Here is a 61,719-nt window from a genome sequence, read left to right as displayed (position 1 = left end):
TAAACGCCAGGCCGAGGCCTGCGTTTAAATGATGAACCTGACCTCTGAGGGTCAAGTTTTGGTTGAACGTGCCCCTGAGGGTCGCGTTTGGTTGGTGAAACAGACTTCTGAGAGTCATGCTTCATTTGAACGCGCACCTGAGGGTCGCGTTTAATTTGTGAAACTGACTTCTGAGAGTCATGTCCAATTGGAACGCGCCTCTGAGGGTCGCGTTTGGTTTGTGAAACTGACTTCTGAAAGTCATTTTCAATTGGAACGCGACCTTGAGGGTCGCGTTTGGTTTTGACAGCTCCCTTCTGAGGGCTGCGTTTTGAATGAACAACGCGCCACTCAGGGTCGCGTTTGAGCTGTATCAGCCTAGGCTCATAGTTGGGCTCATTGCCACGCAGTGAGCGCTCTTCTTTGGGAACGCCAGGTTCGGTTGGATCTTTAGAAACGCGATCTTCGCGATGGGCCAACAATCGGCTTTCTCGTAAGTGTGCTCGTCGGATGGATCTTCTCCGTCGGCGAGTGGCGTTCTTCTTGGCTTGTTTTAAAGCCTTTGCAGCAACGTCATTGACGTTTACAAGACTCGTCTCCTCCAGAGGCCGTTTGTGGCCTGAAGCACGTCTTGCTGACGCGGAGGTGGGATCTTCCGCCATCAGAGCCAGTTTGAGTTCCTGGCCGAAGGAGAGGGCTTTCTTCGGCTCTTCAACAACAGAATTAATCTCCTTGGAGATCTTGCGGACACCATGCTTAGCCTTGGGGCTAAGCGATCCAGAGGATAAGGCTTCCTCGTATTTCGCTTGATCAAACTCTACGACGAGAGTTTCTACAGTCGTTCCCATGAGGTGGACGTCGGACTGAGCCACCACTTCATCGTCGGAAAAGCTAGTCCCCAGCGGAGTCGCCATCTTTTGTATATAAGGAAAATTGCAAAGAAGAGAATAAAGAAAATTTGACTTTGATTCCTTTGATCTCGGTTACAATTTGATTACAAAAGAGAGGAAAACGAATTTGGTTTTCCCCTTTGTTTAAAACTGGGTTCTTCTTGGCAGCGATGGAGTGCTTCCTTCGATTGATTGCGTCGAACTTGCTCTCCGTTGACGATCCGACCGTCTTTATCTCGTGGGAACGATGAACTTTCGTGGAAAGTTTTATGAATAACTCTGAATGAGTTTAAGAACTCTGAACGAGTTTGAACTCTGTGAATAGAGTTGTTGGAACCGAAAATTCGGTTAAAGATCAAGCTGTTTTTCTGTTGTCGAAGAATCCTCTCAGATTTGATCTTCTGAGTTTGATTCAAAAATCCTATCTCTAAGGATTTCGTTGCTGCTGAATCTCCAAGCCAGAGTGGTTTTCAACGAGCCAGCCAATAGCCTCTGATCTGAGCCCAGAGAAAATCCAATCAACCCCTTAACTCAGTTGAGTTCGTTGAGTTTTTATAGGGGGATAGGAGATTGTAACTGACTCCTATATCCGCTCCTACGTGGGCGAAAATCCCTCAGAACGTGGGATAAACGGTTTTGGAACCGTTCGACTTATGTTTGAATAAGTCAAACGCCCATTCTGGCGTTTAGAACTCAACTTCGTGTTCTTTGAATTGAGACGCGAAGTTGGGTGTTAGCTGAACACCATTGAACGCGAGGGTCGCTCGCGTTTGGCTTGTGCATTGTCGACGCGAGGGTCGCTGTTGGTTGAACACCATTGAACGCGAGGGTCGCTCACGTTTGGCTTGTGCATTGTCGACGCGAGGGTCGCTGTTGGTTGAACACCATTGAACGCGAGGGTCGCTCACGTTTGGCTTGTGCCTTGATGACGCGAGGGTCACTGTTGGTTGAACACCATTAAACGCGAGGGTCGCTCACGTTTGGCTTGTGCCTTGTTGACGCGAGGGTCGCTGTCATTTCCAAATTGGTGACGCGGGGATGACATCCACGTTTTAGAAGGAGCCATTTGACTTGTAACTTCTTCTGTAGAGCGTTGCAAGGACCGTTGTTCAATAATCCTAGCTTTAGCTGTTGTGGGGTGTGAAAGCCGTCAGATTGTAACTTTCACTGTAGATTGTGAAGACTGCTGCATAGAATTTTCATCAATCCATCAGGAGTGTCGTTGAATTGTAACTCTTCTCGATCTATGTGAAAAGCCCTCCATTCGCAACTTTCGTTCACCGACCCGAAAACTATTTGATTGTAGCTTTCGTTGTAGGAGCTAGACGGGAATCAACATCCATAGTGTCTTAAAGATGAATATTTGCCCACAGCTCTCTACCAAGCAACTCACCAACTGAGTCCAACCTTTTATTTCTGAAATCGTCCCACTGCTCATCAGCATCTCTAATAGTTGTTATGATATTAGCCATGCTGTTGTCACAGCCATCAAGATCAATCATCTCAGAAGTGAGGTCGCATTTGTGGCGATTGTGGAGTTGCGGATGCAGTGATTGGGAAGTCGTCTGATTGTGACCTCCGTTGTCGGAGCTTGTTTGAATAAGCTATCTATTGTGATTTTTAGACAGCCTACACCAAGTGAGGGCGAGTGGGGCATTAATGAAGATTTTATTTTAGCGTACTTGTCTGATGTCTCTCCTAAAAATGAACAAATAGAGAATGATTCTAGTGCAGGTACCAACCCATGGCACATACTGTGCACAGAGGCGTCACTCACCTTGCCAATCCGGTCATCCTTCGCTTCAGATGAAGAAGTGGAGGACGCACAGAAGGCTTTCTTCAAAGTCCCATCCAAAAGGAAAGGGCAGAAGCCGATCTGTTTTGGTAAAGTCAAACCCGAACAACTCAAACGAGCAAGTTCAGAGGAAGACGACGGAGTTCCCCAATTCCATTACCATGAACCCAATTCTATATACTTAATGAAACAAATGGGGTATAATTTTAATGAGAAACAGGGCTTGAACTTCAGGAAAGGAAGACGAACCCGATCCGGATGTCTCTCACTCCTGAAGGAAAACCTCCGGATTATTATCAAAAAACCGGAAGAGGAGTGGGTTACGTTACACCTCCCCCTGCTTCGGAAAACGAAACCAGTAATTACCTGCGTCACGACCATTCATCTGGAACATCTTCATACGAGTCCGACATCAGTGTTGGACCTTTCTTTAAAAACCTGTCTGTGAACATGGTTTCAACTAGTCATCCAGATGAAGACGCAGGGGGTGACGAGGAGTTGATGGAATCGACCAATGATTCTTGGATCAAACGCCTCAATATCTTGTGGGATATGCGATTCGAACAATGCGAACCACCCACTGAAGATAAAGTGATCCAGGTCAACATGGGAGATGAACATGATCCTAAGCCCATATTCATAGCTGAAGACTTGTCATCATCCGAAAAAGAGGACCTTATATCTCTCATCCGAGAATATCTAGATGTCTTCGCTTGGAACTATAAAGATATGCCTGGCCTTGACCCGAAGGTTGCCATGCACCGTCTCAACATTGATCCGGACGCAAAACCCGTTAAACAACAACAACGCAGGTTTCGTCCAGAGATCATGGAATCAATTGAGTCAGAAGTTAAAAAGCTTATAGACTCAGGTTTTGTTAGGGAAGAGCAGCACCCAGACTGGGTGGCCAACATTGTTCCAGTTCCCAAGAAAAACGGTAAGGTCCGGATATGCATTGATTTCCGCGATCTTAACCCTATCTTTATAGCTGAAGACCTATCATCATCCGAGAAGGAAGACCTTATATCTCTCATCCGAGAATATATAGATGTCTTCGCTTGGAATTATGAAGATATGCCTGGTCTTGACCCGAAGGTGGCCATGCACCGTCTCAACATCGATCCGGATGTAAAACCCGTTAAACAACAACAACGCAGGTTTCGTCCAGAGATCATGGAATCAATTGAGTCAGAAGTTAAAAAGCTTATAGACTCAGGTTTTGTTAGGGAAGAACAACACCCTGACTGGGTGGCCAACATCGTCCCAGTTCCTAAGAAGAACGGTAAAGTCCGGATATGTATCGATTTCCGCGATCTCAATGCCGCCTGTCCGAAAGATGAATTCCCACTCCCCATCACGGATGTTATGATTGACAACACCTGCGGATATGAAAGGATGTTCTTTATGGACGGGTTCTCCGGGTACAATCAGATCAAGATGTACCTGGACGACGAAAAGCATACTGCTTTTAGAACACCGCTGGGGGTATATTGCTACACAGTGATGCCCTTCGGTCTGAAGAATGCAAGTGCAACTTATCAACGTGCAATGAACACCATCTTCCATGAATACTTACGAAAGAAGATCGAGTGCTACGTTGATGACATAGCGGTAAAGAGCCAATGCAAAGATGATCATCTTGCAGATCTGAAGACAATGTTCGAAATCATGCGAGCACATCAGCTGAAGATGAATCCGACAAAATCATTTCTCGGAGTTTCAAGTGGAAAATTCTTGGGATTTATCGTTACCTCCAAGGGAATCTCTCTTGACCCAGAAAAAGTGCGTGCCATCCAAGACATGCCACCTCCGAAGAATCTCAAAGAGCTCAGAGGTTTGCAAGGCAGACTGGCCTACATTCGAAGATTCATATCAAATCTTTCAGGGCGCTGCCAACCTTTCTCTAAGCTCATGAAGAAAGGAATATCCTTTGTTTGGGATGCAGAGTGTCAAAGAGCATTCGAAGAGATTAAAAGATATTTAACTCAACCGCCAGTTCTCGTGGCCCCAATATCAGGAAAACCATTCCTGTTATATGTGAGGGCCATGGATCATTCTCTTGGTGCTTTGTTAGCTCAGAACAATGATCAAGGTCAAGAGCAAGCCATCTATTACCTGAGCAGGACTATGATGGGAGCCGAACATCGGACGAAGTCGCCGAAGCTTGCGCTACTCAAGAAGCTACGCAAGTGTGGAAGTTATTCTTCGATGGTGCATCCAGAGCAAATCCTCATGGAGCAATCACCGCGGGAGTAGGAGTAGTATTAATCTCTCCGAACAGCCATGTAATTCCCAGAGGATTCTCCTTAATCGAACCTTGCACTAACAACGTAGCCGAGTATAATGCTCTGCTATTAGGAATACAATTTGCTGAAGAACTCAATGTTCGACACCTTAAGGCTTACGGTGACTCCCAACTCATCGTTAATCAGGTCCGAGGAGAATACGAAGTTCGTCATGAGGATTTGATCCCGTACTACCTCGCAGTGCTAGAGCAAGCTCAAAAGCTCAAAAGTTCGAAGGTTTCTTCATCGAATATATACCACGAGCTCAGAATGCTTATGCAGATGCTCTAGCCTCCTTGGCAACCTCATTAGCATTGCCACCGAAGACTGAAACAACGATTCCAGTCGCGGGACGGAAACTATACTTTTCTAAAATTCCTACAGAAGAAAACTCAGACGAGACACCGTCAGGAGAAGTCTGTACAACCTCTATAGAGTTTGAATCCAGGGATTGGCGATTCTCGTACATCAACTATGCCGTATATGGAATTCTGCCAGAAGATCCTAAGGAAGCGGCCTCTATCAAACGAAAGGCCCTCCGATTCTATTACGACGCAGTCTCTCAAGTCCTGTATCGTAAATCGTATGATGGAGTTTTGCTTCGATGCCTCTCTCGGAAGGAAGCAAAAGAGGCCCTCAAGGAAGCTCACGGCGGAATGTGCGGAGCTCATCAGCCTGGAGCTAAATTAGGAGATCGCCTCCGACGCATCGGCTATTATTGGCCGAAGATGTTTTCAGACGCGGTTGACTATGCTAAACGTTGTCACGCGTGCCAAATTCATGGGGATTTCATCCACCAGGCGCCAGGAAATTTACACCCCACATCAGCGACTTGGCCATTCGAAATGTGGGGTATGGATATCGTCGGACCGATTTCCCCTCCGACGTCCAAGGGACACCGGTTCATTTTAGCCGTAACCGACTATTTCTCCAAATGAGCGGATGCAATCCCGTTAAAAGAAGTCAAGACTTCAAACGTAATCAAGTTCATCAAGCATCATGTTGTCTACCGTTTTGGAGTCCCGAGGCGAATAGTTCACGACAATGGGACACAATTCGTCGGCCTTGGGTTTCAGAGATTCTGTGATAAATTTAGAATCCAAAGTGTTGCATCCACGGCATATTATCCACCAGCAAATGGTCTTGCAGAAGCTTTTAACAAAACCATAGTGAAGCTTCTCAAAAAGTTTGTTTCTAAAAGCCGGCGCGATTGGGATGAAAGACTGGGTGAATGTCTTTGGGCTTATCGCACTACGGTAAGGACCTCTACAAGAGCCACACCTTTTTCGTTGGTATACGGCTGTGAGGCTGTATTGCCATTGGAAATCCAGATCCCTTCTCTGAGAGTCGCTATCACAACTGGACTAACAGAAGAAGAAAAGCATCAACGACGTCTGCAAGAACTTGAAGCCTTAGACGACAAGCGACTTCAAGCTCAACAACAGATCGAGTTGTATCAAGCCCGTATTTCCAAAGCCTACAACAAAAAGGTTAAGGAACGGATCTTCAAGAAAGGCGATCTAGTGTTGGCCAACAGACGACCCATGGTGATGACACACAAAACCAAAGGGAAGTTCAATCCTAAATGGGAAGGGCCCTTCGTAATAGAATCAGTCTATTCGAACGGAGCATACCGCCTCATCAATCAAGAAGGAGACAGGCTCATGATGCCAATTAATGGGAAGTTTCTCAAGAGATACTTCCCGTAAATCATGTAGCCCCCTAAACCCCAACCAAATCAGGCTGGGGGTTGCCTATTCATAGTGTAATTCTATCTTGTATTTCGTCATGTTAACACTACACCTCTGACGATTGTAATTTGATGGAATTATTCTGAATAAATGATAAAGGGAATTTCGATAACATTTGCATTATTTTCTATTGTCTTGAACCAGATTTCAATAAAAAGAGACGATAAAGAGCAAAAGTGATATCATTTTCATTCGATGTGGTTAATCCAAACACAAAATGAAAAAGATACAAAATTCCTTAATCAAAAACAGGTCAAGAGCTAAACATCAGGCTTCATTAACTTGAGGGTTTTTAGCCTAGACTTGAAGGCAGAGAGTTTCTCCCGGTGAGCCGCTCGAACTTGTTCCTCGATCTCCTTTCTGAGTTCTGCTTCAATAGGAAGAGTAGCAACAATGTCCTTACGAGTCTGCTCAGCTGCGTGGAGTGTACGGCAAAATTTCGTATAAATTTGGCCACTTTTATGCTCAAGCTCTTTTCTGACATCCTCGTAGTGGGCCAATTGAGCTTTCTTCTGGTCCAACTCGGCCTCTAATCGAGCGATAGTCTCTTCAATATCACGAATATCAGAAGCAACACGTTTGATTTTAGCATATGCTTTAGAGTGTCGCTTCCTTAAAGTTGATATACGGGCTATTTTATCAGATAGTTCCTTGCGAAGATTCCCTGGGTGATGCGCTCTCGAGATTATCGCCAAGGAAAGAGCCGGCTCCACTTCAGAATCTAAATTGGCGCGCTGTAACTCCCTGAAAGCTGTCAATTCTGCCATCAAAAGAGTGATCCCACCCTGGCAGTGCTCAGTCCAGGATGCATCCCCTTTGGCCTTGATGTCGTCCAAACATTGGCTCAAGATGGATTTACAGTCTTCAAGAGAAGCCCCCTCAACACTGATCATACCAATAATTGTTTGCATCCAACGTTCCAGTTCATCAATTGATTTCTTCAGAGCTCCTGAGCGTGGAGGAGGAAGAGTTGGATAGATTGGATCCGTATGATCATCCTGAACACGTGTTGGAGCAACTTCAGAAGAAGGACCCTCTTCAGCCCCATCGTCTTCAGGAACTGAGGGGATCGATTGAGGCATTTCGTCCTCTCCGTCAGTAGAACGCTCAACGAGCGCAGACTTCATCGCATCCCCCATTATTTTGGCCCTCTTGGAATTCTTGGCCATGACAGGTATCCGCTTACGGATTCTCCTGTCATACTCACCTTGCTCAGCAGCAGAAAGAGCTTCCTTACCCGATCTTAAAGAACGAGGTGTAGGAACGGGCTCTTCTGCAGGGATCTCCTCAGTGGTCTTTTCTTCAGGAGAATCATCAATTGGCTTTCCCTCTTCAATTCCCGTAGGAACCTCTTCTTCAGAAGGTTCTACGGTGGACAAGTCTTTAGGAGCTTCAACGGCTCCGGTCGCTTCCTGTTCACAAGATAGGTATTCTTCCATCCCTGGTAGACGAGTACTCGCAGAACCGCTCCGTGAACGATACAATTCCCGAATCTCGTTTATACATGAAGTATAAACGTCATACTCCGGAATCTGAGAAGCTTCGGCAAACCACTGGCGGAAATCCATAACAGCAGAGCAGCCGGGTGATGAATGGGGTAAAGTGAATTGCGCATGGGTTCCCCCGGCAGAGAAAAAGTACCATGCGCGAGCTCCTTCGCATAAATTCCCAATCTGAGCTAACGCCGGGTTAGGATTGCCAACATAGAGTTGGTCATATCCAAACTGTCTCGCGAACCGAGAAGGCATGTAAGGCTCGATTACGCACTTCTCCCGTGAGCGATAGACCAGGTAGCCCCAAACCACTGACAGAAATCCATAACAGTAGAACAGCCGGGTGGTGAGTTGGGTAAAGTGAATTGCGCATGGGTTCCCCCGGCGGAGAAGAAGTACCATGCACGAGCTCCTTCATACAAATTCCTAATCTGAGCTAACGCCGGGTTAGGATTACCAACATAGAGTTGGTCATACCCAAACTGTCTGGCGAACCGTGAAGGCATGTAAGGCTCGATTATGCACTTCTCCCGCGAGCGATAGACCAGGTAGCCCAACCTGATCATAAGAAGCCAGCTGAATGTACCCTCTTCCAAAGAAGACGAGCCTTCAAAAAGCAAATCCATGAAGCGAGCATCCTCCACATCAGCTCCGTCAAAGTTAGGAGCACAGCAGAAAACCCGGTAATTATCTTCCCGGGATAGAAGCTGTCGAGCCCTGACTATATAAGAACTAGTCCACGTGGCCGACTCCAATCTCTGTACGAAGGGAGTATAAGCATCATCCCCCTCATGCACTCCTGTCATCAAAGAAGGGCAATGCAACACGAACCAGGCCACTAAATATGTATACGGCATTGGTACACGTGGTTGAGGAGCTTTCCCAGTTTTCTTCTTAGTAGCTTTGACTCCCGAAGCACTGAGAAGTTCTGAAGTCAATACCCTCAGGCCGTTCTGGATACAGCCAACCATAGCAGTAAGGAGACTCACAGGTCTCCCATGCGCTAGTAAAACAGCTGGGTACACAACCTCAGCTAATATTGCTTCTATTGGTCTTGACGGTACCACACACCGCTTCAACCAAATCATGAAAAAGCCTGCAAGTAGAGCCGTGTCAGAGATAGGAACTGTGGCTTGGTAGTGGAAACTTTCAAATTCGACACCAGCTTCAAAATCATCCTCGGCATGCTCTGTCTTATAAGTAGCACTGGAGGCCATAATTCGAGCTTTGGCATCCTTATGAGAGATAACAGCAACGCGGGAAACGGCTACATCTTTTCGGTTTAAATTCCGAAAGAGGTATTCCGCCCACGTGGTATGCATGATGCCCCCTCCACTCATCCCAAAGACTTGGGCACATATGTGGAAGTGGCACTTCAATTCCCAGAAAGTAGTGTAAATTTCCGGGTGCGCCACCTTCAGTAGAGAAAGCTCCTCGGTGGTGGGGATAAACTCCTCGTAGGGCGTTTTTCCAAGCGGCAGCCCCGACACTGCCTGCATCTCATGAAGAGCAAAACCTAACTCTCCCTCTGCACGACTCCCCGTCGTGTAGCTAACACAGGAACTGTGAGACCCGATTGAGCGAGCGAGTCCTTAAGCTCTTCAAGAACAAAGTCAACCATGCGGGTCCACCACCCTCCTTCGCCAGAACAGACCCACCCAGGGGACCTGAACGCCTGGGTAGAGAATCCACCCTGAGTTGCAAGGAATTGGCGGATAAAAATGTTCGCTGGACGTGGCACCTCCGGAACCAGCTCTTTCTTCTCAAACAAACCAGGTTTTAACCCCTTGAGTTGTTCCCCGATTTGTGTACGAGCTCGTCGACCAAATCCAAGCGACACGTTCTCCTTCTCCTTTACTATGTCGAAGGTCAAACCCCGACGGCAGCTCACATTTAAAAAGTAGGAGAGAGGGTACATCCTCTTCATGTTTGGGAGAAATAAAGAGCGATTATCAGCTCTCCACAGCAGCTTCGAATCTTCCACATATGTGAGATGGTCATCGACTGGTATGCGATCTCCAAATATGAATGCTGGTTTGGGAAACTGGGCATGACCAACAGGGGTCTCCAAGTCCAAGTCAGTTATCAAAATCCTGAGAGTAGAGCATTGAGGGAATTTAATCATTTCCGCTCTTTCCGAATCAGGAAAAGTACATAATGGAATCCTATTCTGAAGACTAAATAATTCATTCGGGTCAGGTCCACCAATATATCCGAAATGGTGCTCTTGTGAAAGCGGCACGTTTGGGAAAAGCACTGCACAATCGAAAGCAGAAGTTAGCAGCTAGAAGCGAGCTATCGACATAAAGACATAGTCAGAAACACAAAGGGTTAAAGTCTCGTCCCCAACGCGAAGGTCAAACCTCGCGTCAGAAATCTCCAACGCTAAGGTCGAATCTCGCGTCAGAAGCCTCAAACGCGAGAGTCAACCTCGTGTTGAAAAACTTGAACGCGAGGGTCGAGACCCACATAGGATCCCAACCCCGCGTTTTCATTGAGTTAAAACGAGTCATCTTCCTCGTTATCAAGAACCCATCTAGGGTTTTCAGAGAACTTGCCAAGGAAAGTTATTTCAGTCAGCACTCACCACGACAGGGAGGCCCCTGCGGCGGCGACGTCGACGGCAAGGATCCCGCATGGACAAGAGCACTGCCGGCATTCTCAGCCGACGGCATGTCGGAAGTCGCTCCAATGACCTTCTTGGAGTTCGAACCCGTCCTCTGAGGCGCCATTGATGCAGTCGATCGAATGAAACTCCTTTGAACGAGTGAGAAGAAGCTCGTCGGAGATCTCGCCGTAATCAAACGAGAGTTCTCGTTCTTGGAAATAGCCGAAAGTCTTGAAAGTCAAGTGACTTTTGATATGACCACTCAGGTCTATTTATAACAGCCACCAAGCTGTTAAGATGGCACGGGATTCTAGGAGTGAATCCCAACCATCTCCAAAACGCGAAGCTCACAGTCGGCTAGCGCCACGAAGGACCGAACCTCACGTTCTGAATCCCAAACGCGAAGGTCACTTCAGCGTTATAATTCTTCTAAATGAAGAATTTACATTGGTGTCATCAAACACAACACTTTTTTCCTCAAAGTCATGAGCCCTCCCAACAGAGTGTTAGTCAAAACCTCTGTATCTCTTTAGCAGAATTTAAATTCTCATTGGGTTAATACTACACCCCAGAATCCACTTATCAATTCTCGTTAATAGAATGATAAGTCTCCAACTCATTGTCAATTTATTAGCTCTCCTCAGCAGAGCAATAAATAACTTGTTTTCAGTGGAGTAACAAACTTCCCCAAAATCCTACTCAAATCACAAGTATCACAATTCATCGCTCCGATGATAAAGAATATTCTGAGTGATATTCTCCAGAAACTTCCTGTTGAGATTAGGGAAACAGTTTAGACTCGTGTACCTATTGGAGTATTCAGGTTATTCTTAAGAATATTCTGAGTGATATTCTCCAGAAACTTCCTGTTGAGATTAGGGAAACAGTTTAGACTCGTGTACCTATTGGAGTATTCAGGTTATTCTTAAGAATATTCTGAGTGATATTCTCCAGAAACTTCCTGTTGAGATTAGGGAAACAGTTTAGACTCGTGTACCTATTGGAGTATTCAGGTTATTCTTAAGAATATTCTGAGTGATATTCTCCAGAAACTTCCTGTTGAGATTAGGGAAACAGTTTAGACTCGTGTACCTATTGGAGTATTCAGGTTATTCTTAAGAATATTCTGAGTGATATTCTCCAGAAACTTCCTGTTGAGATTAGGGAAACAGTTTAGACTCGTGTACCTATTGGAGTATTCAGGTTATTCTTAAGAATATTCTGAGTAATATTCTCCAGAAACTTCCTGTTGAGATTAGGGAAACAGTTTAGACTCGTGTTCCTATTGGAGTATTCAGGTTATTCTTAAGAATATTCTGAGTAATATTCTCCAGAAACTTCCTGTTGAGGGTAGGAAAACAGTTTAGACTCGTGTACCTAGTTGGAGTATTCAGGTTATTCTTAAGAATATTCTGAGTGATATTCTCCAGAAACTTCCTGTTGAGATTAGGGAAATAGTTTAGACTCGTATACCTATTGGAGTATTCTGGTCTCTTGTTTGTTGGTAGAGATGAACCCGGAATCGGAGAGGAAGAATTTTATATTCTATCTCCTGGTCTCTTGTTTGTTGGTAGAGATGAACCCGATGATGGAGAGGAAGAATTTTATATTCTATCTCCTGGTCTCTTGTTTGTTGGTAGAGATGAACCCGATGATGGAGAGGAAGAATTTTATATTCTATCTCCTGGTCTCTTGTTTGTTGGTAGAGATGAACCCGATAATGGAGAGGAAGAATTTTATATTCTGTCTCCTGGTCTCTTGTTTGTTGGTAGAGATGAACCCGATGATGGAGAGGAAGAATTTTATATTCTATCTCCTGGTCTCTTGTTTGTTGGTAGAGATGAACCCGATGATGGAGAGGAAGAATTTTATATTCTATCTCCTGGTCTCTTGTTTGTTGGTAGAGATGAACCCGATGATGGAGAGGAAGAATTTTATATTCTATCTCCTGGTCTCTTGTTTGTTGGTAGAGATGAACCCGATGATGGAGAGGAAGAATTTTATATTCTATCTCCTGGTCTCTTGTTTGTTGGTAGAGATGAACCCGATGATGGAGAGGAAGAATTTTATATTCTATCTCCTGGTCTCTTGTTTGTTGGTAGAGATAAACCCGATGATGGAGAGGAAGAATTTTATATTCTATCTCCTGGTCTCTTGTTTGTTGGTAGAGATGAACCCGGAATCGGAGAGGAAGAATTTTATATTCTATCTCCTGGTACAAAGGAAATTTAAATTGGGATTTCTATTCAGAGAATCTGAATAAGGTTTGATCAATTGAGATTGGAAGCAATCTTAACTTTTATAGTTTTGATTGCACAAATCGAAGCTGGACCTCTCGTTCATGGAAGGAATCGAAAGGGGATTTTGGTTTTGGTCCTAACTGTAGTAAGGTTTGACCAAGTTGGAGTTTTGAGACGATCCTAACTGTTTAAAGGTTTGATCGTTCAATTTGTGGACCTCTCGTTCATGGAACGAATCGAGAGGGGATTTTGGCTTTGGTCCTAACTGTTTAAAGGTTTGACCAAGATGGGAATTTGAGACGATCCTAACTGTTTAAAGGTTTGATCGTTCAATTTGTGGACCTCTCGTTCATGGAACGAATCGAGAGGGGATTTTGGCTTTGGTCCTAACTGTTTAAAGGTTTGACCAAGATGGGGATTTGAGACGATCCTAACTGTTTAAAGGTTTGATCGTTCAATTTGTGGACCTCTCGTTCATGGAACGAATCGAGAGGGGATTTTGGCTTTGGTCCTAACTGTTTAAAGGTTTGACCAAAGGAGGGTTTGAGAGGGAAGATTGATCCAACGAAGTGATCGAATCTCATCTCAGCAAATGAATATTCGGAAATCACCGTGGGGATGTAGTGTTTAACACTTTGTTTGTAATGATCGGGTTATTCCTAAGAAAATTACATATAGCATTCTTTCGGGAACTTCCGTTACATGAACCATCCACCCCCAGCTTTTTCTTGTGAAACTGAGTTTATCATTATGTTTAGCTATATGATCGGGTTATCCTTAAAAGTACCATGCATGGCATTCTTCAGGAACTTCCCGTGAAAGAAAGGAAATAGTTTAGACTCATATACCTGTTGGAGTATTAAGGAGCAGTTTATACTCGTATACTTTTCGGAGTGAGGGGAAACAGTTTATACTCGTGTACCCAATGGAGTTTTATGGTCGTCTTTACTCGACTTCTTTCGTCGTTATGACGCCGGAGTCAATTAGGGCTTGGATCTTGTTTTTGAGTCCAAAGCAAATCTCAGTGGGATGAAGAACCCTTCTGTGGTACGCACAGTAATTTGGATCCATAATCATTTTAGCACCATCCTGATCTTTAATAGGTGGTAGCTCGATTTTGTCATTAGCGAGGAGGTATTCCAAGATGGCTGGAGCTTCATCATCTTCGAAAGAATATTCCTTTTGAAACCTCGGATCGAGAGTCGCATTCTCAATGATTGCAGATGTCATTGGTTGGCCTCTCTCAGCTTTCTTTCTTTTAAGAAAGTGCTCAGCTTGTTCACCCCGAGATTTTAACTCCTTCCAAGTTGTGGATGGCACGACCCCCAGAGCTTCCAGGACATCGATGGAGAGGTTATTGTGGCATGTTTGCAGGATGAACTCCTCTGTAATAGGATCTCTGCAATTCATCGCCATGTTACGGAAACGCTTGACAAAATTGTCGACTGACTCTCCGTCTTTTTGCTTCTCATCCAAAAGAGTTCCGATTGACACTTCGGTGTCATCATCGAAGAAGTTGCTGAGGAACAAACTTTCCATGTCATCCCAGCAATTGATGCTCCCTGGCTTGAGCCGTCGGTACCAATCGAAGGCGGGCCCACGAAGGGTGCCAACGAATGACCGGATCATTAAGGCCTCGTTTCCAGAGATTATGCCCAAATGAGACTTGAAATAAATCAAGTGTTGAATCGGCGAACTCTTCCCTTCAAACGGTGTGAAGTTAATCAGATTGAATTTGGTCGGGTATGGTATTGAATCCCATTCCCTCGGATAAGGACATGGAATACCCGTCTTCTTAACTTCTTGAGCCGTCATCAAAGCATTGATTTTGTCTTCAAGTTTTTGCATTTTCCCGTCATCGTCTTCATTTCTTTCTGAATGATGTCGAGTAAAGATAATTGGACCACCCCCAGTGAGAGGTGCTATTGAACCACCCCCAATATCGTTATTGGGAGGATCCGTTAAACCACCCCCAGCGTTATTGTCATTGGGAGGTGTATCAGCCATAATGACTTCATCCACCTCTGGATCACTGTCCTCTACAACATTCCGAGTGTGGTGGCTGGATTCAAGTCGCTGATTGGACTCAGGAGGTTGAGGCTGTTGAGTTAACAGTTCTCTCATTTGTTGGATAGCCAACTTCATTTCTGTCTTCACTTCAGCTCTAATTTCTTCACGTTGTTTGGCTAGAGCTTCCTGAAGTATTTGAGTGAACTGATCAGCAGTGATTGTGAATACTTCTCTGATTTGTCCTGTGCTAGACATTGTATCATCAGAAGCGATTGCAGAATAAGTGTCCGAGAATTCATCCTCCGAGGACATTCCTTCTTGCATTCTCTTGTAGTCTCTGCGTCTGATAGCTCCTAATTGGAGTCGAGACATCCTTTGAGCAATTCTTGGATTGACTTTTCCTTTCGGGGAAAAGTCGGGATTTGAGTCACTTGAATGCTGTTTAGACTTTCTTCTATCAGCTACGTTGATGGTGACTTCAGGGAATTCATCATTTTGGGCAGCTGATTTTCTTTTGCGGAAATGTCTCAGCTTAGGCTTTGATAATGCAGAGACTTTTCGTGGGATGATTTCTCGTTTGAAACAGTCACATTCTGATAATGCTGTTTTGACGAGTCGTGCACAGGAACAACGAGAGTTTATCTCTCGAATAACTCTCTTTCGAAAATTATTCACAACCTCAATTTGATAATACGATTCATTGGTATGATTGCCAAAAAATCGTATCGTCTGTTGGTATGATCTCCCAGGTATGACGATATCATTTGGTGAATGCGTCTTCTTCTGGGAGTATAAAACCTTGTTGGCATTCTCAGGACAATTTATTTTTGTCTTTAAGCGATCCAAGGTTATGTCGGGAGTCGCACGTTTAGAACCACCCCCTTGTGGGTATGGAGTCTTAACGGGCTCCGAATGCTGATTTTGCATAAGTCCAGACTTTGGAATCCAAACTTGACGAAGTTTTGGTGATTCTTTGGTCACCATTTCCTTTCTCTTTTCTCGTCTTTGTTGTGAGAGAGCATGGGCATTAGCAGCTTTTGCACGACGTTTTTGTATACGTTCTTTGAGGGTCGAACGAGTCTTTTTGACAATAGTCCATTCATCCGTCGTTGTTTTAGCAGAGATACGAGTGATTGGTTGTTGAGACAACTGAACCACTCGATGTCTCCTCGACTCTAGGTCCGCGTGGTAACGAACCCCGTCGGTTTGTTCCAAGGCTTTAGCCATTTGGCGAGCACGGCGTTGACGTTGTCTCCGACGAGCTCTTTTCGTTAATGCCGGCGGGCTTTGATTCGATGACTCTTTAACTAGATAAGAGTCATTGTGAGTAGAGGTGTTGCGAGTAAAATCCTCAGCAACAATCAGGCGAGAGTCTTCATTTTGTGCCTTCTTTGGCATGCAACTCTTCCTCAATTGTGAGATCCTCTTGTACTTGCGAGATAATGAAGATCTTGAAGAGGATGATGAGAGATATTCCTCAAACTTGGTTTGGTCGAATTCGTATTCGACCATGGATTCAACTGGAATCTTGATCGGCTGCGACACGACGGTCTCGGCAGCGAGACCGTTGGCTCCCACTGTGGTCGCCAGCTTGTTTGCGTCAAAAGTTGGTTTCGTTGTGGAATTCATTATATCTTCGGTCGATTACAATAAATTCAAAAGAAATAGTCTTTTTATAAGACTTCTTTTACACAACAAAAGGAAAATTACAACTCTTGAGAAACAAACGCAGGACCGTTGTTTGGATCGCTGCTTGCGTGGGATCTTTGCCTGTGCCGGGAGCGCTTTGACTCGTGGACCACCAAATCACAGATTCTGATTGAACCGTGAGGGGTTTAATGATTCTTCCTTCGTTTATCGAAGTAAGAATTTGAAGCGAATATCTTATCGATGTAAGATGTTCACTCTTCCAAAGATCAAGTCTGAGCTTAGATCTCTAAGACTCGCTAGAAGCTTCTTGAGGATGTTTGTGAAGAAGGAAGACTCTCTCTCTTGCTCTAATTCACCAAAACTCAAGGCTCTCTGCTCTAATCTCTCTGGAAAATGCTCAGCCCCTGTCAATGATGGCCATAGGGGGGTATTTATAGCCTCCTTAGACGATAACTGAAGAAATAGCTGGTCAATAACTGTCTCTTTAGGCGCGGCAGCTGATGCTGTCGCGGCTAAAGGGCGCGACAGTCGACAATGTCGCGGCCAAAGGGCGCGGCAGTCGACACTGCCGCGGCTAAAGGGGCAGTTACACCCACGTTCATACGTGTTTGACCACGACTTTTAACCACCTTTTTCGTGGTTTAACTGCTTGTCCACGTCAGCACACGTTCTATTTCTGATACGCCGCCACGTAGACTTCACATAATCATCACATAACTACCTCGTAACCGCTGTAGCATCCCCTATAGTAGCCGCGGCACCATGGATTGCCGCGCCCAAGCCGCGGCACTATGAACTGCCGCGTCTTAGCCGCGGCACTATGAGCTGCCGCGCTGTAGCCGCGGCACCATGAGCTGCCGCGCCCACACGCTGTAGTTTGCATTGTTCTGTGAATTCACATTGTTTTGTGTTGATTCACAGATCCTTTTGCTTCCTTTGGGCTTGTATGATCTCCCATGACTTAGATACTGATGTTTTATCACCTTCTCTTTGTCTTGAGTGATATTTAGATGTCTGTAAGCATTTTTGACGTCTACAGATCCTTTTTTGTTTTTTGAAAATTATTATGATCCTTTTTTAATACTTGCAACCAAGTTCGTTTAAGCGTACCTCCAGGTCCACCTTATCATATTAACTATAATAATCTTATTTTTTTTTTTTAGGAAAATGATAAAGGCACACCCTCAACCACAACTCTAACCACACCCTCTCTCTCATTTGCTACAGTGCACCGGGCTCTACATGAGATTTTAAAATTTAAAATCCCATGTAGGGCCCGGTGCACTGTAGCAAATGAGAGAGGGGGTGTGGTTAGAGGTGTGCCTCTAGTGCCACCCTATTTTTCATACCACGTATATTCAACCCCATAAATTTATCTTCATTTATTAGTTACACCAGTCATTTTCCAGTCACATAACTGTTTGGGTCAAAAGTTGGTTTCGTTGTGGAATTCATTATATCTTCGGTCGATTACAATAAATTCAAAAGAAATAGTCTTTTTATAAGACTTCTTTTACACAACAAAAGGAAAATTACAACTCTTGAGAAACAAACGCAGGACCGTTGTTTGGATCGCTGCTTGCGTGGGATCTTTGCCTGTGCCGGGAGCGCTTTGACTCGTGGACCACCAAATCACAGATTCTGATTGAACCGTGAGGGGTTTAATGATTCTTCCTTCGTTTATCGAAGTAAGAATTTGAAGCGAATATCTTATCGATGTAAGATGTTCACTCTTCCAAAGATCAAGTCTGAGCTTAGATCTCTAGGACTCGCTAGAAGCTTCTTGAGGATGTTTGTGAAGAAGGAAGACTCTCTCTCTTGCTCTAATTCACCAAAACTCAAGGCTCTCTGCTCTAATCTCTCTAGAAAATGCTCCGCCCTTCTAAATGATGGCCATAGGGGGGTATTTATAGCCTCCTTAGACGATAACTGAAGAAATAGCTGGTCAATAACTGTCTCTTTAGGCGCGGCAGCTGATGCTGTCGCGGCTAAAGGGCGCGACAGTCGACACTGTCGCGGCCAAAGAGCGCGGCAGTCGACACTGCCGCGGCTAAAGGGGCAGTTACACCCACGTTCATACGTGTTTGAAACTGTTCTCCCACGACCTTTAACCACTTTTTTCGTGGTTTAACTGCCTGTCCACGTCAGCACACGTTCTATCTCTGATACGCCGCCACGTGGACTTCAAAAATCATCAGATAACTCCCTTATAACTGCCACAACATCCTTCTTTAACTGCCGCGGCACCATAGGTTGCAGCGGTTAAGCCGCGACACCATAGGCTGCCGCGCCTTAGCCGCGGCACCTTGGTCTGCCGCGCCTTAGCCGCGGCACCATGTCCTGCCGCGCCTTAGCCGCGGCACCATGTCCTGCCGCGCCGCCATATGTTGCTTGATGACGTGTATATTGTTCTTCTATATCGTCTTGAGTGGTGTTTGAATGTCTGTAAGCATTAGAGGTTCGTCTGAAGTACGAACGCGAGGTTCGTCTGAAGTACGAACGCGAGGTTCGTCTGAAGTTCGAACGCGAGGTTCGTCTGAAGTATGAACGCGAGGTTCATTAAAATTGAGCTTGACGCTCACCTGAGTTGAACGCGAGGTTCACCTTAGAACGAACGCGAGGTTCGTTAAAATTGAACGAACGCGAGGTTCGTTTGAGGTAACCACCTCCTTAATTGTCGCTATGAACCCTTAGGGTTTTAAATTGAAACCGCCGCCGACAAACCCAAAACAAACCTTTGATTTTTATTTTCAAAACAGATCCAGAATTGGAAAAAATTGAAGAAAAAATCAAAGAAAAATTTTTCAGTTACTGTTCATCCGGGAAAAAACTTTACTGTTCATCCGAACAAAAATTTTTGTTACTGTTCACCGAACATTACTGTTCATCCGAACCCAAAAAATGAATCTTTAACCAGAGATTTAAGATCAAAAACCCAATAAAACTTAAATCCCTAAGAATTAATCAAGGTGGCTCTGATACCACTTGTTAGATCTACATCATAAAACTTGAGATCTAAAACCATATAGCCATGATTAATTCAAAGAGATTAACAAGGATCTAAAAAAGCGGAAGCTTATACCTGAATGCATTGCTTGATCTTGATTTTGGGTTTTGGATCTTCTAACCTTAGGGTTTTCTCCTTAGCCGAATTTCTCTCTTAGATGGGGGTGAAGAGAATTAGAGAATGTAACCCTAGGTTAGGGACCATAACCCCTTATTTATAGATGTTGTACTTTTGTAATTTAGCCCCTCAATAAATCACAATTACAACCTGGTATCTGCACATATAACCCCATGACTTATTTAAATACCAAATTAACCCAACTTAATTGATCACTTTAGTGGGTTATCCTGAAAGATAGCAATACACATTGATTAATCATATGTGCCCACAAATAGATTTATTAGATTAAATCCAACAGGAGAAAGAGATTGTTATTATTGTTTTGAAAAAAATGGTAATCTGACAATTTCTACATATATCGTACCTTCTCTGATCTGAGCACATAAGGACCTTGTAACCTTCGCCAGAGTCGAAAATTCTGAAAGAAATAGCTGTATATTCCTTTAAATCGCTCGAAGCCAACACGAATAGCCCGAAAGGGCCAATCTTTCCCTGAACCGAAGAGCCTTTGTCACGACAAAGCATTGCCGGGTCTAAAATCCAATTGGCATCGAAAGGCTCCGCCGTCTTCAGGTTTGGCAACTCAAATTCTGCTTCAACGTCTACCTGTAATTAATTTCTCACATTGTCAACGAAGGCGTAACAAGATAACACGCTCATAAAATTGACTTAACACTGACCTCGGAGGCTTTTAGTCCTTTGACCTCAACTAGATCCCCCGTCTTGAGCTCAACTCCACGCAAATCTGTTTGTTTTCCTCTGAGTGATTCAAGCTCTTGAACAGGCCACTGCACAAGCTGTTTCATGTTGGTATCTAAAGTAACAACCCTCGGGACAGTCTGCCTCGCATACAATGAAAATTATGAAAAATGAGTAACACAGTCCTTCACTATATTTAGAAATATATGACTATCCATACCCACATCATGGAGATATATCGATCAATGCGCATTTTAATGTATAACTCAAGTAGGATATTAATTTAGTAAACTTTTACCAACATGGGGTTTGCTTATTAATTATGCAGAAGACAACATTTGGGGGTCAATTCCCGAGAGCAAGCATATATGGTTGCGTACCTGGATACCGGACCACCCTTTTGCTACATCGTCAGCTGCGCTATCGGATTCATTCAGCCACCCCCACAAGATCCTTCGCTGCTTCTTGTCGTCGAAGAACGTCTTCGACGCGTAAAACTTCCCGTAGTCGTACCTCCGCCACATTCTGTAGTCGTCGTCCTCCGTGTCATCGGGCACGAACGTATCTCTCTCCTCGTCATATGCTCCCAGCATGTAGTGATCAGACTGATCAGCCTCTCCCAAACTCATCTTCAGCACGTATTTCTCGCCCTCTCCCTTCAAGTAATAAAAGTCGGGACATTCCCACGTACCCGACCCGTTCGCGGCGAACAACGGGTTGTCAGTCCGAGCCCAGCGTACAAAATCTTTGCTCCTATATAGCAATGCCTGCCCCTTTAGCCCAACCTCAGCCCCGACTGCTACTCTCCAGAGCCCATCGTGTCCGAGCCAGCCAGTGGTCGGGTCGCGAAACTGGTTTGGATCGAGCCCGTCGACCGGTTCCATAACCGGGTTATAACCAGGTTTGATCCACTCACGAAGGAGCGGGTCGGATAAGTTTTTCGGGTACGCAAAGTTTTGGACCTGCCTCTTCTCCGCGTCACCGCCGGGGATCGTGGCGGACCCGCTCCAGCACCCGTTAACATCGAACGGGTCGGTAGGGGAGAGCGCTGGTTCGAGTCCCGTCCAATGGACGAGGTCAGTAGAGACCGAGTGACCCCATGTTATGTTTCCCCATATTGCAGCATACGGGTTGTATTGGTAGAATAAGTGGTAGATGCCGTTGTAGTACACTGGCCCGTTTGGATCTGACACAAGTAGATTCAAGCGAAACAGAGCTCAATATGTCTGAAGATAAAATTTGCCATCTGCATTAAAAACTTTGTGGTAATAGTTTTTGTTGTGATATTGTACTGATTGTAGTTCCGCTTCTTCTTTTTTTCCCACAAGGCTAGCTGCTACTATAAACATCTTAAGATTCTTAACTTCAAAAGGTTTTGGCCACACTTTAGGAAAGATGAAATGATGATTTTATGACATTTCAATATCATATGTACTTAAAGATTATTTATTTTTCTTTATGGTATCCCATCCTTTCTCTCAAAAAAAAGATTATTTATTTTACCATTTCTCCTGTATTTCCCGTCATCCAAACAATTTTTTGAAGGAAAGATTCCTCAAGGACCCAAAATATGGGACCAATAGAGAGGACAAGTGAGGTGTCCCCCCTCCTATTAGATAATGAGTTGGTCATCATTAATGATGACCAACTCATTATCCAATAGGAGGGGGAAACGATCAGCTTCGGTAAAACCTTGATATCTCCAAACCCAACCGATAGTAACTAATCTCCACCATTAAGAATTAAGACCAACGAGTCCTCCAAATTTCACACCGATCGGACAATAGATGAGTGTCCGATCGTCACACCAATCACATCTGCGTGAAAGAGACCTTTTTTCATCTTTCCTCTCAAACGAATTTATATCTTTACTCTCTAATTTTTGGCACACTGATTATTCACACTAATCAGAAGCTAATTAGTCAAAGTAGCCATCAAACTACATAGAAAACCGAGACACATTTTAATGAGTATTTTGGTTATCCAACCCAAACCAAAATACCATTTGGTTTCCTCCACTATGAGGAAAACCAACATGCCTTGGTCTCTAAATCATTATTTTGCTGGTATTCACCCATAAGAAAAACTTAATAATATGTGGATATGATATAGTTTATCATTAGAAAATGAACCTTCTATTTCGAATTTATACTTACAATCGCCCTTTTCGATATTAAAACGTTTTATGAAATGTCATATTTGACATTGCTCATATAATTCACGTGTCAGTACAAATTAGGAAGAATATGAGACATCTACTCGGCTCAAAGGGTTCTTCCTTCTCCCTTGGATTACCAGCTGGACCATTCCCACTGACGCTAGGGGCCCCACATGTGTTGGTCATTGTCTAGGGAACCGCTTTCCCTGTTTAATGAATTGGAATTGAATGACAAATTCTACATATTCAAAAAAGAAAAATTCCTCAAGGATCCAAAATATGGGACCAATAAATGGGACAAGTGAGGCGTCCCCCTCCTATTAGATAATGAGTTGGTCATCATTAATGATGACCAACTCATTATCCAATAGGAGGGGGACGCCTCACTTGTCCCATTTATTGGTCCCATATTTTGGATCCTTGAGGAATTTTTCTTTTTTGAATATGTAGAATTTGTCATTCAATTCCAATTCATTAAACAGGGAAAGCGGTTCCCTAGACAATGACCAACACATGTGGGGCCCCTAGCGTCAGTGGGAATGGTCCAGCTGGTAATCCAAGGGAGAAGGAAGAACCCTTTGAGCCGAGTAGATGTCTCATATTCTTCCTAATTTGTACTGACACGTGAATTATATGAGCAATGTCAAATATGACATTTCATAAAACGTTTTAATATCGAAAAGGGCGATTGTAAGTATAAATTCGAAATAGAAGGTTCATTTTCTAATGATAAACTATATCATATCCACATATTATTAAGTTTTTCTTATGGGTGAATACCAGCAAAATAATGATTTAGAGACCAAGGCATGTTGGTTTTCCTCATAGTGGAGGAAACCAAATGGTATTTTGGTTTGGGTTGGATAACCAAAATACTCATTAAAATGTGTCTCGGTTTTCTATGTAGTTTGATGGCTACTTTGACTAATTAGCTTCTGATTAGTGTGAATAATCAGTGTGCCAAAAATTAGAGAGTAAAGATATAAATTCGTTTGAGAGGAAAGATGAAAAAAGGTCTCTTTCACGCAGATGTGATTGGTGTGACGATCGGACACTCATCTATTGTCCGATCGGTGTGAAATTTGGAGGACTCGTTGGTCTTAATTCTTAATGGTGGAGATTAGTTACTATCGGTTGGGTTTGGAGATATCAAGGTTTTACCGAAGCTGATCGTTCTAGGGGTGCAAAGAACGTTTTCTTCTGCACTGTTCTGATCGTTTGGATAATCAGAGAGTGAATTCTTCTCTGACTGATCTGAAACTTTGAAGATATGTTTTAAACTTGTGGTTCTAGGATTTGAACAGTGAAGATTTGATTTGGTTACCGGAATCCTTGTGAACCGAGAGTTTTTCGTACAGCCTAAAATTTGGTTTTCTTGTTGTGGTCTCTTGCTGGAATTCGTTTGATTTGAGATTGGTTGTTGAACCTGGAATCTCTGTATTGTGTCTCTCGTTTGCGGAGAACGTAGAGTGGATGTTGTAATTAACCCAAAGTTTATTCATTATAGTGGATTTTTTGGCGGACTACGGTCCCGTGGTCTTTACTCCTCACGCTCGAGGGGGTTTTCCACGTTAAAAATCGATTGTCTCATTATTTCTGAATTGTTTGCTGCAGCGATTGTTATTTTGTTTTCTTCACAGGTTCTCGCAAGTAAGGGATTTGTTGTCTTGATCCCATCAAGGCAAACAGCTTTTAGAAATAATATTCTAGGTCTTTTCCCCCCTTTAACATAATTGAAGATGAAAAGGATAACTATGAAGATTCATGTTAACACAAGTGAACCAAAAGAATATGGTTCCTACACTAAGGTCTTTTTCAAGTGGACAAGTTTGAACTCAGAAAGCTGGAAAACATGATCCCTAACCGATAATATACATACATACATAACAAGAGATCATAAACATACCATTTATCCAATTGCGAAGAGGTTGGAAATGGTACGCAGTCCTGTACTGGGCGCTAACGATAGAATTCGTATCTGCACGTTCTGAATTTAGCAAACTCCGACGTGCAGCTTCAACGCAACTCCTCCTATCAACCGCAGAAGGCAGAAAGAAGAAGGATACAAGTATCCAAACCAAACCAGGTACCAGTGAACTAGCCATCTTGAAGAAGAGAAACAGAGGTCGATCAACTAGCTCACACAGCAGCAATTAAAGACTGGGGGAATCTACGTTTACACATGCTCACGCAATGAATATGACATGCATAATACTAAATAAACAATTAAATAAAGTTTCCATTAACGGGAGACTTCTTCACATGCATGGAATCTCTCATCATTTTCCTTAGTGGACTTTTAAAAGAAGTAGGACTGAGAACGGTAGCTTGTCTACTTCTGTGTACATGCAACTGGACTAAACCCTCGGTCGTGTCATTTTACACGTAGACCACTGTTTTATCCCGTCCAACTTGTTCTTTGTTCTTAGTCAATGATTCATGTTGAAGCTAATTAATTTTCAAGCCACAGATTATTACCTATGAAATTATCTCGCTTCCTCCACATTTACCTGCCGCGAACCGTGAATACTTGAGGGACTTCCAAGCAAACAGAAAGGAGAAGTTATATTGGGATCGTACTGTCGTGAATCATGATCACTTTGTTGGATTTTTTGACCAAAACTGTTTTCCAAAAACGAGTTTTCAAACTATATATTTATTAACTACTGGTATTTTTTGGAAATCATTAGTAGCGTAGTGGAAAGTAAAAGTTTTGGTGTTTCAAAAGGTCATGTAAGCCGAGAATTGTTTTTGATTTAAATAAATAAATCAATTAATCATTCATGAGTACTAGTGGGTCGTGGGCCAATGGGCCGGGGATGAGGCTAATCAGGCTGAGGCGCTAAGTGACGCTTTGTTAGGGACACTTTGCGCTTCGCACGAAGGCATCGGGGCTAGTTGGCTGCCACTTTGATCGCCACTCAGGGCGCTTCGCAGGTTGTTTCACAGCATGAGAACGAGCCTCATGTTTGCAGCGTGGGGCGAGCTTTGCGTTCGCAAGAGGGAACGAGACCCTCGCGTTCGCGAAAGGGAACGCGGCCCTCGCATTCGCAAGGCGTGACCATCGTGTTCGTGTGAGGGTACGAGAAATGCGACCCTCGTGTTCAGGCATTACTGCATACAGCAATTAAGTCATTTGTTGTTACAATCATAATTGTTATTATGATTTGTAATAGTCAATTTGACTGCGGATGACCCTCGAGCTGACCTTAGAGGCAAATAAATAGTGCTCATTGGGGTAGCTCTTGGTACATACGAAAAAACACACTGAAGTGTTCGAGCTGTACGTTGTGCTGCTGCTGCAGAGTTTGAAAGCGTGCAAGCTTTAGACTGTGCCCGAAGGAACTTGGCCCTGAATCGAAAAGTTTTTACAGATCGAAAGATCTTTGCATGAACCGAAAGGTTTTTACAGATCGATAGATCTTCCCCTGAACCGAAAGGTTTTGAACCGAAATGTTTTAATAGATCGAGGAGATCGTTGCCTTGACCGAAAGGTCTTCTAGATCAATGAGATCTTGACAATACTTAATTGGTTGGTGCACACCATTGTACTGTACTGCTGTTCCTGGAAACACTTTGGTCTTGAGATCCTTGCACCGGAATAGGCCAAATATTGCTTTAAGCACAGTGTTTTACAAACGCACATCAGCTAACTTGAAAAAGTTTTAAAATACAACACTACAGTTGCTTTCATTTATATCTGTTTCCTTGTAGATTTACCCGGCCACAGGCGCTAACACACTTTACGCCAACAGTAGGTGGGGTTGGCATATTGGCTGATCATATCGGCAAAGTGCCTGCACCGACTTAGGTATCTTGTATCCCAGCTGGTAGGGCTGTGGATAGGTAAGTGCCTGGACCTAGGCTTTGAGCGTAGCAGTCAAGTCTTCGAAAAACCAAAGTTTCATAAAATGTATTTTTTCTTCTCCACTTATTCTCATTTTTTAATTTGGTAGATATGATTCCGTGGACACGTATATAGTTCTTGGCATATTCACTAGTGGGGGATAGACCTACCCTATCCCTGGCCTACCCCCAAGCCTTAATTGCTTAGAACTGAGTATATATCTTGAGGAGGGGGAAATTAAAAAGGGAAAATACTAACTCATCGCAAACCTCGACATGCTGTTATGTCTGTGACACCCCTGGCAGCTGGGCACAAACATGTTATTTCTAATTCACGTGCAAAATTATTTTATATATATGCAGACAGTTTCATATTACTAGCTAGGTGGTCATGCGATAACGATATATGGGCTTTAATTTCCAAACGGTTAGAGTACTATATATATATCATCCACTTCCTCACCTGGGCTTTGTTGGGTCGAAACCAGTCAAATACCCAATATTGACACGATCGATTCTGAAATACTAATTATGATCACAACCAAGTCAATACATAATCCCATAAAGAGTTATAAATGGTTCAGTAGTGATGTTTTTTGTTTTTTATCCTTTAGAACTCCGTTCCATTGTGAATGCTCTGCTTTTGGTTTTTGTTAGAACTTATTATGATCTTCCCCTTGTTGGAGATCCATGGTTATGTACAGAGGGGTGTTGTTTTTCATTCTTTGTAGCTTCTGATATGGACTATAATACACACTCTTGGTTGGGGGTGTGTATTTTTTATATAACAACCATTTTTGATTAATTTAGCTGGCTGGATTTGGTAGTCCATCCTTTTTCTCATAAAAAAAATACATAATCCCATAAATATCTCGGCTGAATCTTAACACTTGATAAATTGGTGATAAATGGGATCTATACCAGTCTGTACATCAAAAGGTTTGCCATTAACTTGTGGAGGAGAAGTAATTTTCCAAGCTTCATATGCGCACATACATATTCTGCACCCTCCATTGCTGTAAAAGTCTATTAATTTACCGGTGAGATGTCCTCTCAAATGATCTCATATTTTGGGTCTCTGTAGCAACGCTCACAGGAATATATAGCCTTACTGCCACCCACAAAGAGTAACTAACATACTATGATGTACAAAAGTTCTCCAAACTTGGTAGCCGCGAGTACCATCCTAAAAATTTTCAAAGCCCAAACCCAATCGACACATTATGTTTAACCCACCCCCTGAAATTAGGAAACTAATTACTCACATTCACCAAATCCCAACGCACACTAATTATCATACACCCTACATTTCCAATAATAGAACGTTACATATTCTCCCCACAATTAATACCCATTAACAATCACCAATTATGAACCCCCATTCAAATTCTTTATATACCCCCTCACCCTCTTCACTCATAACCCCATCGACCCAGAATTAATCAAATAATGGCCTCCTTCACCAAATTTGTTGCTATGGTGCTTTTAGCTTCAGTGATGCTCTCTGGGCCTGCTGTGGCCCATCATCACAGGAGGCCTCCAAGTCCGGCCCAAGCTCCAGCCCATGCACCGGCCCCGGCTTACAACGAGATTATTTACGGTCCTGCCCCTGCGCCGACCAGTGTTTCTGCTGTTGTTTCCTCTTCCGTCGGTGCTGGATTAGCGGTAGTTTTCGGTGGACTTGCTACCGTCGTGATGATGGTTTAGACTTGATTAATTTTAATGGTTTTGTTATGGGATTTTGGAGGGTGATGGAGATTGATATTGTGGTTAATTATGGGTTTATTGGTGTTAATGGATGTTTCGGGTACCTAGTATATATTTGAATAAAATCACGTTTCTCATGAAAATTTGTTCTCTGTTATTATTATCATTATTATTCAGAATTTATCTTGTGGAGGCTAGCTTTGTACTGATAGTGGCATTTTCTATTAGCCACGAAAGATTGATGAGAGAGGGAGAGATGAGTATTTTTGGAAAACAACGAGTGACACTTTCAATGGCTTGAGAAATTTGTATCAACGAGAATTTTATTTAAAGAATTCATGTATTGAGAACATGTGATAATATTTATTTTGTTTAAAGAATTCATTTATTGAAAATATGTGATAATATTTAAATATTAAATACACAACAACAATGGTTTAAAAAAAAAAGGCTTTAATCTTAAATTTTTAGAATCACCTACACGAATCATATTTTTTTCACTCAGCTCCAGTTTGACCCATCTCTCAAACTATTGTAATATTATTTGATAATATTTAAATATTAAATACACAACAACAACGGTTAAAAAAAGCCTTTAATCTTAAATTTTTAGAATCACCTACATGAACATGTTTTCTCATTCAGCTCTAGTTTGAACCATCTCTCAAAATTGTAATATTATTTGATAACTGGTAGTGTTAGCATATTAATAAGCACATGAAACAAATTTGCACGACAATTGTGAGCGTTTCATCAAATTTATTTAGATGTGATTATTGGCGATATAAATATGAATTTAATTTTTAATACTTCCCGCTAAAACGCTCACGGGTGTTTGGTCTAGTGGTATGATTCTCGCTTCGGGTGCGAGAGGTCGCGAGTTCGATTCTCGCAACACCCCTATTTTCTTTCTTTTCCCCCCCTTCAAATTGACTTCTTCAAATTTACCACCCTATATGGCTATATCCGGCAAGCATTACAAGAATTCATGATGCGTCATTATGATACATCATATCATACATATAAACTTTAAAAAGTTTACACACATGAAAGTGGTCCGGACTTTTGCAATTAGACAGCGGCTTTGCGGACGCCAAGAGTCTATACTTATTATTGTATTAATACTAATCATATGCTTGGATTAGTTGCAAAGTTTGCTGTGGATAGGTAAGTGCCTGGACCTAGGCTTTGAGCGTAGCAGTCAAGTCTTCGAAAAACCAAAGTTTCATAAAATGTATTTTTTCTTCTCCACTTATTCTCATTTTTTAATTTGGTAGATATGATTCCGTGGACACGTATATAGTTCTTGGCATATTCACTAGTGGGGGATAGACCTACCCTATCCCTGGCCTACCCCCAAGCCTTAATTGCTTAGAACTGAGTATATATCTTGAGGAGGGGGAAATTAAAAAGGGAAAATACTAACTCATCGCAAACCTCGACATGCTGTTATGTCTGTGACACCCCTGGCAGCTGGGCACAAACATGTTATTTCTAATTCACGTGCAAAATTATTTTATATATATGCAGACAGTTTCATATTACTAGCTAGGTGGTCATGCGATAACGATATATGGGCTTTAATTTCCAAACGGTTAGAGTACTATATATATATCATCCACTTCCTCACCTGGGCTTTGTTGGGTCGAAACCAGTCAAATACCCAATATTGACACGATCGATTCTGAAATACTAATTATGATCACAACCAAGTCAATACATAATCCCATAAAGAGTTATAAATGGTTCAGTAGTGATGTTTTTTGTTTTTTATCCTTTAGAACTCCGTTCCATTGTGAATGCTCTGCTTTTGGTTTTTGTTAGAACTTATTATGATCTTCCCCTTGTTGGAGATCCATGGTTATGTACAGAGGGGTGTTGTTTTTCATTCTTTGTAGCTTCTGATATGGACTATAATACACACTCTTGGTTGGGGGTGTGTATTTTTTATATAACAACCATTTTTGATTAATTTAGCTGGCTGGATTTGGTAGTCCATCCTTTTTCTCATAAAAAAAATACATAATCCCATAAATATCTCGGCTGAATCTTAACACTTGATAAATTGGTGATAAATGGGATCTATACCAGTCTGTACATCAAAAGGTTTGCCATTAACTTGTGGAGGAGAAGTAATTTTCCAAGCTTCATATGCGCACATACATATTCTGCACCCTCCATTGCTGTAAAAGTCTATTAATTTACCGGTGAGATGTCCTCTCAAATGATCTCATATTTTGGGTCTCTGTAGCAACGCTCACAGGAATATATAGCCTTACTGCCACCCACAAAGAGTAACTAACATACTATGATGTACAAAAGTTCTCCAAACTTGGTAGCCGCGAGTACCATCCTAAAAATTTTCAAAGCCCAAACCCAATCGACACATTATGTTTAACCCACCCCCTGAAATTAGGAAACTAATTACTCACATTCACCAAATCCCAACGCACACTAATTATCATACACCCTACATTTCCAATAATAGAACGTTACATATTCTCCCCACAATTAATACCCATTAACAATCACCAATTATGAACCCCCATTCAAATTCTTTATATACCCCCTCACCCTCTTCACTCATAACCCCATCGACCCAGAATTAATCAAATAATGGCCTCCTTCACCAAATTTGTTGCTATGGTGCTTTTAGCTTCAGTGATGCTCTCTGGGCCTGCTGTGGCCCATCATCACAGGAGGCCTCCAAGTCCGGCCCAAGCTCCAGCCCATGCACCGGCCCCGGCTTACAACGAGATTATTTACGGTCCTGCCCCTGCGCCGACCAGTGTTTCTGCTGTTGTTTCCTCTTCCGTCGGTGCTGGATTAGCGGTAGTTTTCGGTGGACTTGCTACCGTCGTGATGATGGTTTAGACTTGATTAATTTTAATGGTTTTGTTATGGGATTTTGGAGGGTGATGGAGATTGATATTGTGGTTAATTATGGGTTTATTGGTGTTAATGGATGTTTCGGGTACCTAGTATATATTTGAATAAAATCACGTTTCTCATGAAAATTTGTTCTCTGTTATTATTATCATTATTATTCAGAATTTATCTTGTGGAGGCTAGCTTTGTACTGATAGTGGCATTTTCTATTAGCCACGAAAGATTGATGAGAGAGGGAGAGATGAGTATTTTTGGAAAACAACGAGTGACACTTTCAATGGCTTGAGAAATTTGTATCAACGAGAATTTTATTTAAAGAATTCATGTATTGAGAACATGTGATAATATTTATTTTGTTTAAAGAATTCATTTATTGAAAATATGTGATAATATTTAAATATTAAATACACAACAACAATGGTTTAAAAAAAAAAGGCTTTAATCTTAAATTTTTAGAATCACCTACACGAATCATATTTTTTTCACTCAGCTCCAGTTTGACCCATCTCTCAAACTATTGTAATATTATTTGATAATATTTAAATATTAAATACACAACAACAACGGTTAAAAAAAGCCTTTAATCTTAAATTTTTAGAATCACCTACATGAACATGTTTTCTCATTCAGCTCTAGTTTGAACCATCTCTCAAAATTGTAATATTATTTGATAACTGGTAGTGTTAGCATATTAATAAGCACATGAAACAAATTTGCACGACAATTGTGAGCGTTTCATCAAATTTATTTAGATGTGATTATTGGCGATATAAATATGAATTTAATTTTTAATACTTCCCGCTAAAACGCTCACGGGTGTTTGGTCTAGTGGTATGATTCTCGCTTCGGGTGCGAGAGGTCGCGAGTTCGATTCTCGCAACACCCCTATTTTCTTTCTTTTCCCCCCCTTCAAATTGACTTCTTCAAATTTACCACCCTATATGGCTATATCCGGCAAGCATTACAAGAATTCATGATGCGTCATTATGATACATCATATCATACATATAAACTTTAAAAAGTTTACACACATGAAAGTGGTCCGGACTTTTGCAATTAGACAGCGGCTTTGCGGACGCCAAGAGTCTATACTTATTATTGTATTAATACTAATCATATGCTTGGATTAGTTGCAAAGTTTTCCCTTTCGCCTCGTTTGGTACGCGGGAATGAGGAGGAATGGAATGCAATTCCCACTTCCCATTCCTTCATACCAAACACACCTACGCCTCGTTTGGTACGCGGGAATGAGGAGGAATGGAATGCAATTCCCACTTCCCATTCCCTCATACCAAACACACCTATATTTTAGATGTTGGAATGACCATTCCCTAGGAATGATCATTCCCACTATTTGTGGGAATGAGCATTCCAAGTGAAAAGATAAGGAATGGTCATTCCCATTCAAGTGAGAATCAAAAACTAGTTAGGTATTTTTCAATTATATCCATATTAATAATAAAAATCAATCTAATGACTACGATTAGGGAATCTATGTAAATCACATTTTCTCTCTCCCTGCACCGAAATAAAAAGCTCTCCTTTCTGTTCATCGCCTTTGGTAGCTTTGGCGATATTGACGAAGAGCGAAACTGTGATCTCCTATCGGTCTCTCGCAAGCGCGATCAGGTGCGATTAGTATATCATTTTGCTATTTCGAAACTTATTATTTTAGTTGGTATTGTTTTATGGATTTTTGCTATTATGAATTGAGTGATTTTGATACTTTATCAAATAAGTTAATTTATATATCTAGAACTGTGGATTGTGGATATCATTCTCTTTTTTTTGGACCTATGAAAGATACGATAATCTTTTTTTTATTTTTCTTTAATTTTTAAGACTAAGAATTAGCGAGTATTGTTTAAAAAAATATAAACGAAACATACACCTGATGGATAACACGAGCATTACTATAACACATACCTAGATTAATATAACATATGCGTACATAAAATTATTTAGTTATTATCATTAATGTTTATTTTTTATCTTATTAAAAATCTATGTTGTTGTAAGGGCATTATTAGAAAATGAGATTTCATTCTCACTTGTGTACTAGTGATACCAAACATGGGAATGGGAATGAGATTTCCATTCTAGCTTCATTCTACGAACGCACCCAAACAAGAGAATGAGAATGACCATTCCATTCCCACATGCAATCCATTCCATTCCTTCTTCCATTCCATTCCCAAGTCTGTCCATTCCCGCGTACCAAACGAGGCGTAGCATATTTTAGATGTTGGAATGACCATTCCCTAGGAATGATCATTCCCACTATTTGTGGGAATGAGCATTCCAAGTGGGAAGATAAGGAATGGTCATTCTCATTCAAGTGAGAATCAAAAACTAGTTAGGTATTTTTCAATTATATCCATATTAATAATAAAGAATGTTTGGGTGAGGTGCTATGCAAGTGGGCACTTTTAGATTGACAATTTAGGCTAGTATATCATTTTGCTATTTTGAAACTTATTATTTTAGTTGGTATTGTTTTATGGATTTTTGCTATTATGAATTGAGTGATTTTGATACTTTATCAAATAAGTTAATTTATATATTTAAAACTGTGGATTGTGGATATCATTCTTTTTTTTTGGACCTATGAAAGATACGATAATCTTTTTTTTTTCTTTAATTTTTAAGACTAAGAAATAGCGAGTATTGTTTAAAAAATATAAACGAAACATACACCTGATGGATAACACGAGCATTAGTATAACACATACCTAGATTAATATAACATATGCGTATATAAAATTATTTAGTTATTATCATTAATGTTTATTTTTTATCTTATTAAAAATCTATGTTGTTGTAAGGGCATTATTAGAAAATGAGATTTCATTCTCACTTGTGTACTAGTGATACCAAACATGGGAATGGGAATGAGATTTCCATTCTAGCTTCATTCTACGAACGCACCCAAACAAGAGAATGAGAATGACCATTCCATTCCCACATGCAATCCATTCCATTCATTCTTCCATTCCATTCCCAAGTCTGTCCATTCCCACGTACCAAACGAGGCGTAAAACTATCATATTCTTTGCTGATATGGTTTGTGATAAGAAAAATTCTTCAGGGACCCAAAATATGGGACCAATAAAGGGGACAAGTGAGGTGTCCCCCTCTTATTGGATAATGAGTTGACAATCATTAATGATGGCCAACTCATTATCCAATAGGAGGGGGACACCTCACTTGTCCCCTTTATTGGTCCCATATTTTGGGTCCTTAAAGAATTTTTCAAATCATAATTCACCGGGTGTTCTTCTAAACAGTTACAGTTCTAAAATCATAATATTACAACAATAAACATGCAACAATATATATTTTTCTAGCGCGGTGCAACACGCAGGTGACATCTAGTTCCTCTACATACTACTCAAAGAGGTACATTTTTTTAGGTGAAAGAGGACAAGGTGCCCCATGCATTTCCGCTATCTCACTTAGTTTGAATTTGAAATATATGGGCCAAGTTTTCTTCTTTAGCAAGCTTTTGCTCTTCGTCATGTCTTTTGCGTTCATCTTTTTTATCCTTTTCCATAGAAAAGAAAACGCTTTGATTCTCCCTGCTCTCTTGTGCCTTCCAAACTAAAAGCAAGGGCGCTCCGAAGGAAATGAGCTTACACCAGCACACTCGAATCGTACCACTCTGGGCCTTGGATGTTCAACTTCATTTTTATCCTTCAATATTTTTAGGATAAAAAGTTCACTCTTATGAAACTTCTAATCATTATAAATCCGAAAACATGAAATGTACTTAAATTTTCAGGCTAAAAAACTGTATGAATAGGTAAAGGTCTTCACCTATCACCACCAACTAGTGTGCACCCCGTGCAAAGCACGGCTCGCTATTTTTTTAAGTATTGCATTTTGAACTTACTTTTCTCTAAGTTTTAAACTATTTAATTTGATTATTGTATGCTTAAAATTAGAAATCATATATCTACTGCTCTATACTTAAAAAGCAGGATCCAAGTTTTAAATTTGATTTAGAAACCATATCTACTTCTTTATATTTAGAGGACGATCCAAATTTTAATTTACTGTAGCATTGGATATCCTAATAAATAGCTTTAAGATGCCTTCTAAACTAAAATTGACAAAAAAATGTAATCATCCTAACATCGACTGCAAGTTGCATGATTAGAAATATGTAACGATTGAAAAAAAGAGAAATGTATATTACCATTAAGAGGTCAGTAAGAAAAAGGTTTGACCTGATAGTGATCACAATACTTGAGCAAGTAGTCATTGAAGATGAAATTCGTGTTTCAATTTTGCTAACACGGCATGATAATCCAATTTTGATATGAAACAATGTTCGAGGTCTTGATGAAAATTCATGGAGATTTAACTCAATAGAAAAAGAGCTTGTGCTTTAGTTAGGTCCTATTTATTTCATCTCATGTCAAAAATATAACTATAAAAGCTCATATTCTAGTCATGAAATCATATAAAGGGTGCTATGCCAGAATCTCAATGTAAACAAAACCAAAAATTAGATTTAGCTTGTATGAATGGTAGTTATATAATATAATTATATTTGCTTGACATTATTCAAACATTTTTTCATGCCGCATATAGACAATGACAAAGCTGAATAAGTAAACAGACACTATATTGAAAAATAGCTTAAGAAAAATTCTATGACTAAATACCTGAGTAAGTTCTCTGCATCAGTCAATTCATTAGTTGTAGCTAATAACTTCCGAGATGGCATCTCCGGTCCAATTACCCTGAAGGGGAAATTATTTTTCAGCAAATCATCTAATGAGTAATGACATCTCCAGAAATCTAAAGTTGAGATAAATTTTTAAGAATAAAACCACAATCAGATTGCTATAACTACTGATAGTGCCATCAATTCATTATATTCAAGAGATATAGGGTGCAAAGTATAAGAAAGCAACATTTAGTCAAATAGAGATCCATACAGAGTGATAGCAGTAATTCAACAACTTAGTGAAAAATTCAGAAAATAACGTAAAATGAGATGATGGTCACCTTCTTCTAGGAGGAGTTGCAGACTCATTCGTAGGGAGTGATTCCAGCACTCATGCAACATCAGCGTCAACTTCATTCTGCACGTGCTCTCCTTCAGATTTTGAGGATTGCTCTCTAATTGGTGAACTGGAATTGGGCAAATGCTCATCTCTTGCTTTCAGATGTGAGCATGATATTTGCCCAATAATGTCCAAGGTACAATGACCAAGTTCAGGCAGCAGAAAGACCCCACTTTCATTTCGCTTAAGCTTCAACGAAATGAAAAGCTTCTTCAATTGTATATGAAGGAATTTGAAGGCAAAGTCATCTCACCATAGTTATATGATGTTTAAACAAATGTTGATACTCATGCCTTAATTGTAACTGGGATTTTATTAGATTTGACTATTTTGTACATGATATTTACAATTTTGTACACGAAGGCAATAGACGGACAACACTATAAACTGCAACAAATCTATCATGTAAATACTTTCAACACAGCAAGAGTTAACTATTCTCTAGTTAAAAGTTAAATACTTCGACTATTAGAAACCCTATCGTTTGAAGGTAGAATTTTGTACACTATCGTCTGCAGTGAGAGCTAATTTTCTTAGATAATTAATAGATTTATTTAATCCAAATAAACATGTTAATTGAGTTATAACAAAATAGTCTGGAAAAAAGTGGATTAAGCTTTAATTGATAAGGCTGCACATACTAACAATTCATAAAACTTGTAAACTCTTCAATAGATATTCTCTCTTCATTAGCTTGGTTATATTTGAATTTCAAATAGATGGTAAAAGATATTTGAGGGGATGAAAATAATTATTTTAATCTTTATTTTTTGAATTAAACCGCTCAAATTGTACATGGTTGTATTTACACATTTTTTTCTAGCTATTGGAAAAAAACTGAATATAATGGAATATAATATTAAAAAGGGGGATGGAATATAATACCTAATAATTCTAAGATGCTTTTAATGTTGTTTGATCTCAATTTTATTTTTATACAAACTTATTCCTATAGCTAGCAACTATGAAGAACTTCAAATGAGTTGCATTTGGAAAATAGATACCTAATAATACTGTATGGTGCAAATATAACAATACTACTCCAACTCACATAATGGCCTAATAAAACAATATAGCAACAAAACTCTACATTCAATATAACATATATTCATGAGTTAGTCACTTGAGTGACAACCAATCATGAATTTTTTTGGAGTTATCTCTTGATGCATATTTTACTTCATCATACAAAATAATGCAAACTAACCTCTTAACTATATTGTGCCTCAAAGACAAACATTATAATATCGTATATTTATCATTAGGGGGAAAAAGAAACAAAGCCAGTAAAAAGAAGAGAAATAAGAGCAAAACCTAAAATAAAACAATTGCAGGCTTAAATGGGATCTTGGATTATTTAGACGTGGAAAGCATCAAACAAACTTATTTCTCACGACACTCGATTTATTCTAAAGGGCTGGTATTATCATGTAGTCAGCAATTATAAAGTTATAAATTGAATAATTTGATAAATTTGTATTACCTGTGAATTTCCTGGAGCATCGAAATATACAACTTCATAAATTGTTGCTTCTGAAGCCTTTATTGATTCTGGTTGAGTATCGAAGAAATTGACAGATGAAGTCACTAACTGCAAGTTGTTCTCACTGTGAGTATTCCTACATGTATAATCAATAAGTTATTATCAGTTATATAGACAATTCACAATTCAATAATTTGACATTATTTTTCACAAAGTGACAATAATGTATAGTGTAACCTTATCACATTTGTAGTAAGTTTTTGACTCTTGATTCCTCACTATTGAAGTACACTTTTGTTGTTGTCGTTGATGAAACCGTACTATAACCTATGTATCAATACATGCATACAAAGGTTAATGCATATTTATAGTTTTGAATGTTAAATATATAATAGACGTTGATTTAAATTTTACCTCTAAAGTTTTTTACTAAAACCCCAGTCACCACCATAACAACATTATTTGTATCATGATCTTTAAATTTGGAGTCAAAGTCGACTGCTAGTTTATTCCATAATGTGACCATACACTCGTTATCCATGTAAGAAACAATGATTCATGTTAATAATAATTATGTCTATGAACTTCGCATCAAGTTATAATACAATCTTACTCTTCATCTATTAGTTTAATAGACCTACATGTCGGCATTTTCCCAGATTTGTGTACTCTCTTATCGGATAGACTTCCTTCACAATCCCTGCAATGTCTTTGATAGTATATTCATAATAACTTAGTATTCATGTATTAGTAATTATAAAACAAATAAGCCCACTAATTAGTACCTCTTAGATAAGTATTATTATTTTTATGTAAGTATAGTTCACTGAAAGGAACAAAGTTAATTTTTTATGTTTAATTGTCCCTTGACAGTGAGTGTCATATGCAGTTGAATATCAAATTATTAGTATGATCAAATATGCAGTTGAATATCAGATAGTGCAAGAATATGGGAATTCAATTTCATGTTACTTTTAACAGTTAACATGATACTATATGCTTAAAAGGATATTGTGAACGGTGAAATAATCTGTACTTGAATGCTATCTATAAAAATTTATTTGCAGACTATACATGTGGCACTATTGTAAAATTTATTAGGTAACATTTATTAGGCACTGATGAAATAATATGTACTTCCTTATTACATGATTTACACCAGACATTTATTAGGTACTGTTGAAATAATCTATACTTCCTTATTACATGATCTATACCAGACATTTATTAGGTAACATTTATTAGGCACTAATTACATGAAGACTATACATGAGGCACTGTTGTGATCTATGTTTATATTGTCAAATGATTTACTCAATGTCAAGAAACTATTGCTAATGATTTTCCTTGTTTTGTAGGACATTGATATATATAAGCTTTGCAATCAGGCAACATGCAACATGCAACATGCAACATGACAACGGCAACATGACAAACTACTTGGATTTACTCAATGTCAGATTTCTTAATAAAGATGGCAAATAAGAGTGGAGATAATATCAAAGGCTAGACTTAAGAAGAGTTTTTCGAATTACCTAATGTAGTGAGAGCTAATTTTCTTGAGTGAATTATCAATGTAATGAATGTAATTGTATAATAGTGGGTACTTGGAGGGAGAAACATGAGTTTGGAGGGAGAATCGATGCATTCATTACCTTGGTTGTATTTGAATTTCAAACAAATGGTAAAAGACATTTGAGGAGGTGGAAATAATTATTTTAATTTTTAATTTTTGGATTAAACCGCTCAAATTGCACGTGGTTGTAAAATTATATTTCTATAATAATATAGGACAAAGTTAATTTGTCACATGATATAGTAATGAATGCTATTTTAGTTGTTTAGAGATGTGGTCATGACGGAGTGAAAAGAGCGTAGAAAGACAACATCCTTCACCAATTCTCATTTTCTATGAAAACGTGTCGAAGCAAACCCCAAAGGCAATCTCTAAGAAATACAATATTAAACAAAATGGCATTAACAAAATTTAAAGTTCAAGATAAATCCAATCTTAGCTACATTACTCCAACTAAAGTAAGCTATGACTTTTTAAAAAAATTAAATAAAAAAGAGAGTGAGAATTGCTTCTTAGCTTTCAAGAGATGCTTGTGTTAAGGCGTCCATTGAGCTCTCCACTAAAACATCCACGGTCTTATTAATAGACTTAATGTGCTTTCATTTCCATCAATCTGTGGTGGAGCAGTTGAAAAACATATTTAATGATGAAAAAGCTTTGCAAAAAGCAAGATAATGGCTGAAGTAAAATCAAAAGGAGAGTAAGAATTAAACCTTAAATTTGAAGAGCTGCTTAAGTTGGGATTGGGTCTCTCATTGAAATAGTAAGCAAACAAATCCTTGATTCCATTGTAGATCCTTGAATCTTACTGAAAACATGGACAAAAGTAAAAGATATTGGAGTCGTTGAAACTGTTGTCCTAGCTTCTGTAATTGCAAGAACAAAATAAACCAAAAGGATGTCAAATGGAAAAATAGAATACAAACTCTATAAATAACTCAAAATTGACTAATTTTAGAATAACAACACTCAAAAACAATTTTTCAGGTAACCAAGTGGAAAGTATACATTGCTTGAGAAGCTAAGTAAACTAATGGTTTCTCAAAGCTTGTCTTTGGTTCATTTGAAAGCAATTTGCACCCTTGCCATCCATATATAGTTGATTTTCAGAAGTTGATCCATCTGTCAAGTTCACTAAAGCACTTGAGGAGTCCATTAGGGGAATTTGATAATATGCCTATCTGATTTGGCGATGAATTAGAGTTGGCACCAATATTCCTTAGAATAGAATTGGCCGAATGTAGCAATGAATGTCCAGCTGCAAGTTATAGATAATTATAAGATTTATTTATTCCAAATAAACATGTTAATTGAGTTATAACAAAATAGTCTGGAAAAAAGTGGATTAAGCTTTAATTGATAAGGCTGCACATACTAACAATTCATAAAACTTGTAAACTCTTCAATAGATATTCTCTCTTGTAATGCATTTTTTTCTAACAGGAAAACTAAAAAATATTGTCTTACACTTACCATTTGAAATATCACTCATGGGTGTTCCTTGACTCATTCAAAGTTTGCACCCTCTTGTTGCATCTAATTCCTGTGGTTTCATTAAAAGCATCATTTGTGCCTGAATAAACAATAACAAAGTAGTAACATAACAGGACAACTTGGCATTAAGATGTAACGTAGATATGTAGTTTGGGGACTGAAATTGTTCTCCAATATCCTACAAAAAAAATTTAAGAGTAACATGTCTTAGTAGCTCTATTTTATACCTGCCCTTTTTTTAGAAATATAATTGTTACATTTAAAAAAAAGAATCAAAGTAGAATACTACCTAATTATTTTCAGAACTATAATCGTTGAATTTAAAACTAAAGGAGTCAAAGTTCAGTAAGCCTAATTTGAATTATAAGTGCTCAAGAAAGATTCTATAAGCTTCTAAAATTGTTCATGTTATATACTTAAGATAAGTCATTTTCCATAATTAACGAATACTAATACTCAAATGAGTTATTATGTTGAAGATAATACCTTTTCAGTTTTATCAAGCCGCTTCATAGATTTACTATAGTTTGGGGATTGCAGCTGTTCTCCATGGCCCTACCGAAAAAAAGTTAAGATTAAAATGTCTTAGTAGATCTTAAACATGCCTTTCATAAAACAGTTTTTGTTGCATTTAGAAATTAAGGAACTAAAGCTTAATAATACCTGTATTTTTTTTAGAACTATAATACGTTGGCACAACCACCTTCACATATTCATGACAATAGTCACACCTAAATTTTCCCCCATCAGGCTTTGCCTTCCTCTTACACTTATTGCAAGCATTCTAAAACCAATTATATTCTTTCTCAATGTATATAATAGTCGCCAACGTAACATAGATGCATATGCTAATTTTACTCATGGGTCATGATGTTTGGAATTAAACGATAACTTTTACCATAGTTTAGAAGTCATGCAATAACACTAATGGAAGCAAAAGATTCTGAAAAACTGCCATCAATGTCATTACTTTCAAACAGGACTACAGATTGAACATGAAAAAATACAGATTTAAAAATAAGTATTATTGTTCACTTTACCTCTCGAATTTCACGTAGCTCATCTAGATTCTTTCTTTCAGTCGATTGTAGGAAGTCATCAGAGATAGATTGTGATGCTTGGCTAGATATTTGACTTAGCATTTGTGATGACTCTCCTCTGTTATCGAGGCTGAACAAATTATTCTTAAGTAAATTTTTCGATTGAATATGATGTTCCTCTTGCATTTATTTACTGAAACTGTTTCAATACATCTCCCTTATTTTCTGAATTGTTATAGTTTAGGAACAGAAGGACCGGCTATTTTCTTAAAAAAGAAAGCATCCTAATTGCTAAAAAGTGAGCTTAGAATTTTCAAAAATAAAAAATAAAAAATAAAAATTACCTGCTCATACTTAGACTCAAGAGATAAGACCTGATCTATGGAGTCTAGTCCAGTTTCAGCAGCCATCTTTTGTACCTACAAACCATGAGACCAAAATTAAGCTATCTTTTCAAGTTTGTGAGTAAGATCAAAAGCTCAAAGAATAATTCGTAGCATAGTAAGTAATATAAAAAAAAATTCACGATCTTGGCATTGGGATCGATCTCGTGCTTCACCTTCCCCTTCTTCACGATCTTGGCCATCACATTCACCCTCCTCCCCCTCCTCAAATCAAAACTCATCGCTCTCGATCCCCCCAAAATCCTAAGAGGCACTCCGATCACTCCACTCCTCGAGCTCCGTAGGAGATTCGAGACCGAAGCCCTGGAGCCAGAGGAGAACGCCGCAAGCGAAGACATCTGGGGGGGAATCGAGCTTCGATCTGCGGGGGCTAAAAAAACCCTAGAAATGGGGATCTAATGAATAGAGACAGAGAGCGGCATTGGAGAAATCGAAGACTCCAAGCGGGGATTGCTGCTTCTGCTGCTGAGGACGACGATGATGATTTCTTGAGGCGTTTGAGCTTAGGTTTGGGGATCGGCGATTGTCTATACTCGGGGATCGGAAGGCAGAGATCGTTTGCGATGATTTCTTGAGGCGATTTTTTTATCTCTGACGAATGAGGGTCGGGGTGAGAATTATTGGGGGTGTTTTGAAATTTAAATTTTGAGCTGATACAGATATATGACAACAATGATTTGAAATTGGGGGAGATTCGAATTTCAAATTTTTAGCTGTGATTTAAAATTGTGGGAAATATGTCAGTGGAAGGAAGTGGGCTCCACAATCAATTACTGTTCAATTTACTGTAGCATGAACAGTGATTCTCTGGTTCTCCCTTTTGTATAAAGGAATAGATTCCAAATTAACAACACTCAAGTTTTTTTCCCCCTTTTCCAGTGACTCAGTTTTATTCTCTCCAGGTAAGAAATTTCTATTCATCCAAATTATGAATGCCTTCCAAGTTATATTTGTTTAATAACTGTAACATAAGTGCTAATTTCTTTTCATATTCAATCCTTCAAGTGTGTTACTTCTTCTAATATATGCTTAAACCAGTTTATCACATTTATTCACTTTTTTACGAAACCTTTGAAATCCAACCATGCAACGCTCATCTTTGCTTGCAATTTGAATGTCGGGTTATGAGATATTTGGATTTTGTGGTGTTTGGTTGGTAATTTTTTTTTTAAAGTATGAAGTTCAAGATGTTTATCTATAATACATCAAATAAATAGGATTATTGATAATGAACCTAAATATAGCTCCAAAATTTATCAAGGTAAGCAATTAAACTTGTGACCGTCTAATTTTCATGGTGCTTTAAAGAAGGAAATTTGGGCAAGTAACCTCACAAGCACGAAGGTTAATGAAGACTAACCAAAACCGAGAAGAAAAAATTGTGAATAATTACGAGCGAGATAAAATCATATTTAAGTCATTTGATGGACGGACATCAGAACATTTGGAATATGGGATATGGAATATGAAAAGTGTTCTGATATGATTTGTACTACGTGCTTCAAGCATATGGAGAATCTGGAGGGAATAAAAACATTGGCGTACAGACCAATTATCACGGTTAAAATCACGTTTTTCCTAGTTGATGAGCAATGTTTCTGATGCGACTTTTTCTTAATCTTTATGCATCGGATATGAGTCCTACAAATAATTATTGTCCTTTATTTGATCTATATGCATATGATTAACGACCCATATTAAGACGGAGCCTTTCATTTGAGTTTCATGATTTATTAGTTCCGTACAAACATGAACCTTCTGCGTACTTTACTAGAAACATTACGGAAACCTCTTTACTTATCCAATCCTTACACTTTTTCGGCACGTTCTTCTTCACTAATAACATACACAAAAATAGAATATCAAGAGGACTCAAAACCAATATTTACATTCGACAAGGACTTCCATGTAAATTTCGCAGGGGGCTCGAACGCGTACTATATAAAGCCCGGCACATCTCCAGGACCGCGAAAATAATCGCCATTTTTAGGTTTTAGAGAGAGAAAGTGAGGGAGATGAGAGGGCTCAACGATGGCGGAGCTTCTCCTTCGACGGATCCGGCGGCGTCTTCGTCCTATGGATCTCTCGCGATATTACAGAATTACCCTCTGATCTCAGCTTTCGCGGCCTTCGCCATTGCTCAGCTCATCAAGTTCTTCACTTCTTGGTAATTCCTTTCTCCTCTCGTTATACTGTACCAATTTGTTCATGAATCGAGGTATTGGTTGGAGAAATGGGTAAAGAAATGATCTTGAATTCATAGGTTAGGGCTTTGTCGTTCTTGCCGTCGTATTCGTTCAAGATATCTAAATATTATTAGGGTTTTTACATTCGTTGCCCCCAAAACAACAATATTTGCAAATTTGCCCTCTATGTCTAGATACTTGCTAATTTACACGAAATTCTGCAACGTTGAGTTAAAATACTCCGGAAGTTGACTTCTTTGTTAGTTTTCGGACGGTGGAAGTGGAAAGACTCGGGTAATCAACTAACGAATACCCAAGGAATGTTACTTAACATGAGTTTTAGGGTATGCTTTAACTCGATAAGGTACGATTGAGGGTGGTCAATTAGCAAATATCTAGATTTGAGTGGTGAATTTGCAGATATGGTTGATTTGTGGAGTGTTTAGGTAAAACCCCTTTCTGTTAATGTGGGGGTGTTGAGTGGCATGAGGATGCATTCTTGGATAGATTAATGTGAGTGGTGCATCTGTTATCTTGCAGTTTTGATGAATTTCTCATTAGTATTGTGAATATTCTTGTCAAGAATACGGGAAAATTTTGAACATATATCCCACAGAAAAAGAAAAAGAAAAGTGAACTAACTTATGTGACTTGATCCCATTTCTGTTCTGCGAATAATAGCTGCTGCTGTTCCAATTTCTAGCTTTTCATTTATCTTGCTTGAAACTGAGAGAGAAATGAGATTTCTGGGTTCTGAGTTTTCAACTTAAATTTCAAGTTGAAATCAAAGTTCCGTCTTTGTCTTAAGAGAATATTATATATGCAGAACATGTTTTCAGTCATGTTTATCTCGCTCTGAAGAAGTCAATTATATTTATGATAAAGAAATTAACATGCATGTATAATCCCTCGTTTCTCTAAGATTTTAATGCTTTCCCCTAACTTGCAGGTACAAGGAAAAACGTTGGGATGCAAAGCAACTTATCGGATCTGGTGGTATGCCATCATCCCATTCTGCGACAGTGACAGCGCTTGCTGTATCCATTGGGTTCCAAGATGGCTTTGGTGGCTCAATCTTTGCAACTTCAATGATATTAGCATGTGTTGTAAGTAATTCAACTTTTCTAACTGAACTACACTTATATGCACTGATCGGGTTTTTGATAAATCTGCAATATGTGTCCCCTTATTGCAGAGTTTTTTGTGTGAGAAAATATTGCAGAACCCCTATTTAGACCTATTATCTAGTTAACTTATGAGTCTATGTAAAAGTTGGCAATCGTGATATATTTTTGAGAACATGTCCATCATACAACACATATATTGATTCCTGCCATTTGTACCTGGCTAACTGCAGTTGAAAATACATCATAAAAGCAAACCCTTCACTTACAATTTGTAAAAGAAAATTGATGGTGTGACGTCACATATTGGACAAATTTTCATTATTTTCCATACATTTTTGTTGGTTTTCAGTTAAAATACGTACGAATAATTTTTATAAAATGTCCAGCTGCAAGTTATAGATAATTATAAGATTTATTTATTCCAAATAAACATGTTAATTGAGTTATAACAAAATAGTCTGGAAAAAAGTGGATTAAGCTGAATGTCCAGCTGCAAGTTATAGATAATTATAAGATTTATTTATTCCAAATAAACATGTTAATTGAGTTATAACAAAATAGTCTGGAAAAAAGTGGATTAAGCTTTAATTGATAAGGCTGCACATACTAACAATTCATAAAACTTGTAAACTCTTCAATAGATATTCTCTCTTGTAATGCATTTTTTTCTAACAGGAAAACTAAAAAATATTGTCTTACACTTACCATTTGAAATATCACTCATGGGTGTTCCTTGACTCATTCAAAGTTTGCACCCTCTTGTTGCATCTAATTCCTGTGGTTTCATTAAAAGCATCATTTGTGCCTGAATAAACAATAACAAAGTAGTAACATAACAGGACAACTTGGCATTAAGATGTAACGTAGATATGTAGTTTGGGGACTGAAATTGTTCTCCAATATCCTACAAAAAAAATTTAAGAGTAACATGTCTTAGTAGCTCTATTTTATACCTGCCCTTTTTTTAGAAATATAATTGTTACATTTAAAAAAAAAGAATCAAAGTAGAATACTACCTAATTATTTTCAGAACTATAATCGTTGAATTTAAAACTAAAGGAGTCAAAGTTCAGTAAGCCTAATTTGAATTATAAGTGCTCAAGAAAGATTCTATAAGCTTCTAAAATTGTTCATGTTATATACTTAAGATAAGTCATTTTCCATAATTAACGAATACTAATACTCAAATGAGTTATTATGTTGAAGATAATACCTTTTCAGTTTTATCAAGCTGCTTCATAGATTTACTATAGTTTGGGGATTGCAGCTGTTCTCCATGGCCCTACCGAAAAAAAGTTAAGATTAAAATGTCTTATAGATCTTTAAACATGCCTTTCAAAAAACAGTTTTTGTTGCATCAGTTTTTGTTGCATTTAGAAATTAAGGAACTAAAGCTTAATAATACCTGTATTTTTTTAGAACTATAATACGTTGGCACAACCACCTTCACATATTCATGACAATAGTCACACCTAAATTTTCCCCCATCAGGCTTTGCCTTCCTCTTACACTTATTGCAAGCATTCTAAAACCAATTATATTCTTTCTCAATGTATATAATAGTCGCCAACGTAACATAGATGCATATGCTAATTTTACTCATGGGTCATGATGTTTGGAATTAAACGATAACTTTTACCATAGTTTAGAAGTCATGCAATAACACTAATGGAAGCAAAAGATTCTGAAAAACTGCCATCAATGTCATTACTTTCAAACAGGACTACAGATTGAACATGAAAAAATACAGATTTAAAAATAAGTATTATTGTTCACTTTACCTCTCGAATTTCACGTAGCTCATCTAGATTCTTTCTTTCAGTCGATTGTAGGAAGTCATCAGAGATAGATTGTGATGCTTGGCTAGATATTTGACTTAGCATTTGTGATGACTCTCCTCTGTTATCGAGGCTGAACAAATTATTCTTAAGTAAATTTTTCGATTGAATATGATGTTCCTCTTGTATTTATTTACTGAAACTGCTTCAATACATCTCCCTTATTTTCTGAATTGTTATAGTTTAGGAACAGAAGGACCGGCTATTTTCTTAAAAAAGAAAGCATCCTAATTGCTAAAAAGTGAGCTTAGAATTTTCAAAAATAAAAAATAAAAAATAAAAATTACCTGCTCATACTTAGACTCAAGAGATAAGACCTGATCTATGGAGTCTAGTCCAGTTTCAGCAGCCATCTTTTGTACCTACAAACCATGAGACCAAAATTAAGCTATCTTTTCAAGTTTGTGAGTAAGATCAAAAGCTCAAAGAATAATTCGTAGCATAGTAAGTAATATAAAAAAAAATTCACGATCTTGGCATTGGGATCGATCTCGTGCTTCACCTTCCCCTTCTTCACGATCTTGGCCATCACATTCACCCTCCTCCCCCTCCTCAAATCAAAACTCATCGCTCTCGATCCCCCCAAAATCCTAAGAGGCACTCCGATCACTCCACTCCTCGAGCTCCGTAGGAGATTCGAGACCGAAGCCCTGGAGCCAGAGGAGAACGCCGCAAGCGAAGACATCTGGGGGGGAATCGAGCTTCGATCTGCGGGGGCTAAAAAAACCCTAGAAATGGGGATCTAATGAATAGAGACAGAGAGCGGCATTGGAGAAATCGAAGACTCCAAGCGGGGATTGCTGCTTCTGCTGCTGAGGACGACGATGATGATTTCTTGAGGCGTTTGAGCTTAGGTTTGGGGATCGGCGATTGTCTATACTCGGGGATCGGAAGGCAGAGATCGTTTGCGATGATTTCTTGAGGCGATTTTTTTATCTCTGACGAATGAGGGTCGGGGTGAGAATTATTGGGGGTGTTTTGAAATTTAAATTTTGAGCTGATACAGATATATGACAACAATGATTTGAAATTGGGGGAGATTCGAATTTCAAATTTTTAGCTGTGATTTAAAATTGTGGGAAATATGTCAGTGGAAGGAAGTGGGCTCCACAATCAATTCCTGTTCAATTTACTGTAGCATGAACAGTAATTCTATGGTTCTCCCTTTTGTATAAAGGAATAGATGAGGCATCATAACAAAAAGTACTTTGTTATGCTAATCTACAACATAATGCTAAATTGATATATAGTTGTCCCTAGGCTGTCCCCTCGTTGGCTCTGAATGCAGCTAACCTACTGAACCCTACTACTATTCCTAATAAGCTAATCAAAATATTCATCCAAAAATTTCTAATAGTAATGACAAAATGGATGCTGCCTAAGAGTTCTTCTGCGCATGTGTGCTATTAACAAAATCTGATTTTTTTTATCTCTTGTTTCTTGTAGAGAGGTTTGAAGGATCTCGTATATTAAATAAATTTTCAACATCAAGGGCCTCTTATCGAATAAAAGTTCACTTGCTAACTTATGGTTTGTGAATCTTTGTAATGTAGTAAAGTGAGATGTTAGTGTTTGATTTGCGCATGTACTTCAAAGATGTATCCATGTGAAATATGTACCTAATACTTTGATATTCAAGGGGTGTTTGGGAGGGTTTTTTTTTCCTTCCAAAGCTTATAAGTTATAATGGAATTTATAGTGACTTTTTGACTTTTATGCTAAAAATATTATAAAAAGTGTTTAAGTAGAGCAGTGATGTTTTTGATCAAACGTAACTTCTATTCGTTAGCTTATAAGGTTGTTTTTTTTTCAAAAGTTAGGGTATACCAAAAATTTAAAATAGAACTTATTTGATATTTTTTTATCAAATACATATGAAAAATATCAAAGGAGACTTAAAAGTTCGTGTTTCACAAAGTACCACCTAATTAAACCCCTAAAAATTAATGTTACATAGAGTAGAAGTGGAGAGATGGTATGTGATCAAAAGAATCAACGTTTTTTAATTTACAAAATCTCATTAGTGGATCTCAAGGAGCTTTGCTGCAGTGACTCAAAATATGAGACCAATAGAACGGACATATAATGTGTCTCCCTCCTATTGCATAATGAGCTGACCATCATTAATGATTACAAACTTATTATGCAATAGGAAGAGACACTTCACATGTCTTCCCTATTGTCTCTCCTGTTGGTCATCATTAATGATGGCCAGCTCATTATGCAATAGGAAGGAGACACCTCACATGTCCCCTCTGTTGGTCCCATATTTTGGGTCCCTATAGCAAAGCTCCTCATAGCCCAAACTAGGAGCGTAAACAAAAAAAAAACATTAGGGACCCAAAACATGGGACCCTACATGGGACATGTGAGGTGTCGTCTCCATGTCCCTGTAGGCGTCAAAAAATGCTTATAGACATCCAAACACCACTCAAGACAACATAGAAAAACAATATACATATCAACAGGCAACACATGGAAGCGCGGCAGACCAAGGCGCCGCGGCTAAGGCGCGGCAGACCAAGGCGCCGCGGCTAAGGCGCGGCAGACCAAGGCGCCGCGGCTAAGGCGCGGCAGACCAAGCAGCCTATGGTGTCGCGGTTGTTACAAGAGGATGATGCGGCAGTTATAAGGCAGTTATTCGATGATTTTTTGAAGCTCACTGTACTGCAGCCTATACTGCAGCGGCCAAAGAGGAAACACTTGGGTAGTTGTTTCGCCTCCGTTTCAACTGTGGTACACTGAGACCCCTATAAATACCTCCCTAAACACGAAGTAAAAGACAGAGAGCATTTTGGAGCAGAAGAGACTTGAGTCTTTGGTGATTTTGAGAAAGAAAGAGAGAATTTTCACCATTTGACAAACATCATTTGGTGAATCCTAGAGATCTAAGCTCAGACTTGATCTTTGGAAGAACGAACATCTTACATCGATAAGATATTTATTTTCAAATCTTTACTTCGATAAACGAAGGAGAGATCACTAAACAACCTCACGATCTACGAATCGGTGGTCCACGAACTAAAGCGTTCCCGGCACAGGCAAAGTCCCACAAAAGCAGGAGTTGATAAACAATTTCTGTGTTATTTTCTCGAGAGTTGTATTTTCTTTTACTTTCATTGTAATTCTTTGTAAACGATCGAAGTTTTAATGGAATCTGCAATGGAAACAGCTTTCGCTGAAAACAAACTGGCGACCACAGTGGGAGGTGAAAGTTTTAATGGAATCTCCAATTTTCCGGATATCACAACTTGTGAACGCTCCAAGTCATCCTTCGCCATCCCTAAGATAGCCAAGGCCTCCATTTGATCCACCCGACTTTGTTGCGTTTGAATCTCAAGTCCAGCCGAAGCCCGAGTGTCGTGCCATGCTTGTAGACGAGATTCCATCCAAATGGCTATGTACGTTGAGCTACCAGCAGTCTTCAACTCTTGTAACCGTCGGAATTCGCGCTCCAGCTGGTCCAAAGCGTCAACATGGCTAATCTGTAACAAAGATCAACAACACAGTCAGATCAAGAATCAAGATACATGAATCAGAGACTGAAAGGGAAATTGTGAATCTTTAATTGAAATTCTACAAAATGGAATTTTCCAATTAAGGGTCCAGTTAAACCTATACGACATTCTCGGTTCAAGTTAAAGGAAGATCAAATATATAAGCCAAGCAAATCAAGCGCCTCTCGCATAGTTCACATGCGCAATTGAGCATGAAAATCCAAGGGAAAATCAAGTTAAGTGTCGCGGAGTCAAATATGAGGCCTCGATCATGTCAACATACAGACTCACAAGTTCAACCATATGCAAGAGTTCAACCACATGTATAAATTCAAGGCATATAAAGTTCTCGACTATACACAAGTTTGGATTCAAGGAGTACAAGAGTTCAACCATACACGAGAGTTCGACCATATACAAGTTTGAGTTCAAGTCAAGTCCCGTCCTCACACATGTACAAACTCAAGGCGTATAAGGTTCTCAACCACATACAAGTACGAATTCGAGTCATTCGACTACAAGCCAAATTCAGAAACGAATCATTAGACCACATACGAGTTCGGATTCAAGTCATGCACAAAGTCAATTATATACAAGTGCTTGGCTATGTACAAAGTTTGAATTCAATCATACACATGAGTTCAATTATATACGAGTTCGAATTCAATCGTATACCATGTTCGACACGTGCAACCAAGTTCAGGGAATTCTCATTCAAATATATGCACAGGTCCAGTCAAGAAATTTCGGCCATGAATAGTAAAATTCGGCCAACAATGAGTTTTAGCTACCAATTTCAATTCTTGGCACAAATTAAAGAGTCAAACTCAAAAGAAAAATCAGCCACCATCAATATCCAAGACCAAATTTCGGTTCTTCCCAAGAATTCAAGAATTATGATTTCAATTATTAAGTCACACACACAACCAAAGCCAAAATTCGGCTATTACCCAAAGTACAACCAAATGTCAGTTCTCTTCCCCCCAAATTTCAGAAATTAGGGCTTCAATCATCAAAACCCATGGGTTCAAAATCAAGAAATCAAAACTGAAATCAAAGCCATGATGAGAGAGCATCCAAGGGGGCTGGGCATTTTCCAGAGAGATTAGAGCAGAGAGCCTTGAGTTTTGGTGAATTAGAGCAAGAGAGAGAGTCTTCCTTCTTCACAAACATCCTCAAGAAGTTTCTAGCGAGTCCTAGAGATCTAAGCTCAGACTTGATCTTTGGAAGAGTGAACATCTTACATCGATAAGATATTCGCTTCAAATTCTTACTTCGATAAACGAAGGAAGAATCATTAAACCCCTCACGGTTCAATCAGAATCTGTGATTTGGTGGTCCACGAGTCAAAGCGCTCCCGGCACAGGCAAAGATCCCACGCAAGCAGCGATCCAAACAACGATCCTGCGTTTGTTTCTAAAAAGTTGTGAAACAACTGCCCAAGTGTTTCCTCTTTGGCCGCGTCATCGTCTATGTCATCAAAGCGTTGACTTTGTTTTCAAGCTCTTTTTATTTGCGTGACACCTTATACTGTCGCGCTGTTGCCGCGGCAGTATACACTGCCGCGCACCTCCGATATAGTTTGCGGCCTCTCGGGTATCTTGGCTCTAACTTCCTCGTCCGATGTCGGAATGAGGTGATCCAAGATGCGTTGGAAAGCTATAGAAGAGCTCTACAACTTCCCATAGGCACATCACTCTTTTTATTTACGCGACACCTTATACTGTCGCGCTGTTGCCGCGACAGTGTACACTGCCGCGCACCTTCGATGTAGTTTGCGACCTCTCGGGTATTTTGGCTCTAACTTCCTCGTCCGATGTCGGAATGAGGTGATCCAAGATGCGTTGGAAAGCTATCGAAGAGATATACAAATTCCCATAGGCATATCACTCTGTTTGTGTGCACAACACCTTCCACTACCGCGCAAATGCGCGTCAGTGTTTCTTGTCGTGGGTGTTCATATTGTTCTTCTATGTTGTTTCACATGTTCCTTTGCTTCTTTTGGCTTTGGATGATTTCCTCTAACTTAGATAGGGATATATTCATATCTATAGGTATTTTTATACGTCTACAGTCCCATGATGCATTGTTCATAAACAGTGCATCATGGGACAATGAGCCGACATCTCACCTGTCTCACGTAGGGTCCCATGTTTTTTTTTTCACTATAACACCACCCGAGTAAATAATCATCATGCTATGAATCATTGCCTCTCAATAACTCATGTGTTATTAGGATGTCTTGCTAGATACTTGTTATTACTATTATTTTCAGTTTCCAAAAAAAATGTTATTAATGGGTGCCCAAATTTGAACTAATGTTTATATTTAGTTGAGAAGATCGTGTAGAAGGACCTGTGAATGGCTTCAACTCTTAACTTCTTTATCTTTTAGTCTACTCAGTGCTTTGTAGAATAGCTAAAATTCTTCCGGTGCTGCGTTTATCGCTTGACCGTTATCGAAGTCTTGAACTAAAACTGATGTTTTGATTTGTGAATTAGCTCTTGTCGTTGAACTGATGTTGAACTAGTTTTCTTCATTAGGAATTCATATCTGGATCGCAATTGAATCCCTCGAGATCATCCATTGGACTTTTTTTTTCTTAGCCTTATTTGGCAAAAATCATTGACGCGTTGATAGGCGTTAACACAGTTTATCCTCGTGTGTTTACTGGAGTCTACATAGTTTAAGCTCTTAATACGTTGGAGCATAGCGGTCCTGAGTGTCGAGGCTGTAGGACCAATTATTCAGGTCGGTTCATCTGCAGGTATGGATTTTATCCTGAGTTTGTCGAATACTCAAGTCACGAGACCAACTAATGAAGCTGGTGCGTCAGTGATTATCGCATTTATAGGATTTTTGGCAAACCCTCAGCCATCAACGGGTTTGATGAGCCTTTACCGATTACCGTTTGAATCGGGCTAGCATGCAGATTGTTTAAGTCCGTTCTGCATGTAACGTTGTGCTAAAAGAATAAACTCTCTTAGACTTGGTGCTATGATGTTGAATACATAGGCTTGGTCGTTTTCGCGGGAACGGACCACCCGACAACGCGTATTAGGCGTAGGCTTATCTCTAATAAGGGATCGAGATAAAGTCCCCCATGCATCAAACATGGATTTGGAAATGTTGATGGGTTACGTCTTTTTGGTGAAAAGATGAACCTAACACTGGAGAGGAAGAATTTTATATTCTATCTCCTGGTCTCTTTTTTGTTGGTAGAGATGAACCCGATGATGGAGAGGAAGAATTTTATATTCTATCTCCTGGTCTCTTTTTTGTTGGTAGAGATGAACCCGATGATGGAGAGGAAGAATTTTATATTCTATCTCCTGGTCTCTTGTTTGTTGGTAGAGATAAACCCGATGATGGAGAGGAAGAATTTTATATTCTATCTCCTGGTCTCTTGTTTGTTGGTAGAGATAAACCCAAAATCGGAGAGGAAGAATTTTATATTCTATCTCCTGGTCTCTTGTTTGTTGGTAGAGATAAACCCAAAATCGGAGAGGAAGAATTTTATATTCTATCTCCTGATACAAAGGAAATTTGAAGTGGGATTTCTATTCAGAGAATCTGAATAAGGTTTGATCAATTGAGATTGGAAGCAATCCTAACTTTTATAGGTTTGATTGCGCAAATCGAAGGTGGACCTCTCGTTCATGGAACGAATCGAGAGGAGATTTTGGCTTTGGTCCTAACTGTTTAAAGGTTTGACCAAGATGGGAATTTGAGACGATCCTAACTGTTTAAAGGTTTGATCGTTTAATTTGTGGACCTCTCGTTCATGGAAGGAATCGAGAGGGGATTTTGTCTTTGGTCCTAACTGTTTAAAGGTTTGACCAAATGGGAATTTGAGACGATCCTAACTGTTTAAAGGTTTGATCTTTCAATTTGTGGACCTCTCGTTCATGGAAGGAATCGAGAGGGGATTTTGGCTTTGGTCCTAACTGTTTAAAGGTTTGACCAAATATGAGTTTTGTGAGGGAAGATTGATCTAAAAAAGTGATCGAATCTCATCTCAGCAAAAGAGTATTCGAAAATCATCATGGGGATGTAGTGTTTATCACTTTGTTTGTAATGATCGGGTTATCCCTAAGAAAATTACATATAGCATTCTTCCGAGAACTTCCCGTTACATGAACCATCCACCCTCAGCTTTTCTTATGAAACTGGGTTTATCATTATATTCAGCTGCATGATCGGGTTATCCTTAAGAGTACTATGCATAGCGCTCTCCAGGAACTTCCCGTGAAAGAAAGGAAATAGTTTAGACTCATATACCTGTTGGAGTATTAAGGAGCAGTTTATACTCGTATACTTTTCGGAGTAAGATGGAGAAGCAGTTTATACTCGTATACTCATCGGAGTCAGGGAAAACAGTTTATACTCGTGTACCCAATGGAGTAGGTGGTCGTCTTTATTTGGCTTGTTTCGCCATTATGACGCCGGAGTCAATTAATGCTTGGATCTTATTTTTGAGTCCAAAGCAAATATTGGTAGGATGAATAATCCTTCTGTGGTATGCACAGTAATTTGGATCAGTAACCCTCTTAGCTCCCTCCTGATCTTTAATAGGTGGTAGTTCGATTTTGTCGTTGGCGAGGAGGTATTCCAATATGGCTGGAGCTTCATCATCTTCGAAAGAATACTCCTTTTGGAACCTCGGATCGAGAGTTGCGTCCACAGAAATTGCAGATGTCGTCGGTTGACTTCTCTCAACTTTCTTCCTTTTAAAGAAGTATTCAGCTTATTCGCCACGTAATTTAAACTCTTTCCAGGTTTTGGATGGTACGACCCCCAGGGCTTCCAGGACATCGATGGAGAGATTATTGTGGCATGTTTGCAGGATAAACTCCTCTGTAATAGGATCTCTGCAATTCATCGCTTTGTTACGGAAGCGTTTGACAAAATTATCGACTGACTCTCCGTCTTTTTGCTTCTCATCTAAAAGGGTTCCGATTGACACTTCGGTGTCATCATCGAAGAAATTGCTGAGGAACAAACTTTCCATGTCATCCCACCAATTGATGCTCCCTGGCTTAAGCCGTCGGTACCAATCGAAGGCGGACCCACGAAGGGTGCCAACGAATGACCGGACCATTAAAGCCTCGTTTCCAGATATCATGCCCAAATGAGACTTGAAATAAATTAGATGCTGAATCGGTGAACTCTTCCCCTCAAACGGTGTGAAGTTAATCAGATTGAACTTTGCCGGATATGGTATTGAATCTCATTCCCTTGGATAGGGACATGGAATACCCGTCTTCTTCACTTCTTGAGCCGTCATCAAAGCGTTTACTTTGTTTTCAAGCTCTTTTATTTTCCCGTCATCGTCTATGTCTTCATTCGAAGAACGTTGTGGAGAATGAGTTAGACCACCCCCTGTGAGAGGTGCTATTGAACCACCCCCAATATCGTTATCGGGAGAGTGCGTTAAACCACCCCCAGTGTTATTGCTATTGGGGGGTGTATCAGCCATAATAACTTCATCCACTTCTGGATCACTATCATCTGCCACATTCTGAGTGTGACGGCTGGATTCAGCTCGCTGACTGGACTCAGGAGGTTGAGATTGTTGAGTTAGCAATTCTCTCATTTGTTGAATAGCTAACTCCATCTCTGTCTTCATCTCAGCTCTAATTTCTTCACGTTGCTTCGCTAGAGCTTTTTGAAGCATTTGAGCAAATTGATCAGAGGTGATCGTGAGTATTTCTCTGGTTTGTCCCGTGCTAGACATTGTATTATCAGAAACGATTGGAGAACAAGTGTCCGAGAATCCATCCTCAGAGGACATTCCTTCTTGCATTCTCTTGTAATCTCTGCGTCTGATGGCTCCTAATTGGAGTCGAGACATCCTTTGAGCAATTCTTGGATTGACTTTTCCTCTCGGAGAAAAGTCGGGATTTGAGTCACTTGAATGCCGCTTAGACTTTCTTTTATCAGCCACGTTGATGGTGACTTCAGGGAATTCATCATCTTGGACAGCTGATTTTCTCTTGCGGAAATGTCTCGGCTTAGGCTTCGACATTTTGGTGAAAAGTTTCGGGAGCACTAAGGCTCTTTGCGGGATAACTCCTCGTTTGAAACAGTCACATTCTGATAGCATTGCTCTAATGAGTCGCGCACATGAACAATGAGAGCTCATTTCCCGAACAACTCTCTTTCGAGTTTTGTTCATACCCCCAGCTTGATAGTATAATTCATCGGTATGATTGCCGGAAAATCTTATCGTCTGTTGGTATGACCCCCCAGGTATAACGATGTCTTTTGACAAACATGTTTTCTTCTGAGGATATAAGACCTCGTTGGCATTCTCAGGACAACTTATTATTGTCTTTGAACGATCCAAGGTTATGTCGGGAGTCGCACGTTTAGAACCACCCCCTTGTGGGCATGGAATCTTAACGGGCTCCGAATGCTGATTTTGCACAACTCTAGACTTTGGAATCCAAACTTTGCAGAGTTTTGATGGTTCTTTAGCCACCGTTTCCTTCTCCCTTTCTCGTCTTTGTTGTGAGAGAGCACGGGCAAGAGCAGCGTTTGCACGATGTTTTTGTATGCGTTCTTTGAGGGTCGAGCGAGCCCTCTTGACAAAAGTCCATTCATCTGTTGTGAGTTGTGCAGAGATATGAGTGGTTGGTTGTTGAGATAACTGAACCACTCGATGCCTCCTCGACTTTAGGTCCGCGTGATAACGAACCCCGTCGGTTTGTTCCAAGGCCTTAGCTATTTGGCGAGCGCGGCGCTGACGTTGTCTTTGACGAGCCCTCTTCATCAGTGCCGCTGGGCTTTGATTCGATGACTCTTTAATTAGATAAGAGTCATTGTGAGCAGAGGTGTTGCGAGTAAAATCCTTAGCAACAATCAGACGAGAGTCTTCATTTTGTGCCTTCTTTGGCATGTAGGTCTTCCTCAATTATGAGATCCTCTTGTAATTGCGAGACAATGAAGATCTTGAAGAGGATGATGAGAGATATTCCTCAAATTTGGTTTGGTCGAATTCGTATTCGACCATGGATTCAACTGGAATCTTGATCGGCTGCGACACGACGGTCTCGGCAGCGAGACCGTTAGCTCCCACTGTGGTCGCCAGCTTGTTTGTGCGTCAAAAGTTGGTTTCGTTGTGGAATTCATTATATCTTCGGTCGATTACAATAAATTCAAAAGAAATAGTCTTTTTATAAGACTTTTTTTACACAACAAAAGGAAAATTACAACTTTTTAGAAACAAACGCAGGATCGTTGTTTGGATCGCTGCTTGCGTGGGATCTTTGCCTGTGCCGGGAGCGCTTTGACTCGTGGACCACCAAATCACAGATTCTGATTGAACCGTGAGGGGTTTAATGATTCTTCCTTCGTTTATCGAAGTAAGAATTTGAAGCGAATATCTTATCGATGTAAGATGTTCACTCTTCCAAAGATCAAGTCTGAGCTTAGATCTCTAGGACTCGCTAGAAACTTCTTGAGGATGTTTGTGAAGAAGGAAGACTCTCTCTCTTGCTCTAATTCACCAAAACTCAAGGCTCTCTACTCTAATCTCTCTGGAAAATGCCCAGCCCCCTTGGATGCTCTCTCATCAGCCCTCTTTTGTAACCGCCATCCCACTACTTAAATACCATCTTTTTATGAGGTTAGTGGGCATGATTTTCCCTTGTAACTGCTTCCCCCACGTTCATAAGTGACCCCCAGCAGTTAATAAGCCATGTGGACTACACAAAACTCGAGAAAACTGTCAAAAATGACGTGTTCAGCTTCCCAGTGGCCGCGACAGTACGTGGTGTCGCGCATTGCCGCGGCAGTTACCACTGCCGCGCACCTCTCGAGTATTTTGGCTCTAACTTCCTCGTCCGATGTCGGAATGAGGTGATCCAAGATGCGTTGGAAAGATAACGAAGAGATCTACAACTTTTATCTTTTGACCTTCTTCAGATTTAGTGTGAGACAGTCATGACTGTCTCGCATTCCGAGACAGTGAAGTCTGTCTTTTGCGACCTCTCGGGTATTTTGGCTCTAACTTCCTCGTCCGATGTCGGAATGAGGTGATACAAGATGCATTGGAAAGCTATCGAAGAGCTCTACAACTTCCCATTGGCACTTCACTCTGTTTATTTGCGCGACACCTTGTACTGTCGCGTTATTGCCGCGGCAGTGTACACTGCCGCGCACCTTCGATGTAGTTTGCGACCTCTCGGGTATTTTGGCTCTAACTTCCTCGTCCGATGTCAGAATGAGGTGATCCAAGATGCGTTGGAAAGCTATCGAAGATCTCTACAACTTCCCATTGGCGCTTCACTCTTTTTATTTGCGTGACACATTATACTGTCGCGCTGTTGCCGCGGCAGTGTACACTGCCGCGCACCTTCGATGTAGTTTGCGACCTCTCGGGTATTTTGGCTCTAACTTCCTCGTCCGATGTCGGAATGAGGTGATCCAAGATGCGTTGGAAAGCTATCGAAGAGATCTACAACTTCCCATAGGCATATCACTCTTTTTATTTACGCGACACCTTATACTGTCGCGCTGTTGCCGCGACAGTGTACACTGCCGCGCACCTTCGATGTAGTTTGCGACCTCTCGGGTATTTTGGCTCTAACTTCCTCGTTCGATGTCGGAATGAGGTGATCCAAGATGCGTTGGAAAGCTATCGAAGAGATCTACAAATTCCCATAGGCATATCACTCTGTTTGTGTGCACAACACCTTCCACTACCGCGCAAATGCGCGTCAGTGTTTCTTGTCGTGGGTGTTCATATTGTTCTTCTATGTTGTTTCACATGTTCCTTTGCTTCTTTTGGCTTTGGATGATTTCCTCTAACTTAGATAGGGATATATTCATATCTATAGGTATTTTTATACGTCTACAGTCCCATGATGCATTGTTCATAAACAGTGCATCATGGGACAATGAGCCGACATCTCACCTGTCTCACGTAGGGTCCCATGTTTTTTTTTTCACTATAACACCACCCGAGTAAATAATCATCATGCTATGAATCATTGCCTCTCAATAACTCATGTGTTATTAGGATGTCTTGCTAGATACTTGTTATTACTATTATTTTCAGTTTCCAAAAAAAATGTTATTAATGGGTGCCCAAATTTGAACTAATGTTTATCAACTTATAATTTTACAGCTAGTCTAGTCCTAGTAGTTATCAATAGAAGGTGCACGCTCATGGACATCAACGCATTTAATTTCACTCCAAAAAGGAGCCTTCACTTTCTTTCACACTATTCCCAAAATGCCCCCTTCCTGCCAAACTTTTGAAGGAATTCTTCCACACTTTTCCCGAAATGCCCCTTCCTGCGAGACTTTTGAATCCTTCTAACAATTAAAATGCAAAAAAGTAGCAAGTCCCTCCAACCCCAGCCTCCATCATCAACCTTTGCTTCTCAAATGGAACCCAAAAAAATTTAAAAAACCCCAAATAAATAATTGGAGTAAATAACAAAGTTATGATTCTCACGTCCCACCATCTCAAACCCTTGCTTCAATCCAACTCCACACGGCAACACCAACAGCAAGAAGAAGCCGAACCCATGTTCTAAAAATCCTTCCCAAATTACCCCTCACCATGACAGCAGTGCTCCAGTCCCCCTCGCATCTCCCTTCATCTCCAAGTTCCCAACTTTCTTGCTCCTCCAGTGATGCTCTGCAAACCCTTTTAACCTCTGAAGGACACGACGGCTCTGAAGAGGTGGAAGAAGAAAGAGAGGAATCCTTGTTTTATTTGCTGGTGACTGCTTTGAGGAGATCAATGGCGCAGTGCAGGGTGGAGGAGGAGGAGGAGGAGGAGGAGGAGGGGGATCGCCGGTCTATGGAGATCGGGTGGCCAACGGAGGTGAGGCACGTGGCTCACGTGACCTTTGACAGGTTCCATGGGTTTCTGGGGTTGCCTGTTGAGTTTGAGCCTGAGGTCCCCAGGAGAGCTCCCAGTGCCAGGTCTTGTTCTATTTTATTCTTTCATTTGTTTGTTTTTTAGGAGGAATGGTTAGTTGGGCATTGGTTGAAATTGCGAATTTTGTCGAGAATTGTTGGAACGATAGGCCCTTGGAGCTGCAGTAATGCTTTAACGTTGTGATATAATTGATAAAGGGTGGTCTTTTTCTCACATAAAATCCAAAGCTGGTAGGTTATATCATCGTCTATTGTATGATGGAAGCATAAATTTGTGACTATGTTAGATTATTGAAGTTGGTAAGAGCTGGAAAGATTCGGGTTTTTGGATCAAAATTGGTGTAGTTTCATAGGATAATTACTTGAAATTCCATGAATTTTAACATAGAATTAGTATTACCGAGTTCTGAGTTTGAAAAACTGGTGTTCTATGCATAAATCATGCAATATCCTAGTAGCATTACTTTGTTTTAATGGGGTTATATATGCCTCGCAATTGGTAATCCAGTTGTTACTGCACATTGATTCAATCATCCGTTGTCTCCCTTTAGTACCTTAAAATTCAGTACAAGCCATGGGACATTTTTTTTTACATGGTCACAGATAATGCATGGAGTTAAATTGCATTCCATGTAAATGCTCGTAATTAATACACAGACATGTATTGTTGTCACTTCAATTTGTACTTTAAACTCTCCCTGATCAAACAATATCCATGCAAAATTAGTAGATCATGATATTCTGGTGTTAAAAAAAATGCACATTTGGTATACTTGAGAAATTCATTTAGAATTCTTATTGGATATTAGCAATGCACATTTTTCAAACAATCTGCTTGCAAGGGGGTTGAGGGGTTATAATTTGTACTCTGCATACAGAAACTTTCTCATAGTTTCTTAAGTGTCATTTATTCCTGAATAACTTCCACTACGAGTAATATTTCCCTGCCTTTCCTGTAACGCGAGTTCTGTGGTT

At 40.0% G+C, this 61,719-nt stretch overlaps 3 protein-coding genes and 2 non-coding genes across 5 annotated transcripts in view; 4 read left to right on the top strand and 1 right to left on the bottom strand.

Moving 5' to 3' along the window:
- LOC109824107 (beta-fructofuranosidase, insoluble isoenzyme 4-like) lies at positions 1,297 to 27,545 on the bottom strand. Its single transcript, XM_020390630.1, has 6 exons — positions 27,453 to 27,545; positions 24,592 to 24,790; positions 20,908 to 21,713; positions 20,509 to 20,667; positions 20,193 to 20,434; positions 1,297 to 1,366 (listed from the first exon to the last, which is right to left on the bottom strand). The coding sequence occupies exons 1-6, from the start codon at positions 27,543 to 27,545 to the stop codon at positions 1,297 to 1,299; spliced, it is 1,569 nt and encodes a 522-aa protein (XP_020246219.1).
- Positions 29,068 to 29,139, top strand: TRNAP-CGG. Its single transcript has one exon. It is a non-coding gene; the product is annotated as a tRNA-Pro (tRNA).
- TRNAP-CGG lies at positions 31,942 to 32,013 on the top strand. Its single transcript has one exon. It is a non-coding gene; the product is annotated as a tRNA-Pro (tRNA).
- On the top strand, positions 44,160 to 45,785 carry LOC109824443 (uncharacterized membrane protein YuiD-like). The gene is made up of 2 exons (XM_020391040.1): positions 44,160 to 44,366; positions 45,335 to 45,785. Exons 1-2 carry the CDS (start codon positions 44,215 to 44,217, stop codon positions 45,618 to 45,620), a joined length of 438 nt encoding a protein of 145 aa, XP_020246629.1. The 5' UTR covers positions 44,160 to 44,214; the 3' UTR covers positions 45,621 to 45,785.
- LOC109823808 (rho GTPase-activating protein 4-like) overlaps positions 60,185 to 61,719 on the top strand; it is a 4,358-nt gene continuing 2,823 nt past the window's right edge. The window contains exon 1 of the mRNA XM_020390193.1: positions 60,185 to 60,789. Coding sequence (XP_020245782.1) covers positions 60,422 to 60,789 — 368 coding nt within the window. The 5' untranslated portion in view covers positions 60,185 to 60,421. The remainder of the gene's footprint in view (positions 60,790 to 61,719) is intronic.

This window comes from Asparagus officinalis, chromosome 9 (genome assembly GCF_001876935.1).
Source record: "Asparagus officinalis chromosome 9, Aspof.V1, whole genome shotgun sequence".
Classification (NCBI taxonomy): domain Eukaryota; kingdom Viridiplantae; phylum Streptophyta; class Magnoliopsida; order Asparagales; family Asparagaceae; genus Asparagus; species Asparagus officinalis.
This window is presented reverse-complemented; position numbering and strand designations above follow the sequence as displayed.

Coding starts and splice junctions, on each gene's coding strand:
- LOC109824107 (XM_020390630.1), bottom strand. CDS start 27,545: ATGGAGGGTGCAGAATATGTATGTGCGCATATGAAGCTTGGAAAATTA. Junction 20,668..20,907: donor AAGGGTGGTCCGGTATCCAG/GTACGCAACCAT, acceptor TATGCGAGGCAG/ACTGTCCCGAGGGTTGTTAC. Junction 20,435..20,508: donor AAGGACTAAAAGCCTCCGAG/GTCAGTGTTAAG, acceptor AATTAATTACAG/GTAGACGTTGAAGCAGAATT.
- LOC109824443 (XM_020391040.1), top strand. CDS start 44,215: ATGAGAGGGCTCAACGATGGCGGAGCTTCTCCTTCGACGGATCCGGCG. Junction 44,367..45,334: donor ATCAAGTTCTTCACTTCTTG/GTAATTCCTTTC, acceptor CCTAACTTGCAG/GTACAAGGAAAAACGTTGGG.